At 42.4% G+C, this 72,089-nt stretch overlaps 1 protein-coding gene across 4 annotated transcripts; it reads right to left on the bottom strand.

The window, feature by feature from the left end:
- Positions 1-23,719: 23,719 nt before the first annotated feature.
- Positions 23,720-64,330, bottom strand: sh3bp5lb (SH3-binding domain protein 5-like, b). 4 transcript variants are annotated; one of them, XM_061908312.1, is made up of 8 exons: positions 63,627-63,821; positions 58,298-58,349; positions 58,167-58,232; positions 53,409-53,471; positions 46,540-46,668; positions 35,719-35,880; positions 30,268-30,441; positions 23,720-27,415 (listed from the first exon to the last, which is right to left on the bottom strand). In XM_061908312.1, exons 1-8 carry the CDS (start codon positions 63,674-63,676, stop codon positions 26,801-26,803), a joined length of 1,311 nt encoding a protein of 436 aa, XP_061764296.1. In that variant the 5' UTR covers positions 63,677-63,821; the 3' UTR covers positions 23,720-26,800. The 4 variants fall into 4 exon arrangements, with proteins under 4 accessions (XP_061764296.1, XP_061764293.1, XP_061764295.1 ...); XM_061908309.1 differs by lacking the exon at positions 58,298-58,349 and having other exon boundaries at positions 63,627-64,330; XM_061908311.1 differs by lacking the exons at positions 58,167-58,232; positions 58,298-58,349 and having other exon boundaries at positions 63,627-64,327.
- Between the last annotated feature and the right edge of the window lie 7,759 nt (positions 64,331-72,089).

Raw genomic sequence — 72,089 nt, 5'->3', positions numbered from 1 at the left:
CTCCGCCTTTGGGTGGGGGGCTGGGTCCTGACTGTTGTTTGTGCTTATGCACCAAACAGCAGTTCAGAGTACCCACCCTTTTTGGGTACACTCGAGGGAGTACTGGAAATTGTTCCCCCGGGTGATTCACTTGTCCTACTGGGGGCCTTCAACGCTCATGTTGGCAACGACAGTGAAACCTGGAGAGGCGTGATTGGGAAGAATGGCCCGAGTGGTGTTTTGTTTTTGGACTTTTGTGCTCGTCACAGATTGTCCATAACAAACACCATGTTCAAACATAAGGGTGTCCATATGTGCGCTTAGCACCAGGACACCCTAGGCCGCAGTTCCATGATCGACTTTGTAGTTGTGTCATCGGATTTGCGGCCTCATATTTTGGACACTCAGGTGAAAAGAGGGGCGGAGCTTTCTACCGATCACCACTTGGTGGGGAGTTGGCTGCGATGGTGGGGGCGGATGCCGGACAGACCTGGCAGGCCCAAACGCATTATGAGGGTCTGCTGGGAACGTCTGGCAGAGTTTCCTGTCAGAGAGAGTTTCAATTTCCACCTCCGGAAGAACTTTGAACATGTCACGAGGGAGGTGCGGGACATTGAATCCGAGTGGACCATGTTCCACACCTTTATTGTCGAGGCAGCTTGTTGGAGCTGTGGCCGTAAGGTAGTTGGTGCCTGTCGTGGCGGTAATCCCAGAACCCGTTGGTGGACACCAGCGGTGAGGGAGGCCGTCAAGCTGAATAAAGAATTCTATCGTGTTCTTTTGGCTCATAGGACACCGGAGGCAGCGGACAGGTACCGACAGGCCAAATGGTGTGCGGCTTCAGCAATCGCGGAGGCAAAAACTCTGACATGGGAGGACTTCGGGGAACCCATGGAAAACGACTTCCGGACGTTTTCGAAGCGATCCTGGACCACCATCCGCCGCCTCAGGAAGGGGAAGCAGTGCACTCTCCACACCGTGTATGGTGCAGATGGTTTTCTGCTGACTTCGACTGCGGACATTGTGGATCGGTGGAGGGAATACCTCGAAGACCTCCTCAATCCTACCAACACATCTTCCTATGAGGAAGCGGTGCCTGGGGAATTTTGTGGTGGGCTCTCCTATTTCTGGGGCTGAGGTAGTCAAAAAGCTCCTCGGCGGCAAAGCCCCGGGGATAGGTCAGAACCGCCCAGAGTTCCTTAAGGCTCTGGATGCTGTGGGGCTGTCTTGGTTGACAACACTCTGCAGCATCGCGTGGACATCGAGGGTGGTGCCTCTGGATTGGCAGACCGGGGGTGGTGGTTCCTCTCTTTAAGAAGGGGAACCGGAGGGTGTGTTCCAACTATTTTGGCATCACACTCCTCAGTTAGGTAAGGTCTATTCGGGTGTACTGGAGAGGAGGAACAGTGTGGTTTTCGTCCAGCTCGTGGAACTGTGGACCAGCTCTATACTCTCGGCTGGGTACTTAGTAGGTGCATGGGAGTTTGCCCAACCAGTCTACATGTGCTTTGTGGACTTGGAAAAGGCATTGGACCGTGTCCCTCGGGAAGTCCTGTGGGGAGTGCTCAGAGAGTATGGGGTATCGGACTGTCTTATTGTGGCGGTCCGCTCCCTGTACGATCAGTGTCAGAGCTTGGTCCGCATTGCCGGCAGTAAGTCGGACATGTTTCCAGTGAGGGTGGGACGCCGCCAAGGCTGCCCTTTGTCACCGATTCTGTTCATAACTTTTATGGACAGAATTTCTAGGCGCAGTCAAGGCGTTGAGGGGATCCGGTTTGGTGGCTGCAGAATTAGGTCTTTGCTTTTTGCAGATGATGTGGTTCGAAGGTTTCATCTGATCGGGATCTTCAGCTCTCGCTGGATCGGTTCGCAGCCGAGTGTGAAGCGACCGGAATGAGAATCAGCACCTCCAAGTCCGAGTCCATGGTTCTCGCCCGGAAAAGGGTGGAGTGCCATCTCCGGGTTGGGGGGGAGACCCTGCCCCAAGTGAAGGAGTTCAAGTACCTCGGAGTCTTGTTCACGAGTGAGGGAAGAGTGGATCGTGAGATCGACAGGCGGATCGGTGCGGCGTCTTCAGTAATGCGGACGTTGTGGTGAAGTATTAGCTGAGCCGGAAGGCAAAGCTTTCAATTTACCGGTCGATCTAAATTCCCATCCTCACCATGGTCATGAGCTTTGGGTTATGACCGAAAAGACAAGATCACGGGTACAAGCGGCCGAAATGAGTTTCCTCCGCCGGGTGGCAGGGCTCTCCCTTAGAGATAGGGTGAGAAGCTCTGCCATCCGGGAGGAGCTCAAAGTAAAGCCGCTGCTCCTCCACATCGAGCTGAGCCAGATGAGGTGGTTCGGGCATCTGATTAGGATGCCACCCGAACGCCTCCCTAGAGAGGTGTTTCGGGCACGTTCGACTGGTATGAGGCCACGGTGAAGAACCCAGGACACGTTGGGAGGACTATGTCTCCCGGCTGGCCTGGGAACGCCTCGGAATCCCCCGGGAGGAGCTGGACGAAGTGGCTGGGGAGAGGAGCGTCTGGGCGTAGGCTGCTGCCCCTGCGAGCCGACCTCGGATAAGCGGAAGAAGATGGATGGATGGATGGATATCGCTAACTGCTTCTTTGCTATTACTTTTACGATCATATTTGTACATATCGTATGTGCTGGTGTTGTTCTATTGTTGTTGTCGTTGTTTTTGTTGTGTTTGCTGTTGTTTTTGTCTCTCTGTCTACCCCCTCTTATCGCTACATTTTCCCCCTCTGTCTTCATTTAATAAAGTAAAATTCAAATAAGGCAACGAGAGAAGTATCCTACACTTCTCTTTTGTACAGAAAATGTGAACAGCCGATATGGGCATCTACATCAACTATATGATTTGCCTGAGAAGATTGACAGGCCAAATAAATAAATAAATAAATGAATAAATAAATAAATAAATAAAAAAATTAAAAAATAGCTCTCTGATTAGTGGTCGACAACAGGTGAGCGCGCCTATCACTAACAGGTGAACCCATTCAAACCCATGGAAACTAAAAAAAAAACAGAGGTGCACAAACAGGAACTATCCATCCATCCATTTACTACAGCTTATTCCCCTTGGGGTCGCAGGGGGCGCTGGTGCCTATCTCAGCTACAATTGGATGGAAGGCGGGGTACACCCTGGACAAGTCGCCACCTCATTGCAGGGCCAACACAGGTAGACAGACAACATTCACACTCACATTCACACACTAGGGCCAGTATAGTGTTGCCAATAAGCCTATCCCCAGGTGCATGTCTTTGGAAGTGGGAGGAAGCCGGAATATCCGGAGGGAACCCACACAGTCACGGGGAGGGCATGCAAACTCCACACAGAAGAATCCAGAGCCCAGAATTGAACCCAGGACGACTCAGGACCTTTGTATTGTGGGGCAGACGTACTAACCCCTCTTCCACTGTGCTGCCCAACTAAGGGAGTCCAAAACTAACAGAAAATAACAAAACATGATCCGGGCCACAGATCATTACAAAAATGTACAGGAAGCCGACGCAGGGAATCGAGAATCAGGGTGATGTACTCCCTTTTTTTGGTTACCTCAGAGTTCTGGACTAACTGCAAGCGTAAAAGTGCATTTTGACTTATTCCGGTGTAAAGTGCATTACAGAAGTCTAGACGTGATGAAATGAATACATGCATGACCTGTTTAAATTGCTTGTGAATTCCACGATGTATGGCCGAGGGAAATCCAACAAGCCTCGTGCGTCTCCGGATCCAGACATCATGGAAAAGTCAGTCGTCGACTCGGCCGGTTTTAGGAGCATAAGTCGAAAGATGGATGAAATTGCCAGCCGACATACATGACAATCTGGAATCTCTTATCAGAGGACCGAAAACGGCTGTTATGGAACCAATCGTTAGCATTCTCTCATCTTATAGCAAAGCCATCGTTAGCCTGGAGCTTGATGCTAATGTTAATGCTAACAAGTTAACTGACCTTTGTGCTAGTGTCAACAAGCTAACTGCCACCGTGGAATTACTGTCTAAAAATGGGATGATTAGGAGGGCCACTCAAGGTGGGATAATATCCAAGTGGTGGGGGTGAAGGCCACCGTTCAACTGAGTTTACCGCTCAGTTCTGGCAGGATGTGCTGAAAGCCCATGTTGGATCCTGCTCAACGGACCCTGCCCTAAAGACAACAAATCTCCTCTGCCACTTGTTGTACGACTGAACTTATTTCAAGTCCAGGTGTCAAGCTGTGACATGGATTTGGGTTGTTTCTTCAACGCAGATGATGATTAGCACGAGCAAGATGTGACTGTGAGTACATTTTTTTTATTAAACACTATAACTAATAAAAGATAAACAAAAACCGCTCACAGTGGAGGTACAAAACTTGGCTACACGATACAAACATGAAACAAAAGCACTTGCTCGATGGCATGAAATAATGGACATAAACAAAAGACTTAGCACAAAGGCAATTGACTATAAACTATATACAAAAACTTACACGACATGGAAGTATGGACGAGGGCATGAAGGAGGTGCAGCATGGGTAGCGTGTGTGAAGACAAGAAAAAGAGTGACTTAAATAGTAGCTATGATCATTAGTGAAAACAGGTGTGAGGCTGAGAACAGGGGCGTGACATGACAGGTGAAAACTAATGGGTTGGCATGGAGACGAAAACAAACCAGGAAGTGCCAAGACAGAATGAAATTTCCAAAAAACTAAATACAACCTGACCAAACATGGAAAAAATCCAAAACATAATCTTACAGGCGTGACACCGGGACCATATTCTATGATGTAAAATGTAAAAAATTGTTTAAAAAAAGATACTAATATGAATATGCATTGGTGAAAAAGTGAATTGTATGACCTTTCCTCAAATTATTTCAAATTGTTAAAATCAAATGTTGGCAAAGCCCAAACGACCACCTCAGTAAAGTTGGCTTGAGGCAGCACACATTTTCATGTCCACATCACATCTTTGCCGTGAAAAAGGGCCTATGCCAGGTTTTTGTGCGTAAGCAAGTTTAATACATGAGGCCCCAGGTGAGGCAGCGATACCTTTTAAAGTATTTTTTTAAATTAAAATTCATATGGCCTAATCTAGGGCTGTCTTCAAATAAAGATTGAATTTAAATTAATCTTATTCGGCTATCAACTTCAAAATCTTGGCCATGTGATGAGGTAGCGACTTGTCCAGGGTGTACCCCGCCTTCCGCCCGAATGCAGCTGAGTTAGGTTCCAGCGACCACCCGCGACCTCAAGAGGGACAAGCGGTAGAAAATGGATGGATGGAATTTCAAAATCTCAGGGCATTCAATCGATTGCAACTGTGGACTGTTTGGTTTGTTTTAGAAGACATTTCCCCTCTCATCCGAGAAGGCTTTATCAGTTTGTGCTCATAGACTTAGATTGGTCAGATCTAGTTTTAGACTTGGATTAGCCAGATCTAGTCAGGCGGTTGGTGCCAATACCTTAGTTGGCTTCATCAGTTTATGCTCAAAGACTTACAAACGAAGATTGGTCTGATCTAGACTAACAGCTGGTGCCAAAACCCCAAATATGTTTACTCCAAAAACCGTGAGAGTGTGCCTGGGCAAGGATGATTTCACCCTATCGTAAGTGAGAAAAACATCTGTTTCAATGCAGATGCACCCCTACTGTCAAAGCCAGCGAGTCGTTGAAGTGTGATTTCCCCTCGTTAGCATTGAGGTATGGTGTGGCAGAAGGATTGCTGTGGATCAATGGTGTGCTTCCTCCCTCGCCACCATCGCTTTTTGTTAATTCCTCCCTGGAATAAAAACTGTAATTTGCACGTAGGCCTCTTTTCTTGCATCTTTGTTTCCCTGGCAGAGGTGGGTAGAGTAGCCAAAAATTGTACTCAAGTAAGAGTACTGTCACTTTAGAGATTTATTACTCAAGTAAAAGTAAGCAGTAGCCACCCAAATATTTACTTGAGTAAGAGTAAAAAGTATGTTGTGAAAAAACTACTCAAGTACCGAGTAACTGATGAGTAACCTGTTTTTTTTTAATGATTACGGCAAATAATGCACAAAAACATAAAAAATAGCAACTTCAAAGCCAGGAATATCTCTTAAGCGACTAAAACAATAATATATATTAAATAATAGTACATTAAAATTAAAAAAATTAAGGCACATTGAGCCACAATAACTTAACAGCACCATAGGCTTAGTAGGCATTGATTGATTGATTGATTGAAACTTGTATTAGTAGATTGCACAGTACAGTACAATTCCGTACAATTGACCACTAAATGGTAACACCCCAATAAGTTTTTCAACGTTAATCAATTACTTAATAAATGACCAAGTCGAGGTGATTTACCATTTATACATATACATACATACACATATCATATACACACACACACATATCATATATATACATATATATACATACATTCATATATACAGTATATAATTTATACGTATTTATTTTGCCGTTTTTGTTCACATGTTAAAGGTGTTTTAATGAATATACATGCATGTTTAACGTATAGATTCCTATCTTTCATGAAGACAAGAATATAAGTTGGTGTATTACCTGATTCTAATGACTTGCATTGATTGGAATTAGACAGTATAGTGCTAATAACGTCCACCTTTTCAAATCGAGGTGAAAAAAAGTTCTTCCTTTCTGTCTAAAACCACATGAAAGTCGGTGGTTTTTGGCATCTTATTTGTCCAGCTTCCATATTCGTTTTTATACACTTTACAAGAAATACATTGGCGGCAAACCCCGTCGCTTGCTAGCTTGTTTGCGCTGGCTTTGGGAGACTCTTATTTTATTAGCGCAGGCGCGATGGAGCAGCACTTTTATTGTGAAGACAGGCACTGTGCGATCAGTCTTTAGGCTTTTGACGGGAAGTACGGTTGAAATAAAAAGTGTCTTTTTTCCTTTACACTTTTGATTGATTGAAACTTGTATTAGTAGATTGCACAGTACAGTACATATTCCGTACAATTGACCACTAAATGGTAACACCCCAATAAGTTTTTCAACTTGTTTGAGTCAGGTTGGACGTGTGACGGTCATGTGACCGCCTGGCTCTGTTTGATTGGTCCAACGTCACCCGTGACTGCATGTGATTGGTGAAACGCATGCAAGCGTATATCCTACTTTGAAAAACCAAAACAAACATTAATAGATCGATTAAAAAAAAAGTAGCGAGTAGCGAGCTGAATGTAGATAAAAGGAACGGAGTAAAAGTAGCGTTTCTTCTCTATATATATACTCAAGTAAAAGTAAAAGTATGTTGCATAAAAACTACTCTAAGAAGTAAAATTTATCCCAAAAGTTACTCAAGTAGATGTAACGGAGTAAATGTAGCGCGTAACTACCCACATCTGTTCTCGGGCCACACTAAATCAAAACATTAACGGCCATATTTATGATACAACTGTACTTTTCAAGTTGATATTTTAACCCAAACTTTTTCTCAAATATATAGTGTTCATCAGTTATTCTTAAACTGCAGTACGTGTATCATACGCGGGCTCCATTTCATGGTATGCCAAATAATCCCTTAATTGAATATTGTAACACTTTGACCAGTGGTACTGGTCAAAGTGATACTGGTCAAAGTATGTGTAATGTTACAGTGGCCAAAATATTAAATACAAACCCCGTTTCCATATGAGTTGGGAAATTGTGTTAGATGTAAATATGAACGGAATACAATGATTTGCAAATCATTTTCAACCCATATTCAGTTGAATATGCTACAAAGACAACATATTTGAAGTTAAAACTGATAAACATTTTTTTTCCCGCAAACAATCATTAACTAGAATTTGATGCCAGCAACACGTGACAAAGAAGTTGGGAAAGGTGGCAATAAATACTGATAAAATTGAAGAATGGTCATCAAACTCTTATTTGGAACATCCCACAGGTGTGCAGGCTAATTGGGAACAGGTGGGTGCCATGATTGGGTGTAAAAGCAGCTTCCATGAAATGGTAAGTAATTCACAAACAAGGATGGGGTGAGGGTCACCAATTTGTAAGCAAATTGTTGAACAGTTTTAGAACAACATTTCTCAACGAGCTATTGCAAGGAATTTAGGGATTTTACCATCTACGGTCCGTAAAATCATCGAAATGTTCAGAGAATCTAGAGAAATCACAGCACGTAAGCGATGATATTACGGACCTTTGATCCCTCAGGCGGTACTGCATCAAAAACCAACATCAGTGTGTAAAAGATATCACCAAATGGGCTCAGGAACACTTCATAAAACCACTGTCAGTAACTACAGTTGGTCGCTACATCTGTAAGTGCAAGTTAAAACTCTACTATGCAAAGCGAAAGCCATTTATCAACAACACCAAGGAACGCCGCCGGCTTCGCTGGGCCGAGCTCATCTAAGATGGACTGATGCAAAGTGGAAAGGTGTTCTTTGGTCTGACGAGTCCACATTTCAAATTATATTTGGAAACAGAGGACGTGGTGTCCTCCAGAACAAAGAGGAAAATAACCATCCGGATTGTAAAAGTCGCAAAGTTCAAAAGCCAGCATCTGTGATGGTATGGGGGTGTATTAGTGCCCAAGGCATGAATAACTTACACATCTGTGAAGGCACCATTAATGCTGAATGGTCCATACAGGTTTTGGAGCAAGATATGTTGTCATCCAAGCAACGTTATCATGGACGCCCCTGCTTATTTCAGTAAGACAACAGCGTGGCTTCGTAGTAAAAGAGTGCGGGTACTTTCCTGGCCCGCCTGCAGTCCAGACATATCTACCATAGAAAATTTGTGGCGCATTATGTAGCGTAAAATATGACAACGGAGACTCCGGACTGTTGAACGACTAAAGCTCTACATAAAACAAGAATGGGAAAGAATTCCCCTTTCAAAGCTTCAACAATTGGTTTCCTCAGTTCCCAAATGTTTAGTGAGTGTTGTTAAAAGAAAATGTGATATAACACAGTGGTGAACATGCCGTTTCCCAACTACTTTGGCACGTTTTGCAGCCATGAAATTCTAAGTTAATTATTATTTGCAAAAAAAAAACAAGGTTTATGAGTTTGAACATCGAATATATTGTCTTTGTAGTGCATTCAATTGAATATGGGTTGAAAATGATTTGCAAATCATTGTATTCTGTTTTTATTTACATCTACCAGAATTTCCCAACTCATATGGAAATGGGGCTGGTATATAAACCTCTGCTTTGTTTTTAATGAATATTTAGGCCTACTACACTACTGTATTTTAATGTTGGTGTGAAGAGGCGGGGCCGGCTGTCCGACAGCGAGGCAGAGCACGCCGGTGCCCGGCCCAAGATGGCAGCGAGGAGGCGTGGATGGCGAGCGAGCAACGAGGCGGGGCGCGCTGCAATCTTGATCAGGTGTGCGGGGCGCCCAGCTGGGCACAATTAAATAATCCTCGCGCACTCTGTAAAAGGGCGACAGCCGGACACGTGGAGAGAGGCAGAGACCAGAGACGGATCCAGAGAGAAGCGGATGTGGAGCGAGCGCGGAAGAATAAGAGAGTCGGAGGAAGACGCAGACGCAGCCGACTGAAAAGCGAAAGCTGAAAGGTAATGAGTGTACAAAGCCTCATGTCTGAGAGTTCAAAATTGTCTGAGAGTTCAGAGTGTACCAAACAAAACAGGAAACGTCCTGACCTCAATTTGGCTCAGTGTGCCAAACACTGCACCTACAGGAAACAGATGTTTGAGCAATAACGAACATAACAGGAAACCAAGCAAACACTGCACATACAGGAAAAAGATGCTTGAGCAACAACCAACTTAACAGGAAACTAAGAGTAGTTCCTAGACACGAGGCACATAACAACTGACGTCAGTCAGTAGACTGACCAATCAGATAACTACTGGCACAGTGTATATAAGCTGCTGTGCAACAAACTCTCAGACAGATCGCTTTGGGATTTACTGGTACTACTGTTCAAGTGTACTATACGATCTCCGCTCTCTGCAGACTGCGTTAAATAAAATACTTCTACTTGACTCAACTCCTGCCTCCTCGAATTGTTTTCCTGCTCCCGGCCCGGGTGAGACGGCACTAAAAGTGCGTCTCAACAATTTGGGGGCTCGTTCCGGGATACAGGGAGTTGTGAGGAGAACATCGAGAGGACCATTCGGACCTAAAAATTTTCTTCATGGACAAAGGACAAAGACACTAGCCGGCACTTACAAATAAGGTAAGCAGAAACCTGTTAAAACAAATTCTGCATATTGGAAACTACTAAAATAGTGTCCTGTCCTATGTACTTGTAAGAAAACATAAAAACTAAAAGAGTCAGTAGAAGTGTAAATAACTTCGATACAGGAGGAATACACAGTAACCTCGAGAGTGGCGTAACTCCACCTGAGATCCGACGGTGTCCAGGAGCGGTTAGTACCACGGCTGGGTTAGAGTCCCGGGGGTTGAGGTCCCTAAATTCTAGTTGTTGTTACGATATGAAAACTCCAAAAACGTTTGGGAAAATAGGTTTATAAACCTTGGAGAGATTGAAATATCGCTGTATAAAACTCCTCAAAACAACAAAATAGGTTGTTTTACGTGGGAAAAATGAGTGGAGAAGAAAAATACAGTCGAAGGAAACTGCAGTTGAAAACAGAGACTGAGTAGTCTTTCGATAACACAACTTTAAGCTAAAGAAAATACTGTGTGGGTATCGAATGTGTATATGACACTAACTTTGTGTGTGTATTTTAAGTGTTGTTGAGGTAAGAAGGGAAGTGGGGAGAATAAGACTCTGAGTAAATCGTTGTGTGAATACTCGTTGTGTGCTGGGTCTGCGGCTGATGAACTGACGGGATACCTAACGGTGTAAACGAACGTCGTTCATTCGCTACAGTTTAGGGCAGGGTGGGCGGTGAAAACCGTCCATATCTGACCAACAGACACGCAGCGAGGGCTAAACCACCCAGTTGATAAGCGAGACATCTTATCTTTGGAGTAAACGCTGTGGTTCTTGTGATAGGACACCCAGTGGGAGACCGGACCGACCTTTAGGGCCGGCCTAGAAGCTTGTCTCTCAGAGAACCGCAGTGGGCTAACACAGCTATCTCCGGGAGGATTGTTGTCGCAATAAAACTGCGGAGCTCAGAGTCTAGTTAAAATGAAAGGAGAGTTTGATAGAGAAATAGATGATGATGGATGGGGCCCGGTCAGCCCATATGTCACCCTATTGACCCAAATTGGATCCACAGCTAATGCCCTAGCTGCTACATCAAAGCCAACAGATAAAGAGGAGAAAGTAACAAAAGCAAAACAAAAATTAGAACAACTTATTCAGGACACGGGGAAAACATTGGAACATATAGGGCCCTTAGGACAATTGATACTTGATAAGATGAACACAGCAGCTATAAAGAGAGATGAAGCGGAAGAGCAGGGAAAGATTGCAGGTTTGTTGCAGAAGTCCAGTTGGAGGAAAAAGGAACGCGACTGGGAGAAGGAGCGACGGGAGTGGGCCGAACTGTTGATCTGCTGACAAAGCACCAAACATCTGCACCAAAAGGAGCTTCACTCCAAATCGGTAACTGCACCTCATGTCCCCACATGTCCTCCACCCTATGCGCCTCCAACCCACGGCATGCATCCCACAAAGAGCCACACTCTGGCATTAGGAGATTTCCGCGCTGTTGCTGCTCGGTGCATGACCCAGACTAATCTTAGAGATGTAGAGACGGACGCAAAAACTCTAACACTGTCCGATGAGGTCAGATTCACCCAACTCTGCACTGCTCTTGGTGCTGCAATGCATAGTCATTTCCCACTGCCTAATTCAGCCGTTATGCCTAAAATTAGATGGGACCCCAAACAAAACCCCAGGCAGTTTTTATGTGAAGCCAAAGAGGCCTGGACCAATCAAACCGGCCAGTGCCCCGGTAACACTGGGTCACAGGCCGAGTGGTTCCGACAAGCAGTTCTGAGTGGAGTGCCTGAGTCAGAGCAAACAGCCATGAAAAGTAACCCTGATGTCAACTTTGTACATGGGAGAAGCATCTCATTCATCACCTTACCACGGCTCAAGACAAAACACAACAAGATGAGAAAGACAAAGCAGATTTGCAGGCACAATTACTGAAATTGCAACTAGCCAAAGCTAGAGATGACTTAAACGACAAAATGAAGGGCAAGAAAGATCAGGTCAAGGTTATGTCTCAAACTGTACAGCAGTGGGACGGCGATAACGTTCAGGAGCCTGGGACGCCACATTTCAGAAGAGGGGGAGGACAAAATAGGGGAAGGGGAGGCCCACGGGGTGGAGGAAGGAGAGGGTTTTCCGGGGGAGAGCCTCAAGGAGGAAACCAAGGTTGTTTCCTGTGTGGGGACTCCTCCCATTGGGTGAGGGAGTGCCCATATAACCCTGCTCAGTCACAAAGAGGGTTTCCACAGAGAGGAGGAGTTCAGAACCGGGGAGGAACACACCCTCCTCAGTCTGAAGGGAGAGGACCCGCACCACAGTTCCCCTTGTGGCAAGACACTGAGTGATACGCCCCACAGAGAAGCCCTGGACAGCACCTTACGGCAGAACCGGTGCTGTCAGTGACAGTAAATCAGGACTTGCTGCCTTTCTTAGTGGACACCGGTGCTACCGTCTCCACTATCAAGACTGTGGAAAAGAAGCTGCTTACATCAGACGTCATAACAGTCATGGGTTTCTCTGGGGTTCCTACTACGCTGCCTTACACCAAGCCTCTCACAACAAGGCTTGGCAATCAGACTGTGTTGCATCCTTTCATCTACTCCCCTGAGGTACCTTCCAACCTGCTGGGGAGAGACCTCCTGACTCGATTGGGGGCTACTATTCTCTGCTCGCCTGACGGACTAACAGTCTCATTCCCTGATGGAACATCTCTACCCTGCGCCAGTATTGAGTGTTCACATTCAAGCCAATACATGATTCAGCCAGTTGCAGACAGATCGGCTGACATCTACTGGGGTCTCCTACACAGTGAAACTAGTGGTAAAGGTGGAATCCTGTCGGCTTGCCTGACTTGGAAACCCTGGATCTCCCAAATACACCCCTATGTGGCCCCTCCTGACCCTCCTCATATGACATTGTTTTATGATAGAGAGGATACACAGTGGTATGAGGAACAGTTTAGCAGGGACATAGAGGGTACTAATTGGGCTCTTTCCACTAATAACATTTATGTGGCTCCCATAGGTGTAGCGGCAGAAGTTTCTCTCACCCCAGAACAACTACAGTTGTACATGATGAGTGACGAGGCTTCCCCCCATGTGTCTTTAGCCTTACATCCAGAGCACCAAGCCAAAGAGCTGGGTTCTATAGTTAAAACAGCACAACTGCAAACTGATTGGCAGAGGGCTGGCTCTTCGTTGTGGTATTCACCCGCAACTCAAATCTACAAAATACAGGTTTCTTGCACTGACCACGCTCTCCTTGAACACGCTCAAATCTCCCGCCACCATGGCCGAGAGAAAACAGATCACCCCGAAGCAGCATTGTTGTTAGATTCACTGCCTGACTCACTATGGTCCACTGGGCCCACGGATGTTGGCCTAGTCGACTGCCCCCCAGTTACTTTCAAGCTGAAAAATAACAACCCAGTGTGGGTTCCCCAATACCCAAGTAAAAAAGACGCCGAAATCGGCATTGCAGATACCATTGAAGGTCTATTTGAAAAGGGGGTGTTGGTAGAAACATCCTCGGAATGGAACACTCCCATATGGCCCATTGAAAAGAAGGGCACTGGTAAATATCGCATGGTTCATGATCTTAGGGCCATTAACTCTGCGTTATGCACGCAAACCATCCCAGTTCCCAACCCTTACGTTGCGTTGACTAATCTTGATCCTCGCCACCAATGGTTCACCTGTATCGACCTCGCTAATGCATTTTTCTGCCTACCACTAGCCGAAGAATGTAGAAACATTTTTGCCTTCACCTACCGAGGGGTCCAACTGACCTATTCTCGTCTTCCTCAGGGATTTGCTCTATCCCCTGGCCTATTTAATCAGGTATTAAAGGATGTTTTGACGGATTGTGCTACCACCTGGAATAAAAAACATAGCACTAACTAAGGCGCACGGAGTGGGACATGTCGGGGCTGCACAGATGCAGAGAAACCTCAAAATTTGGTGGCACCCATTTTTGAAAGATATGTGTAAATATCATGTACATACTTGCCCTGAATGCACCATGTATAATGCACGACCAGCAGTCAGACGGCATCCTGGACGTTTCCCTCTCGAGACGAAAACAGGGAAAGAAATCATCATAGATTACACAGATATGGTGAACTCAGTAAAAGGGTACAGGCATATGTTGGTATGTGTGGATGCGTATTCAGGTTGGCCAGAGGTACTCCCTACAAAAAGGGAAGACAGTAAGACAGTGGTGAAGTTTTTGGTAAACCAGTATATCCCCAGACATGGTTTTCCTGAGAAAATCCGATCAGATAATGGTACACATTTCCAAAACCATGATCTGCAAAAGGTTGAAGAAATGCTGGGGTTGAAACACAACTTTGGTTCGGTCTACCACCCACAATCCCAAGGAAAGGTTGAAAGAATGAACCAAACACTCAAATCTAAATTGGCAAAAATCTGTGTACAGACCAAAATGAATTGGCTAGATGCGCTACCCCTTGCCCTCGTGTCTGTTCGAAGCTCAATAAACCAAAGCACGGCCTTTACTCCCTTTGAGCTGACCACAGGCAGGAGGTTTCCAGGGCCCCAGTCCAAGCTTATTGGAATCCAAGGTGATGATCAGTCATTAACCCACACGCAGTATTTCCATGCTTTACAAGCCCTTGTTGCAGAGTATGCCAAGCAGGTGGGGGAGAAAAACAAGGAAGACACAGCGACCCCACCAAGCACAGAGTGGGTCCTACTGAAGGTGCTCAAGCGAAAGTGGACCGAACCCAGGTCCATATCGAGTGACTGAACGCACCTCGCATGCTGTTCGGCTGAACGGCAAGGGAGACACGTGGTTCCACTGGAGCCAGTGTGCAGCGGCGGACGCCCCTGCACGCACGTTGGGAGAGACACGTACCGAGTTACGTGAACAACAACAACGGGAGAAGACCACCAATCAACAAGGGGCAGAATAATCCCCTGGTGGCATCAGGGTGAGGTAGTCTACCCAAAATCCCTGTGGGAGGAGGTGAAATAGCGCTCCTCTCCTACACGTGGTGTGCCAAACCACCAACCAGATTCGTCAAGGGACCAAGAAGATCGTGACAATCATCGACCTCCTTATTCTCTGTTGGTTTGGGGTACTCATGGTCTTTCTTTGGGCCCTGATACATCTGTCCATCACGGGTACAACTCAAGTTTAAGGTGACACTAAGTATTAGTACTTAGTCGAATTTTCACATATTATACGATGTTTTGATTTGTGATCTCTTTAATAGAGATCAAAAGGGGGATTAATGAGTGTACAAAGCCTCATGTCTGAGAGTTCAAAATTGTCTGAGAGTTCAGAGTGTACCAAACAAAACAGGAAACGTCCTGACCTCAATTTGGCTCAGTGTGCCAAACACTGCACCTACAGGAAACAGATGTTTGAGCAATAACGAACATAACAGGAAACCAAGCAAACACTGCACATACAGGAAACAGATGCTTGAGCAACAACCAACTTAACAGGAAACTAAGAGTAGTTCCTAGACACGAGGCACATAACAACTGACGTCAGTCAGTAGACTGACCAATCAGATAACTACTGGCACAGTGTATATAAGCTGCTGTGCAACAAACTCTCAGACAGATCGCTTTGGGTTTTACTAGTACTACTGTTCAAGTGTACTATACGATCTCCGCTCTCTGCAGACTGCGTTACATAAAATACTTCTACTTGACTCAACTCCTGCCTCCTCGAATTGTTTTCCTGCTCCCGGCCCGGGTGAGACGGCACTAAAAGTGCGTCTCAACAAAGGTTTAATTTAAATAATAAAACAAAAGTCACAAACTGCTCAACCCAATGTCTATCTTTGGTGGTCCATGGAACCCGGACAGTGAGAGTCGATCACATTGGTCATTATAGTACTTGGAGAGCTGAGTATTTTCTGTGTTAGTACTTGGTGAAAAAAGTTTATCCACTGATGTATATTATTACAGTTTTGGCCCATTCATCGTGTTTTGTGTACTTTTTCACATAATGCTCACATGCATAGCAGTTTTGAGTTGGCTTCACGGCAGTAAAAGATATCGAACACTTTTCCATACCATGATGGATCCGGAAAGTATTCACAGTGATTCATTTATTCCACATTTTGTTATGTTACAACTCGGGCTGTAAAGCAATTAAAATATTTTGTCGCAAATAATTGCATTTCATTCATAGTTTTATCCTGAAGGATTTATTCGTCTCCCGCGGACTGGACCTCCACTGTTTGACAGAAACATGGCTGAGAGTCGGTGAGTCCGCCGCTCTTAATGAACTTCTGCCTCCGGAGTGTTCCTATTTTAATTCTCCACGGTCGTCCGGCCGAAAAGGAGGAGGATTAGCAGTCGTTTTTAAAAATGACTTTAAATGCCGTCAGATCCGCCTGCAATCCTCCTTTTCAAGCTTCGAACCATGCATGTTTGAACTGGGTCTTTCTGATGTCGTCCTGTGTGCCGTCGTATATTGACCACCCAAGTACCACAAAGACTTTATGAATGACTTTTTTGAATTTCTGGCCGAAATTCTCCCCAAATATGATCGTGTCCTACTTGTTGGTGATTTTAATATTCACACCTACTGCCCAGATGAACCTTTATCCAGGAGCTTCCTGAATGTCATTGACTCTTTTAACTTTGTACAGTCTGTGTGTGGTTCCACACATGAACGCGCGCATACACTCGATTTAGTGCTCTCGTATGGTTTGTGTGTTTTAAATTTGGACATTTGCGACGCTGTGTTCTCTGATCATATGCCGATCCTGTTTGATATTCCCACTCAGTGTCCGGTTAAATTGTGTGCTCCGCCTCAACGCTCTCGCTCTCGTCATCTCCTGCTATGTTCTCCTCCATTTTTTCAACTCTTTGTGATGATAATTTTGCAGCCTCTGTATGTCCAAATACTGAATAGTTGGTTTCTGGGTTCAACTCTATTTGTTTACAAACAATGGACACGATCGCTCCTTTCAATTAAGTGCCGCCGCTTTAAAGCCACGCCTCAGCCCTGGTTGAATGTCGTCACTCGTGAAGCCAGGCGCGAATGTTGGAGAGCAGAAAAAGGACAGGCTGCATGTGTCCTTTGCCATTTTTAGAGAAAGCCCGCTTTCCTTTCAGATGACTGTAAAAGCAGAGATGAATACATATCTATCTCAGATTATATATTTTTACTGTAACAACCCCAGAGTTCTGTTCAAAACTATTAACACTGTCATTGATGCTCCCGAATCTGTTGGTTTTGATGCTTCTTTTGAATTCTGTGAAAATTGTCTCCATTTTTTCACTGACAAAATTGTGTCAACTAGAGCCAGTTTATCACATCCTATATGACCCTTCTGTTCCTCTGCATTTCTCTTGTTTTCCATCAGTTTGAGCCGGTGTCCTTTTCTTTTTGAAATGACACAGTTAGTCATATGAAGCCCTCTAGTTCTCCTGCAGATGCCCTCCCACCTCGCCTGTTTAAGGAGGTACTTGCTACTATTGGATCAAGTGTACTTAACATTATCAATAGTAGCCTCTCTTCTGGAATAGTTCCAGTAGAGTTTAAACATGCAGTGGTACGACCTCTACTTAAAAAAACAAGCCTCGACCCCTCTCTCCTCTCTAACCTTAGACCTATCTCTGATCTTCCATACATTTCCAAAATATTAGAGAAGGTTGTCTACAGTCAGTTGTTGCCCTTCTTAGAGGATAATGGTATCACTGAGCTGTTCCAGTCCGGTTTTAAAGCCCTCCACAGCACAGAGTCAGCGCTTCTAAAAGTTTTTAACGATATCCCCCTGTCAACTGATTCTGGCAAATATGTCGTCCTGGTGCTTTTAGATCTGTCTGCTGCGTTCGACATCGTCGACCACGCCACCTTAATCACTCGTCTTGAGAACTGTGTGGGTATTAAGGGCGCCGCCCTCAACTGGTTCCGGTCTTACCTAGCCGACAGGAGTTTCTGTGTAAAAATAGACAGTTTTATGTCTTCTACAGCTCCTCTACCACACGGGGTCCCCCAGGGCTCAATCCTTGCCCCAATCTTATTTGCGCTTTACCTTCTCCCCCTTGGTTCTATTTTTAGGAAGTATGGTATTGCATTATTTCAATTTTATGCCGATGATTGCCAGATCTATTTTCCCATGGCACAAAACAACACAGTTCAACGTCTCATTGACTGCCTACACGACATCAAAGCCTGGCTTTCAGCTAACTTCCTGAGTCTAAATGAAGACAAAACAGAAGTTATGTTGTTCGGTCCAAGTCGCTCTCCCTCCCCCAAGGTTGACCTCGGCACTCTGACCCCGTATCTCAGCGACTGTGTCACAAACCTGGGGGTAAAGTTCGACTCAGATTTTAAATTCGAAAAACAAATCAGCGGCGTCGTTTAAAAAAGCTTCTATCAATTACGCCAAATAGCGAAAGTGAAACCGCTTCTATCAGGACATGACCTCGAGAAATTAATTCATGCCTTTATCTCGAATCGTTTAGACTACTGCAATGCCCTGTATGTAGGCATTAGCCAGGGATCCCTCGCCCGCCTGCAGCTTGTGCAGAACTCTGCTGCTCGTCTGTTAACACAGACCCGCAGACGTGAGCACATCACCCCTATATTAGCGTCCCTTCACTGGCTCCCTGTGCGTTATCGAATCAATTTTAAACTCCTATTTGTTTTTCAATCAATCAATCAATCAATGTTTACTTATATAGCCCTAAATCACTAGTGTCTCAAAGGGCTGCACAAACCACCACGACATCCTCGGTAGGAAAACTCACACCCAGTGGGACATTGGTGACAATAATGACCCAGTGGGATGTCGGTGACAATGATGACTATGAGAACCTTAGAGAGGAGGAAAGCAATGGATGTCGAGCGGGTCTAACATGATACTGTGAAAGTTCAATCCACAATGGATACAACACAGTCGCGAGAGTCCAGTCCAAAGAGGATCCAAGACACAGCAGCGAGAGTCCCGTTCACAGCGGAGCCAGCAGGAAACCATCCCAAGCGTAGGCGGACCAGCAGCGCAGAGATGTCCCCAGCCGATACACAGGCGAGCAGTACATGGCCACCGGATCGGACCGGACCCCCTCCACACGGGAGAGTGGGACATAGAAGAAAAAGAAAAGAAACGGCAGATCAACTGGTCTAAAAAGGGAGTCTATTTAAAGGCTAGAGTATACAAATGAGTTTTAAGGTGAGACTTAAATGCTTCTACTGAGGTGGCATCGCGAACTGTTACCGGGAGGGCATTCCAGAGTACTGGAGCCCGAACGGAAAATGCTCTATAGCCCGCAGACTTTTTTTGGGCTTTGGGAATCACTAATAAGCCGGAGTCCTTTGAACGCAGATTTCTTGCCGGGACATATGGTACAATACAATCGGCAAGATAAGATGGAGCTAGACCGTGTAGTATTTTATACGTAAGTAGTAAAACCTTAAAGTCACATCTTAAGTGCACAGGAAGCCAGTGCAGGTGAGCCAGTACAGGCGTAATGTGATCAAACTTTCTTGTTCTTGTCAAAAGTCTAGCAGCCGCATTTTGTACCAACTGTAATCTTTTAATGCTAGACATGGGGAGACCCGAAAATAATACGTTACAGTAGTCGAGGCGAGACGTAACAAACGCATGGATAATGATCTCAGCGTCTTTAGTGGACAGAATGGAGCGAATTTTAGCGATATTACGGAGATGAAAGAAGGCCGTTTTAGTAACGCTTTTAATGTGTGCCTCAAAGGAGAGAGTTGGGTCGAAGATAACACCCAGATTCTTTACCGTGTCGCCTTGTTTAATTGTTTGGTTGTCAAATGTTAGAGTTGTATTATTAAATAGAGTTCGGTGTCTAGCAGGACCGATAATCAGCATTTCCGTTTTTTTGGCGTTGAGTTGCAAAAAGTTAGCGGACATCCATTGTTTAATTTCATTAAGACACGCCTCCAGCTGACTACAATCCGGCGTGTTGGTCAGCTTTAGGGGCATGTAGAGTTGGGTGTCATCAGCATAACAGTGAAAGCTAATACCGTATTTGCGTATGATGTCACCTAGCGGCAGCATGTAGATGCTGAAGAGTGCAGGGCCAAGGACCGAACCCTGGGGAACTCCACACGTTACCTTAACGTAGTCCGAGGTCACATTGTTATGGGAGACACACTGCATCCTATCAGTAAGATAAGAGTTAAACCAAGACAGGGCTAAGTCTGACATACCAATTCGTGTTTTGATACGTTCTAATAAAATATTATGATCGACGGTATCGAAAGCAGCGCTAAGATCGAGGAGCAGCAACATAGATGACGCATCAGAATCCATCGTTAGCAATAGATCATTAGTCATTTTTGCGAGGGCTGTCTCCGTGGAGTGATTTGCCCTGAAACCGGATTGAAAGGTTTCACATAGATTGTTAGACGCTAAGTGTTCATTTAACTGCTCCGCAACAATTTTTTCAAGGATTTTTGAAATAAAGGGAAGGTGAGACACCGGTCGGTAGTTTACCATGAGGTCAGGATCGAGGTTAGGTCTTTTAAGAAGAGGATGAATAACCGCTTTTTTGAATGCTAGGGGAACAGTGCCCGAGGAGAGTGATAAGTTTATAATATTTAGCACTGATGGACCTAATAATACAAAGAGCTCCTTGATCAGTTTCCCAGGAAGAGGGTCAAGTAAACATGTTGTCTGTTTTATTCCATTTACACGTTGTAACAATTCCTCTAATGTTATTTCCTCAAAACGAGAGAAAGTATTTTGGAGGGCAGTATCCGCCGTATATACAATCGTGTCAGTGTTAATAGAACCCCGTTGTAGCTGGGACGCATTGTCTTTAATCTCCTTTCTAATGACTTCAATTTTCTTACTAAAGAATTGCATAAAGTCATCAGCTGAGTGGGTTGAGCTACTGGAAGGAGTCCCTTGTTGGGTTAGCGATGCTACCGTACTAAACAAAAATTTAGGATCGTTTTTATTACGGTGGATGAGATTTGAGTAATATTTAGCTTTAGCTAAGGTAAGCATGCGTTTATAAGTTATTAAACCATCACTCCATGCTTGATGGTGCACCTCAAGTTTAGTCGTGCGCCATTTGCGTTCCAGCTTTCTACATAATAATTTCTGAGCTCTAGTGTCTTCTGTAAACCACGGGGTGCGCTTTTTTGGAGCCTTTTTTAACTTTAGCGGTGCTATGTTATCAATGGTTTCGCGCAGGGCGTCGTTAAAGTTGTTAGTGAGGTTATCAATAGAGCCCACATACTTTGGGAATGGTGCCATTACCGAGGGCAGTAGGTCAGCAAGAGTTGTCGTTGTGGCTGTATTAATGTTGCGGCTGCTATAGCAGTTATTATTATTATTAGTTTGACGAACATGCGTCTGAACCTCGAATTTTATAAGGTAATGATCAGACAATACTTTAGTATACGGGAGTATCGTAACTTTGGAGACGGTGATACCCCTGACAAGCACTAGGTCTATCGTATTACCGTTGCGATGCGTGGGTTCATTTATTATTTGTGTGAGACCACAGCTATCAATTACAGTCTGGAGCGCTACGCACGGTGGGTCCGATGGGGTATTCATATGGATATTAAAGTCCCCCATTATGATTATATTATCGGCGTGTGTCACTAGATCAGCAACAAACTCTGAGAATTCATTAATAAAGTCCGAATAGGGCCCTGGGGGGCGGTAGATAACAGCCGGGTGTAGAGGCAGCGGTGTGACAGACCTCATAGTAAGCACCTCAAACGATTTATATTTATTATTTATGTTAGGACTGAGATAGGCGCCAGCGCCCCCCGCGACCCCGAAAGGGAATAAGCGGTAGAAAATGGATGGATGGATAAGGTTAAAGTTTTCGTTGTATATTAGTGCAACCCCCCCACCCCTTTTGAGCGGACGGGCAATATGCGCATGTGTAAAGTTAGGAGGACATGCCTCATTTAGCGCAAAAAAGTCGTTTGGTTTAAGCCAGGTTTCGCTGAGACCGATGACGTTAAGATTGTTGTCTCTGATAATATCATTAACTAACAACGTTTTAGGAGACAATGATCTTATGTTTAAAAAACCTATATTATAGGTAGTGGGCTGTTTTAGGGAGTTTTTGATCAAATTATCCGTAGTAGCAATATTAATAATGTTGTGTTTATTATGCCCAGTGCATTTAGTATAGTTACGACCATATCTAGGAATTGATACGACAGGAATTTTCCGATTGTTTGATTGTTGCTTTGATAAACTGCACGCATCATGGTTAGCCACCTCAGTAACGGGGATTTTCCGATTGTTTGTTTGTTGCTTTGATAAACTGCACGCATCATAGTTAGCCACCTCAGTAAAACACATGTCCAACTCTGAAACACTCAAAGCAGAAAAAACTTGTTCTAATTTAACTGACTCCTTACCCAGACCAGTAGTCTCGCATTTTCCATCTAAATCCGTCTTCGGGATGGAGGAAAGTGGTGTTCTGTGGGGATTAGCCTTCTGCTTTGTTTTTAGCCCCGCTCGGCATCCGCGTTTCCGATCACACCGCTGGCGTCTGCTCCGTAGACGGCCCCCGCTGCTACTAGACTCCCGTGCTTCACAGGCCGCTGGATGTAGCCGCCGATGTATTCCCGTGCTAGTTAGCAAGTCTAGCACGCAAGTGTCTATCGGTCCAAAACGGCCCGATGTGTCCACATCCAGAAGTGTCTGGCGGTCGTATGTGATCACGGAGTGACCACGATGTGAGCCAGCCATTAAGTTTGTGGAATTGTCCGGTATTTCTGCCAAATGTTCCATCTTTAGCAGGAGCTCCTCGAGTGCGCAGCCCGTCCGGGCGCCGCCATCTTTATCTTTTAAATGTCTAAACAACCTTGCGCCAACATATCTCTCCGACCTCCTACAGCCTTACTGCCCCACTCGATCCCTAAGCTCTGTCACTTCTAGGCTGAAGCTTAGAAGTGACAGAGCTTTCGCTGCTGCTGCTCCCAAGCTCTGGAACGACCTACCGCTGAGTGTTAGACAAGCCTCCTCTCTTCCTGTTTTTAAATCTCTCTTAAAAACATACTTTTATTCCTTGGCTTTTAACACTAAGTGATATCTATCCTGCAATGGCGCCCCATTATACACCTGCGGTGAACCTGTTTTTATGTTTGTTTTTTTTATCATGCTCTGTTTGTGTTGTGTTGTTTGCTCGGTCTTCGTATTATCTTTTAGCCTGTCCATTGTACAGCACTTTGGCTACCCCTGTGGTAAATTTTAAATGTGCTTTATAAATAAAGTTGATTTGATTTGATAGTTATCTCAAAATTAATCACGTATGGATATACATTTTTTTTATCATGAATAAGTGTTAAAAAAATGCATCACTACAATTTCTTTTATTTCTTCATCACTGATTATTACTAACTACAGACTTTGTAAGAGCCAACAGACATAATAAAACATCACCTACGGCAGGGGTCAAGTACGTTTTTGGCTGAGAGAGCCATTCAAGCCAAATATTTCAAAATGTATTTCCGTGAGAGCCATATAATATTTTTTTAACACTGATTACAACTAAATGTCTGCATTTTTAAGTAAGACCAACATTTATAGAGTATAATATGTCACAAACTTGCATGCCAGCAGTACTAGCGACCCTAAGCTGCAGGAACCAGGATAGCAAAGAGCAGGTAAGATGCTTTTAATATCATCAACAGAGGAGAATGAAGCAGTCTTGCATGTACAGTTCTAAACAATATTCAATCTTCGAGCCCTGAGGAGCATGCAAGACAAGCATAAATAGAAACATGCTGATTGGCAGCAGGTGTGGACCGGCTGCCAATCAACAGCAGGTGAGGGGAAGAAAACACAGCACTCAGCAGGACAAGCAGGAAATGGAAACAAAATAAGAGCACTAATGGGAAGTAAATACAAAACAAAGAAGCACAAACAGAAATGAAGTGACTGATATTAACATAAGTTTCCTATTATTTTTAATAACATTTATCATCAGTGATAACATTTATCACTGATGATAAATAAAATGCTTCTTACCATTAATGCGACTTTTTGAACAGGTGCGGTAGAAAACAGATGGATGGATTAAAATGTATGAGAATGTTTTACATTTTGAACATTATTTTAAACACTGTGATTACCAGCGGAATTATTCATCACTTATCATGTTAAGCAATGACAGCCAAGATTTATCTGAGCGCCTGATGCAGTCATCAAAAGAGCCACATCTGGCTGTAGAGCCATAGGTTCCCTACCCCTGACCTACGGTATAAAGTCTGCTGTCATTACGATGCCAACTGCTAGGATGTTCATATATTCCCATTTACACGAAAAGGTGGAACCAAGCATGTAGTACTCGCCATTCTTGGGTCTAAATTGAGCTGTCAAAGTGTACCAAGGCGTGCTCATTCTTCTACTGTCAAGTAGAGAGGAATGATTTATGACCTAGAATAACGTTTGACGAGCAAGGAAACGAGGAAGCAGCTCATCAGTAGATCATGTCACCAAAGGTCTTGATCAGGTTGGCGCCTTAAATGGTTTGTCTGTGTTAGCGGTTATAATAACAATATCACTAATACTTGGTTAATATTCATGTCACAAAATGTAAATGTAATATTTTTGTCTGTTTTTGAATGGTTATTTATTGGGTTTTATGGGCAGAATAGAGAACCTCCCATTTGCTCTACTGTAAGCGGACTTTTATTTACAAGTTAGAATGCTTAAAAAATAATAATACATTTGATGTCATGTCTTTCATATTGATTGTGAACAATAGGTAAATATTCCAAAGAATGTGAAGTTTGTGCAGGTGCTAGGGTCCCTAGATGCAGGTTACGCTGTAAGGATAAATTGATTGCAATCATTGTCACATCTTTTTTAAGTGAAGTGAATTGTGAAGTGAATTATATATATGTAGCGCTTTTCTCAAGTGACTCAAAGCGTTTTACATAGTGAAACCCAATATCTAAATTACATTTAATCCAGTGTGGGTGGCACTGGGAGCAGGTGGGTAAAGTGTCTTGCCCAAGGACACAACGGCAGTGACTAGGATGGCGGAAGCGGGAATTGAACCTGCAACCCTCGAGTTGCTGGCACGGCCACTCTACCAACCGAGCTATGCCGCTCATTAACATTGGTAAAATATTCTTGGGTACTGACAAATAGTTTTTAGAGAGTAAGAGATAAATCTTAGTTTCGGTTGTCACTTCAGCCTTTCTTAGAGTGGTTGCTATTGTCTGTTGTGACATCACGTCTCTAAAATCTGTTGGCATGTTTTAGCCTCATAAATCTCTTACTATATAAAATGTATTTATTTGCACACAATAATATATTACTAATAGGGTTGGGAGGATTTTTCTGCATAGGGGACGTGATTGAGGCTCTTGCTCAGAAACACAGCTTGCTGTGCCTTTGCAGGCCTCTGGCTGGAAAAATCCCGCAGTGGGTCCCAGTAAAACTTGCCAGAAACTGGACACACTGGAAGTGTAATTCTCTTCTTTAAAAAAATACTGATCCTTCCTCTGGTGCACATACAGTCACTTAATTACTTAAATTTTCTCTATTTAAGTCACGTTTGATGTCCTCTTGGTGCTGTGTTGCAGAGCAGACCCTACACATTGTGGTTGAACCGTTTTTTGACGTTTTTTAACATGCAAATAATTTTAAGTGTTTTTTGCACCACTTTTTCTAAGCTTCTATATCTATTTTTATAATTGCACATACAAAGGTCTGTTCATATGTCTCTAGTGTGTACATCAGTCATTTTGAGGAGTAATTTCTTTATGGTAAATGGCTTATACTGGTATCGCGCTTTTTTTTTCTACCTTCAGGGTAATCAAAGCGCTTTGACAGTATTTCCACATTCACCCATTCACACACACATTTACACACTGATGGCGGGAGCTGCCATGCAAGGCGCTAACCAGGACTAATCAGGAGCAAGGGTGAAGTGTCTTGCTCAAGGACAGAACGGACGTGACAAGGTTGGTAGAAGGTGGGGTTGTCCTTTTTTTTTCTTTCTTCTTTGTCATGAAAAAGGGGCGTTTTTGTCATGAAAAAGGGAGTTTTTTGTGGTTGGTGCACTATTTGTAAGTGTATATTGTGTCTTTTATGTTGATTTAATTAAAAAATAATAAAAAATAATAATTTTTATATAAAAAATTCTTCTGCGGCCCGGTACCAATCGGGCCACGGCCCAGTACCGGACCGCGGCCCGGTGGTTGGGGACCACTGCTCTACGGTATGTACTGTATACCATCAAGCCTGCTCTCTGGTCAGCGCACCTTCAGTCAAGCATTAACTGCTCAGCCACATGTACAGGTATGTCCCCATTCATGGTCTCCAATGGTTTCCATTATTCTTACTCTACTGTCCATAATTCACTCTGACTCTTTTTTTTCCTGTGTTGAATGATCTTCTTTCTGTATTTTTCCTTTTTGAAGGCTGCGGATGCCTGCGTGCAGTGGTAAGTTTTACATGCAATGTATTAATATTTTGTCCATAGCATAGTGACATCTACTTGAATACAAACATTTGCCGCGAAAAATTAATTTAAAACAAAAGAGTGCTTGCAGAGAAATACGGTAACTGTAAATTGCAAATGGTCTTTAAGACACAGTTTTACTGAAAAAATAGGTATTGGAAAAATCCCGAAGTTAACTAATGGATAGTAACTTTGTTGTTGTTGTCTTGTCCACACTCAAGTTACTAATAAGTTCATCCTAATCATTCAACAGCTTTGTCCAAACATTAGACACTGACACTTCTGTGGTGCTGCTTGATGAAGCTCTCCTGCTTCTTTTCGCCATCAGCTGCTATCTGCTGGTGGGTCGTAACCTGCTGGAGTCTGTCTGCCACTTCCACCACATTGCCAGGCTTGGACGTATTCTTCTTACTCCAGTCCCACACCTCCCCAATCACACTGCCAACATCGCTGAGGTCACCGAGGTGATCAACCGAGTCGCATTTCTCCAGGTCCGAAACAATGGTCTGCAGACTGATGATGGACAATCGGTCTGAACCGCCATGCTCCCCCTCCAGCTGTTCCCTGTGGCCCCAACCGCTCTCCCGGTGCTTCTCCACCCACAGCCTAGTTTTTTCATTGTCAACCCAGTTGCTCTCTATCCCACTTGCTCCCACAACGCTATGTAGCGGAACTCCGACAGCAACTCTGATATCAGCTTCAGCGCCAACCGGAGAACTCCGTCCACCGCATACAGATGGTCGCCCCCTGCTGACTTGGATTCGCCCTCTCTGGGCATGGATCTGCTCACTGATCTGTTCAAGGTTTCGCAGAGCCACAGAATAACGCGTTTTCACTTTTGACACATGCTCCTCCAGTTGCACAACTTTGGCCTTATGTTCCTGAAAGAGATAAGAGCAATGATGTCATTGGATATGTGAAATGTATAATCGATACACTATATAATATGATAGTACAAAAAAGTCACTGGAAAAAAAAAATTACATTTGTTAATTATTTTTTAATTTTTCTGATGTTTTAATTTTCCTGAGGGAACTCTCCTGAAGGAATCTATAAAGTATTATCTATTTATCTATCTATCTATCTATCTATATATCCATCCATCCATCAATCAATTCATCCATCCAATGTTCTACATTATCATTAACTGTGTTGTATTAGCACAAACTTGTGTAGCAGCAGATGCACACCCGCTTTAGGCGATTAAAACAACATTCATTTATCCAGAGCTCTGTGTAAGAGTGGGCTGATTTTAAAGATAATGCACATGTTAATGAACGTCTAGTATAGCACAACTAAAGTAGCTGTTTGAAACCTTAGTGCGAATGCCGAGAGGGCACTAACTTTCCAATGTGTTCAGTATATTATCCCGCCTGCTTACGGCTTATAGCACGCAATGAGGTGTCAACGATACAAGCTCATTACTTCGGTTCTTGGGCCACGGTTTAGGTTTGTTTTTCGATATTTTTTTTTGTGCGTAATGAGTAAAGTAAACAACTTTTTTTCAAAAATATTTTTTTCATTTTGCTTGTCAGCAAAAAACTGTATTTTTCAGTGAACATCAAGTATCACCGGTGTACTGATACTACAAACGTAAATTAATTTATCATTCATTTTATTTTATATACTATCCTTGAATGTCTATTCTATCGTAACAACCGCATGACTGCAACTTGTTGATTTCTTCTCTGAGACTGCTTTTGTGTATGTCCCACAATGTACATGTGTAGCGATAACGAGGAGTGACAAGCCTGAACACCAAAAACTTCCTCAGACTTATGAGCCATTTTTTTTCAAAATATTTACCAATTGCGAAAAATATAAACATTTAAAAATATATATGCTGTGTTAAACCACTCATACTAACATAAGCTAACCGCTGGTTTTTTTGTAATATGTTTAATATGAACATTGTAACTTTGAGCAAGTGGCAAAAAGCCCCTATAACATTACAGTATCACATTAAAGGAGGCGTAATGCATGCAAGTCAGCTGGAGCTTCTGGTTGGACAAAATGTGCATGACAGCAAGTGATTGCATTTTCGTGGAGCGAGAGTCTGTTTTAGAGATGCGCGGATAGGCAATTATATCATCCGCAACCGCATCACTAAAGTCGTCATCCACCCGCCACCCACCCGAACCAACATTTCATCAAAGCCACAACCGCCCGCCACCCGCCCATTGTTAAATATGTAATATAGACGATGCAAGGCATTAGTGAGGTTAGAAAGTGTAACTCCCTCCAAATAGCACAGACACAATGGCTTTCTTGAACTGATTTATTTGAAGGCTTACTTTCCCTTCAAATTCACCGTGAAAACTGTAATAAATAAAGCACATTGCAAATGTATAAATAATAACATGCACAGCATGTGGATCAAACATTTTACCAAGTAGAATACCAACAAATGACAAATACCTCGTTGGCCATACCCGGAAGTAGCTTCCTTACATCCGTCGACGGACCAAACGAGACACTTCAAAATAAAAGTATGCCCACATACTGTTTCAAAGAGTGCAGCTCGTTTTTCGTATGTGGGTAACAATATTTAACTATTTATAAATGGTTGATTTCTATAGGCTAGTAAGGTAAAGTGTTGTACCTGACAAGTTTGGGCTACCTTGCTTCTGCAGCCTTCATCAGAGGTGTCACGTGATGTTAGCGTGACGTTGTCTGTGACGTGTTATATAGATTGTACCATCAAGAGTTGTCAGGTACAACACTTTACCTACTAGCCTATATAAATCAACCATTTATAAATACACGTCAGTAGGCTAAATGAACCTCTTCAACATAACATTTAACTATGTGTAATGTAGCGGCTGGCTACGGGGTGTTAGCCAATGACTTTGGCTGGGGGGCGGGACTTCCGGGAGGGATAGGGAAGTGACGTTATCGACAGGAAGTGAGAGTTCGAGTTGTCCCGGGAAAAGCCTTAGAGACATGAGAGCTGTTGTGTGGTTGTATTACATCTTGTGCAATAAAGACAAGACAAACGAAGAAGTTTTATGAGCCTACATTCCTGGGATTATTACAATATATATTTCCGAATTGGTTCAACCGCCACCCGCCCGAATCTATTTAAAATCTATTTTTTCTTCATGTCACCCGCCCGACCCGCGGTTTATCCGCGGTTGTGACCGCAAACCGCGCATCTCTAGTCTGTTTTAAAACTACACTTGTGTGGATGGAGATGGTTTTAACACCAAAGAGGTGTTTTTTGTGTTTGTGTGAGTATGGACCAAGTGTTATGAGAAGAAAGCTGAGCAGAAAGCATATACATTTGAGTAATTATAAGACAAATTATTTTTATAGGAAACAATCACTCCAGCGTGTCCCAAGTATACCCTGGGGGACTCCTTCCGTGTGGGCATGCCTGGGACACCTCCTAAGGGAGGCGTCAAAAAGGCATCCGGACTAGATGCCTCAGCCACTTTAACTGGCTCCTCTCGACGCAAAGGACCAGTGGCTCTAATCTAAACTCCTCTCAGGTGACCGAAAGAACAAAATTGCTGGATCCCTTTTCGCAGCGTGGCTGGACTAACCTGACTAACCATTGTTTAAATAATGTTTCCATTTTAAAATAGTTTGTCGTGCGAGCTAGCTAATGCCCCTGTATTGTGTGGCCTGCAATTTAAATAGTCTATATGCCCTTGCATCTGGAGCTTTCTCAGCCATTGTATTATGCAGTGTTAAAAATGTATTTCAAAGAGGGGGACTGCTTTGTACACACCTCCAGAATGTGGTTAAATTGCGCCTTTAGCTCAAAGTAGGGTTTGGACTTGAGGATGACCTTCTTTAGAGATTTTTGGAGAGTTTGCACTCGTGCCTCGGCCTCTTGGCAGAGCTGCGTGACCCGCTGGTGTTCTCGCTCACTCCGAAAGCGTTCCTCCTCAGCCTCGTTAACCTGGTGAGCAAAAGGAAATTAAGCCTTAAACTCACAATTCTACATGTAACACCACACATTTCCAGTTAATGTGACATATTCAAAAGTATGGCTTTTTTATCCATTTTCAACTGCAACATAAAAGAAACATGATTATGTTGTCATTTCATATATGTTTTATTAAAGGTAACGCTTAAAGGCTTACTGAAATGAGATTTTTTTATTTAAACGGGGATAGCAGGTCCATTCTATGCAACATACTTGATCATTTCGCGATATTGCCATATTTTTGCTGAAAGGATTTAGTAGAGAACATGTATGATAAAGATCGCAACTTTCGGTGCTAAGAGAAATGCCCTGCCCCTACCGGAAGTCGCAGACGATGACGTCACCCGTGTGATGGCTCCTCACATATTCACATTGTTTATAATGGGGGCCTCCAACAAAAAGTGCTATTCGGACCGAGAAAACAACAATTTTCCCATTAATTTGAGCGAGGATGAAAGATTTGTTGTTTGAGGATATTGATAGCAACGGACTAGAAAAAAAAAGTAAAAAAAAAAAAAAAACACGATTGCATTGGGACGGATTCCGATGTTTTTAGACACATTTACTGTACTAGGATAATTCTAAGAAATCCCTTATCTTTACATTGTGTTGCTAGTGTTTTAGTGAGTTAAATAATACCTGACAGTCGGAAGGGTGTCCCCACGGGTGTCTTAACGCGCAGTGTCTCAGGGGAGTCGACGGCAGCTATGGACGGCACAAGCTCAGCTTTTCTCCGGTAAGAACTGACTTTTTGACCACAATTTTCTCACCGAAACCTGTTGGTTGACATTTGCTAGGGATCCATGTTGGCTTGACCGCGCTCTGATCCATAGGAAAGTTTCACCTCCAGGAATTTTAAACAAGGAATCACTGTGTGTTTGTGTGGCTAAAGGCTAAAGCTTCCCAACTCTATCTTTCTACTGTGACTTTTCCAATGTTAATTAAACAAATTGCAAAAGATTCAGCAACACAGATGTCTAAAATACTATATAATTATGTTGTTAAAGCAGATGACTTTTAGCTGTGTGTGTGCGCAGCGCTCATACTTCCTAAAAACCTATGACGTCTTGCGTACACGTCATCATTACACGACGTTTCAAAGACGAAACTCCCGGGAAATTTAGAATTGTAATTTAGTAAACTAAAAAGGCTGTATTGGCATGTGTTGCAACGGTAACATTTCATCATTGATATATAAACTATCAGACTGCGTGGTGGGTAGTAGTGGGTTTCAGTAGGCCTTCAAGGGAGGGAGTACAGTGGCAGCGTGGTTAGCATCAAATCTGGCTCTTGGTTTGTTAAATCCAGATATTCTGACTTCCCTCTCCTTTAAAAACATGCATGTTAGGTTAATTGAAGACTCTAAATTGCCCATAGTGTGAATGTAACTTGAATGGCTTTCTATACAGAAGAACACAGTCCTTATTCCAGGATGGAAATTAATTAAATATATTTTAAAAATGCTTTGCGACCGCAGCCTTAAATATCAGTTCTGGTAATACGATGCACCTAGTCCTTGTCCCGTATACTAATGTCCGATCATTACCTTATAAATTTGAAGTTCTGACTCATTGTCAACAAGCTACGAAAAACCAATGCTTTAACAGCCGCAACATTAATGCTGTCACAACTACGACTCTTGCTGGCCTACTGCCTTCGGTAATGGCACCATTCCCAAATTATGTGGGCTCTATTGATACCCTCACTAAGAACTTTAATGATGCCCTGCGCAACACCATGTATTGTACAGCACTGCTAAAGCTAAAAAAAAAAAAAGGCCCTTGAAAGGCACACCCCCTAGTTTACAGAAGAAACCAGAGCTCTTAAACTATCATGTAGAAAGCTGGAATGCAAATAGCATGTGACTAACCTTCAGGTTTGCCACGTGGTGACCTTAGCTAAAACTAATTACTACTGAAATCTCATTCACCCTAATAAAAACGATCCAAAATATTTTTTCAGTACAGTAGCATTGCTAACCCAACAAGGGACTCCCACCAGTAGCTCCACTTACTCAGTTGATGACTATGAAATTTAATTAATTAGAAAGAACATTAAAGATGATGCAACCCAACTCCAACTGGATTCTATTAACGAAGATACAAATTTATGTATGACGGATATTGCCCTCTCTTTCTTTTTCTAGTAATAACAGAGGAACTCTTGCAACTTGTAAATGGGACAATACAAACCCACCTGGACAAGCCTGCAATCAGTGTGAGAGTCATGTTTTTTTTACTTCTCCAGTGCTTTCAATACTATACGGCCTGGGCTACTGGGTGTGAAGTTGGAGAAGATGCAGGTGGAGGCCCCCTTGGTGTCCTGGGTTGTAGATTACCTGACTGACAGACCACAGTACGTTCGACTGCAGGACTGTGTGTCTGACAGGCTGGTCAGCAACACCGGGGCCCCACAAGGCACAGTCCTCTCCCCCCTCCTCTTCACCATTTACACCACCGATTTCCACTATCAATCAGAGTCCTGCCACCTTCAGAAGTTTTCTGATGACTCTGCGATAGTGGGGTGTATTGAGGATGGTGAATACAGGGCACTGGTGGAGGACTTTGTCACATGGTGTGGAAAGAACCCCCTCCAGCTCAATGTGACAAAGACCAAAGAGCTGGTTGTGGACCTGGGAAGGAGGAGGCGTACTCTGGCGACCCCTGTTTCCATCAGGGGGGTCGATGTGGACATGGTTAAGGATTATAAATACCTCGGAGTACACATCGACAACAAGCTCAATAGGTCAAAACACGCTGAGGCACTCTACAAGAAGGGACACTACTTCCTCAGGAGGCTAGGATCCTTCAACGTCTGTACAAAGATGTTGAAGATGTTCTACGAGTCGGTGGTGGCGAGCGCTTTCTTGTACACCGTGGTTTGCTGGGGCAGCGGGCTGAGAGTGAGGGGCGCAAACAGACTGGACAAGTTGGTGGGAGTGAAGCTGGACTCTCTGGCGGTGGTGTCAGAGAGGAGAAGTCTAGCAAAACTCCTAGCCATTACGGACAACACTTCCCACCCACTACACTCGGACCTTGCGGAAAGAATGAATACGTTCAGTGGAAGGCTCAGACTCCCAAAATGTAACACGGAACGACACAGGAAGTCCTTCATACCGACAGCCATCAGACTGTATAATGCATATGTTCCTTCTTGACTGCACTTAAATGTAGAATATATTTATATTATTCATATATTATATATGATATATATAATATTTTTCATATATTATTTATTATTATTATTGTTTATTGTGAGCAAACTTTGGTGCTGAATTTTCCCCAAGGATCAATAAAGTACTTTCTATTCTATTATATTCTATTCTATTCTATTCTATTCTACAAACATGTTTACTTGACCCACTTTTTGGGAAACGTATCAAGGAGCTGTTTATAATACCAGGAGATTAGTTATTAATATTATTAACTCATCACTTTCCTCTGGCACTGTTCCCCTAGCATTCAAAAAAAGTGGTTATTCATCCTCTGCTTTAAAGACCTAACCTCGATCCTGACCTCATGGTAAACTACCGGCCCGGTGTCCCACCTTCCTTTTATCTCGATAACCTTCGAAAAAATAGTTGCACAGCAGCTAAATGAACACATCTGGTCTCAATGACTGTAACGTATTATTTTCGGGTCTCCCTATGTCTATCATTAACAGTTTACAGTTGGTACAAAATGCGGCTGCTAGAATTTTGACATGAACAAGAAAGTATGATCATATTACGCCGATACTGGCTCACATGCACTGGCTTCTTGTACACTTAAGATACGACTTTAAGGTTTTACTACTTACATATAAAACACCAAACGGTCTAGCTCCATCCTGTTCACCATTTAGATATTATTCAAACGTTCTTGGCTGGCTTTATCAAGTCCTATTTTGGTATGGTGCAGACTAGCAGTGATCCACTCAAACTGCTTCACCAAGTAAGCAACCCACTTGGTCATGTTTTTTTTTTTTGTTTTATTCAATTAATATCCATTTCATCTTGGCACTGTCCTTTACTTCCTCACCATCAGCACACATTAGGTTGTGCTAAACTAAAAAAAGCATTGATAAAATAATTATTTTGTTCCCAATACTAACAACTCATGTGACAAAGAGAGGATAAACAATGACTTGAATAGAGTGTAAGATACCAATCATGTATTCTATATTGATATTTACTCATTTTATTTTGCAGGTTATGAAGAAACAAAAAAAGCATGCTAACAGTTTTATTTCTTGCGGTAATTAAAAACGGATAACAAGTAATGTTTTACTTTGATAATGAATATGCATTTTTTAAATATTATTTCTTTGGGTCAGTAGTTCTCCAATTTTTTCACCAAGTACCCACTTAGAAAACACTTGTCTCTCCAAGTACCCCCATAATGACTAACATTAATATACAGTAGCGTAGTAGGCCTAGATATTCACTAAAAACAAGGCAGAGGTTTTGTTTAACGGCTATATTTTAAAATGTTGGCCACAGTAACCTTACACATAGTTTGAACACTAACACTGTGTTTGAACATTTAATTAAGTGATTATTTGGCATACCACTAGATGGAACCCACTTACCAAGACCACAGTCTGAGAATCACTGCTTAAAGTGACTGATGGCAGCTAAATATTTATAACAGAATAGGACAAAAGTTGTTTTGTACTTAAACTCAAGTTTACGGAATAACTTGCCCTTTAATTCTATTTATTTTTCATTATGGTGTTTTACTTTGTGTATTACAGTAGACCTATTAATAATTTAGTAACTTATGTTTCTTTTGTTACAATTTACTATATTAGCTTTTAAACTTTAGTTAAACTGAAGTTGTAGACTCAAACGTGTAAAGCAGATCATACAAGCAATAATCATATGACTTGTCGACTAATTGAAAAAATAATCGCTGATTGGTCGACCTTTAAAATGATAAAGGTCATTTTTTCTATACAATTATTTTTCAGTTAATTTTTCTTTTTACATAGTGGAGGTCTTCATGGATGTAGCTCAGTTTCCTTAGCTGACGTCACATCCTTTATTTTGTATCATTCTTTAGTAGTTGAGACTCAACAGTACCTTTGCTTGTTGTAGTCAGTCAACTCCATTTTGACTCAGTTGCAATGTTTTACAATTTACCACAATCAGTTGATGATTCGTGTTTAATCAGTACCTTTAATGTCAATAAAGGGAAAAAAATTGGACAAAATACGGTTTGTTATATCCATATTGTTACAAATACAAAATAACAGTGCTAATGAGTGTACCTTAGCTGTAGCATGGTTGAGCATCTCTTGCCAGGTAGGGTCCATTGTGTTCCTGTCAGCCAACAGTCCTTGCTCTGCTACATACACCATCTCTCTGGCAGCAGTGTGCATGGACACTGCCCTCTCATACCTGAGAGCAGCTTTCTGGGTCTCCTGTTGTGCCTGAAATCGTGAAGAAAAATACTAGGTGTCGTCATTTTATTATCAACATACTGTATTTGTCATCTAACAAATCCAATACACACAAAAATTATACCATCAGCCAGATGCAATGCTGACAGCTTTGGCTTTTAACAACAGGTACAAGAAAAGCGCCAGTGTTGGAGTCAACTTCCACTCCTGCTTCACCAGACTTGCCAACCCTCCCGGATTTTCCATGCGGACCTGAGTGACGTGTCGACAGCCTATTTTCACGTTCGCTTTCCCACAATATAAACGGCGAGCCTGCCCAATGACGTTATAACTGTAGAACAGTGGTTCTTAACCTGGGTTCGATCGAACACTAGGGGTTCGGTGAGTCGGCCTCAGGGGTTCGGCGGAGGTCAAAACACAGCCGACATCATGTAAATACAAACTTCTCATTATCAGCTGACTGATTTGCAGGTGTGTATTTTGTTGTGAGTTTATGCACTGTGTTGGTTTTGTTTTTTGAACAAGGTGATGTTCATGTACAGTTGATTTTGTGCACCAGTAAAAAAAAAACATGGTAATACTTTAGTATGGGGAACGTATTTACCATTAATTAGTTGCTTATTAACATGCAAATTAGTAACATATTGGCTCTTAACTAGTCATTATTAAGTCCTTATTAATGCCTTAGTCGGCATGGCCTTATAATAACCCTAACCCTCTAACCCTGACCCTAACCAAATAACTCTAAATTAAGTCTTTTTTACTTAAAATATGTTCCCCATATTAAAGTGTTACCAAAACATACAACTTTGTATTGAATTTGAAAAAAAAAACATTTTATTTTTCACTAAAGAAGGGTTCGGTGAATCCGTATATGAAACTGGTGGGGTTCGGTACCGCCAACAAGGTTAAGAACCACTGCTGTAGAATGATCAAGGGCGAGTTCTACGTTTCTTATGTGGGTTTATTGTATACTTGCCAACCTTGAGACGTCTGATTTCCGGAGGTGGAGGGTGGAGGCTGTGGGGCGTGGTTAAGAAGGGAGGAGTATATTTACAGCTTAGAATTCCCCAAGTCAAGTATTTCATGAATAAATAAATAAATATATATGTTTATATATATAAGAAATACTTGACTTTTAGTGAATTCAAGCTATATATACAGTATGTATTTATTTTATTATATATATATATATATTTTTATATATATATATATATATATATATATATATATATATATAAAAGAAATACTTGAATTATAGTGTTCATTTTATTGCACATATACACACACATAACGCTTATCTACTCATTGTTGAGTTAAGGGTTGAATTGTCCATCCTTATTCTATTCTCTGTCACTATTTTTCTAACCATTTGCATGTACAGTAGATGGCAGTATTGTCCTGTTTAAGAGTGTCACAACACTGCTGTTCACGGCAGACGTACTGCTTTACGGTAGACGAAAACGTGACTGATGTTGTTGTGTGTTGTTACCGCGCTGGGAGGACGTTAATGAAACTGCCTAACAATAAAGAAACCAAGAACTCTCCCTCGATCATTCTACGGTTATAACGTCATTGGGCAGACTCGCTGTTTATATTGAGGGAAAGAGGACGTGAAAACAGGCTGTCCTCACTCAGGTCCGCCTGAATTTCGGGAGATTTTTGGGAGAGGCGCTTAGTTCCGGAAGTCTGCCGGAAAATCCGGTAGGGTTGGCAAGTATGGTTTAATGTTAGGCAGTTTCATTAACGTTCTCCCAGCGCGGTAACAACACACAACAACAGCAGTCACATTTTTTTCGACCGTAAAGCAGTTTGTCTGCCGTAAACAGCAATGTTGTGACACTCTTAAACAGGACATTACGGCAATCTACTTTACATGCATATGTGACAATAACATCTACGGCTTTTAGAGAGTGCAAAAGAACAAGGAAGATACAGCCATGGAAACGCCAACAACGAGTAAGATGAAGAAAAACGCTTGTAAGTTCCAAGCCGCAGCTGCAATTGGACCTGGATAGCCTCCGGGAAGAAGTAGTGGACTGCCAATTGTTTAGTAGTGAAGATCTTCCTCAGGAAGCAAAGATTGACCGTTTTTGGGCCATGCTAGGGAGAGATGGAAGATTCCAGACTCTAGTGCATTTGATGAAAGCACTGTTGTGAGTGCCACACAGCAATGCATCATCAGAGAGGGTGTTCAGCATGGTTAGAAAAATAGTGACAGAGAATGGAACATGGATGGACAATTCAACCCTTAACTCAACAATGAGTAGATGAGTGTTATGTGTGTGTGTATATGTGTAAATAAATGAACACTGAATTTCAAGTATTTCTTTATATATATATATATATATATATATATGAGATACTTGACTTGGCGAATTCTAGCTTTATACTCCTCCCCTCTTAACCACGCCCCCAACCACGCCCAGGTGTCTGAAAGGCGGTGTAAGGTTGCTGGCTTCTTCCAAGGGTACTTGCCAGTAGCTTTTACAGTAGTCAAGGTTGGTGATAAACCAGGATTGGCCAATCCTGTCCAGCAGGTCATCAATCCAGGGATCCGGTATGCGTTGAACTCAGAGACAGCATTGAGTTTGTAAAAGTCCATGCAGCTGCGGAGCGTACCATTTTCCTTCACTACGATGGCTTGATCACCCTAAACGCTACATCTCCTCCACTTTTTTTGCGCAGTGGCGACACCAGATATTGAGAAACACTAAGACTTCTAGCGGATTGGCTCTCTGTCCCTCAGGCAAATGATATGCTCGACTAGCGCTGTCCTCCACGGGTTGGCAGTAAATAGCTGTGGCACCTTCTGGAACACTTTGTTGAGTTGACTGGTCTGTGGTGGTGTGACATGGCCAAGAACAGGTGCTGTGCTCTCAGCAAAGTCTGCCATGGTTGTTTTCTCTTTGCCTTTGCGGACCACCCCTTTCACTAGCAGAGATGCCACTGGATTCTGGATCAGGGCCCCCTTCCACTCTTTCAGCAGGTCTGCCTTGGCTTTCTCTTTTCAGCATGGTGAATCTGTGACATTGTCTTTTGACTGCACGTTTGATCTCGCTGTCAACGTGCAGGTGTGTCTTCCCTCTCTGGGCCAGAGAGAGAGAGGGACGTGCTGGTCATCATGTGACAGTGCGATAAGAGCGCACCGTCACAGTTGAGGTTAACAAGACACCTGTGGTTCCGCAGCCACCTGCTTCGTCAAAGTTCTTGAAGTCCTTCAAGCTATTCACTAGACTTATCTCTGTCACTTAAGTGGGCAAGCGAGTATCAAATTAAGTCAAGCGTCACGCAAAATGCCAACATTATACACAAGATGGAGCTACGATAAGTGTGTGCAATTATTTTGCATACATTTTTTTCTTAGCTGCCTTTGGTCGGTTGACAAAAATAACAGTGTGAAAGCGAAGCCAACCGCTCCAAATTATGCACAATGTTGAACATTTTGGTCAAAATATTGCATGGATTTTGTTTTACAGACCATCTTCAAACGGCTTTCTGAATGTCATTTCAGAATGCGCTGTTTTCTTATTTACCTGCCAAATTTATCCTCGATGTTATGCCCCTACGACTGCATCTCAAGTCCGTCTGGTTTGTTGTAGTTGCTAAGGCTTCTTGTCCAGTCGACTGACAGATGTAAGTTACAACTATATACTACAATGGTCTGCAACACATCAAGAGGATAGAGAAAAATTTACTTATTGAACACAACTTTGGACTAAAACTGGATAAAAACGACAGACCCACACAAAGGGATGGCGTGGCTGAGTGGCAGAGTGGCCGTGCGCAACCCAAGGGTCCCTGGTTCAATCCCGACCTAGTACCAACCTTGTCACGTCCGTTGTGTCCTGAGCAAGACACTTCACCCTTGCTCCTGATGGGTGCTGGTTAGCGCCTTGCATGGCAGCTCCCTCCATCAGTGTGTGAATGTGTGTGTGAATTTGTAAATGTGGAAATAGTGTCAAAGCGCTTTGAGTACCTTGAAGGTAGAAAAGCGCTATACAAGTACAACCCATTTATCATTTAAAGCTCTCGGTGTAAAGCTCTGCCATATATGGAGCTTATGTGCGGATGTAACTAAGGCAAAATACATCACAATTGTCTCAAATTCCAAACCGTTTGTTTGAAACAAGTTTGGAAGATAGCAAGATTGTTTTATAAATATCTCGGCTATGCTTCCATGGTTTATTAAAACATTTTCAAGACTTCTGGGGATACCAAACACATCAAAACAGCTGCCAATGGGTAACAAACCAACTTGCTTTTGCATAATAAGGCCCCTTTAGAAGCAAAACTAACAGACTAAAGAACAGTTTCTATCCACAGTCTTTGATGTTTGATGTTTCCCTCTTACACACATGTAAGAGGGATGTGTACTATGGCTATGAGTTGTTCTTTTCCCTTGGCCTCAGTCTGCACCCCCACTCCAGGGCCTAGGCTAAAACCCATCCATCCATCCATTTTCTACCGCTTATTCCCTTTCGGGGTCGCGGGGGGCGCTGGCGCCTATCTCAGCTACAATCGGGCGGAAGGCAGGGTACATCCTGGACAAGTCGCCACTTCATCACAGGGCCAACACAGATAGACAGACAACATTCACACTCACATTCACACACTAGGGCCAATTTAGTGTTGCCAATCAACCTATCCCCAGGTGCATGTCTTTGGAAGTGGGAGGAAGCCGGAGTACCCGGAGGGAACCCACGCATTCACGGGGAGAACATGCAAACTCCACACAGAAAGATCCCGAGCCTGGATTTGAACCCAGGACTGGAGGAACTTCGTATTGTGAGGCAGACGCACTATATATATATATATATATATATATATATCCCCATTTTGTCTTATTAATGCACTAAACTGGTATCTAAACATAGAAGTGAAGCTCTATATCTCTGAATGCAAGCACTCCAGCGGAAAGGGGAAGGATGCCGATTCCTAACCACCAGTGTTGAAATGATAGCTGATGCATCCTTGGGCCATTTTCTACCGCAGAATCTTTTACTGGACATTTCACATTTACCCTGGTAAATTAAATAACCCCCTGCGTCCCACTAAAAACTACCCGGGTAAATAAAGTTTCACAGGAACTATTTTACTTCCCAGTAGCTAGGTGCTATTTGGGAAAGTTCCCGCAGGAATTGGCTAGGCTGCCAAATGCTGATTGGTTGGACACACCTAAACTTTCTATTCAAAATTTTAGCTGTCATTAGACTATGCGAGACAATTTGTTTATTTCTTATTTCTTGTGTAGTTCTATTACAACATCCTTGACAAAGGAAAGAAAAAAAAACGCGAAAGGAACTTTCGACTTGCAGGACCTTCTGTGAACGCTTATTAATTGAACAATCTTTCCGTGTTTTACTCAGCCATAGTGTTAAATTCTAGTGTACAGTTTAATGTTGTTTATGAATTTCTAAAAACTTTATTTAGATACCAGAGTTACGAAAAATGGACGGACTCTTGTAAATGTGTTAATAATGAACTTAGCCGGACATTGATGTAGCGACTGGAGCTGCTCACTGGGATTAGGCAACCTCACTAAAGTTTGAAGATAAATGTTGAAAAGTAGAGGCAGTAAACGAGTGGAACAAAGGTAAATTATATCAATGGTTAGCTATTCAATTTGTTACATGCCGTAAAAGGAGTCAATGACAGCCACTTGTGCAGTTATTAGCCTCAAACTGAATGAATTTAATGCTAATGTTTAAACTAACACTAAACCTGATGTGCTCATGTTGTCATATATTTTTACTTAAATCTGAAATGGATCATACTTACCTGGCCCTTGTCATATACTGAATCAGGGGTCTCAAACATGTGGCCCGCGGGCCAATTGCGGCCTGCGAGACGTTATTATTGATATGACAATTTAACGTTGGTGCGGCCCGCGGCGTTTGACAGCGTTATACTTGCCAACGTCCCCAATTTTCCCAGGAGACCCCTGAATTTCAGGGCACCAATTTTCTCAAAGCCCCTGTCGATTTTTACCAGATCAACATTATTCAGGGAGTGCCACAAAGGCACTGCCTTTGGCGCCGCCTACATCCTGAACTGACAGCGTGCAAGCCCAGTTGTATGTTGCATCCGGCCATGTAAGACACACGTGTGTTATTACAAGATATATTTGATCAACAGCTACACACGTCACACTAAGGGTGGCCGTAAAAAAAAACTTTAACACTGTTACAAATATGTCCAAGACTGTGAAGCATCACCAAACAAGAATGATAAACACATTTCGGGAGAACATCCGCATCGTAACACAACATAAACACACCAGAACAATTACCCAGAATCCCATGCAGCCCTAACTCTTCCGGGCTACGATATACACACCCCCGCTACCACCAACCCCCCAACACCCATCCTCCCTACTTGCGTCGGTTGAGGTGTTGTATATTGTAGCCTGGGAGAGTCAGGGCTGCAAGGTGTTCTGGGTATGTGTTCTCTTGTGTTTAAGTTGTGTTAGGGTGTGAAAATTCTCCCAAAAAGGGTTTGTCATTCTTGTTTGGTGTGGGTTCACAGTGTTAACCCACTCTTAATGGGTTCATGGATGATTGTGCAGCCCAATGCACGATGCACACTGCTGCCACAGACCTGACAACTGTACACATGACCCGTTGGGGCAGCTGTAGACATGGCCGCGTTTCTCCTCTCTCTTTTCACCAAATGGTGTTTTCGTCTGTTTTCCTCTGCTACTTCTACTCCTTGACAGGATAGTCCATGCCAGAAAGAGCGGTCCGAAGAGCAGCTTCTAAGGCAGTGGGCTGAATGTTGCACTTCTTTGAAAAGATCTTGAGCTGGTCTTCTTCTGCCCCCTGGCAGAGCGGCGGCCAAGGTGGAGCTGGCCATACAGAATTTTGCATGGTATGCGGTTGGCTGGCATTCTGATGACATGGCCGAGCCATCTCATTTGGCGGACCCTGATAGTGGTCTCCAAACTCCTGCAGCTGACTCGCTGAAGTATCACAGAGTGTGGGATACGATCCTGCCGAGTCACCTTCAAGATGCGTTGTAGACACATTACTTGAAATGCCTCCAACATCTTGAGATGGCGAGCATAGATTGTCCATGTCTCACAGCCATATAGCAAGGTTGTGATGCATATTGCTTTGTAGACTGAGACTTTGGTCTGGAAGTGGAGGTTATTGCTGTTAAAAACTCTGTTCCTCATCCACCTTAAGGAGGATGATGCCCCTTTGACCCAATGTTGTATGTCCTGGTCAATGCTGCAGTCATCAGAAAGGATACTTCTCAGGTATTTGAAGTGTGGAATGATGGTGAGCGGGCAGCCTGCAATGGTGGGAGTTGGAAGTCGATGTGGCGGTTCTGATGACCACTGGCAGAGGACTTCTGTCTTTAATATGTTAATAGGAAGTCCCATTCTGTTGTATGCCTTTTGTGCAGCTGTAATAGTGGCCGGCAGGGCTTCTGTTGTGTGCAGCATACTGGAGTTCCAGTATGTGGAAAGACTGGAGTTTAGTTTTTGCCTGAAATCTTCTGATGTTGAATAAGTTCCCGTCCAGCCTGAATTCCAAGGGCACCCCACTTTCTTCCTCCTCTATTTCCTTGTGCAGAAATGTTGTTACACAAAGGAGAAAGATGTTGAAGACAACCGGGGCAAGGGTGCGACCTTGTCTCAAACCAGTCGCTACCTCAAAGGGAGCAGATTCCTGTCCACCTATTGTAACCTTGGCCATCATTGCATCATGGAAGTGTCGCAGGATGTTCACACATTTTTCCGGGCAGCCATAGTGCATGAGTATCCTCCACAGCATGTCACGGTGTACGGTGTCAAATGCATTGGATAGATCCACAAAGGCCATGAACAGAAGTGTTGTTACACATAGGAGAAAGATGTTGAAGAGAACCGGGGCAAGGGTGCGACCTTGTCTCACACCAGTCGCTACCTCAAAGGGAGCAGATTCCTTTCCACCTATTGTAACCTTGGCCATCATTCCATCATGGAAGTGTCGCAGGATGTTCACACATTTTTCCGGGCAGCCATATTGCATGAGTATCCTCCACAGCAGGTCACGGTGTACGGTGTCAAATGCATTGGATAGATCCACAAAGGCCATGAACAGGTCTTGCTTCTGTTCACGACGTTCCATCTACAGCTGCCGTGAGGCGTAGAACATGTCCACTGTACTACGGTTTTTCCGGAATCCAGCCTGGGATTTTGGTAGCAGAGCTTCAGTTATGTTTTTGATAAGTCTGTAGAGCATGATTTTTGCCAGGACTTTTACAGCAGCAGAGAGGAGTGCTATACCTGCCTTTTCCAGAGATTAATTTGTCTCCCTTGTTTTTAAAGATGTTGACAATGTTAGCATCCTTCCATTGCTGGGGTATACTCTCTTCCCTCCACACTACGGAGAGGTACTGGTGGATTGTTCTGGTACAGAGGTACCCCTCCTGTTTCAGCATCTCTGCAGGAATGGACTCAGGCTTAGGGGATTTATTGTTTTTCAATGCCCTTATGGCATCATGGACTTCGTAGTAGGAAGGTGGTAGGTCAAGACTCTGGATGGTCGGTAGGGTTGGAAGCTCCTCCAAAACTGAGATGTCAGTTGAGCTTGGTAGTTTAGCAAGGCCTCAAAATGTTGTCCCCTTTTCTGGACAATTAGGGATGAATCCCTAATGAGAGAGGATTTATGAGCAGTTTGAAGTGGGCATACAGGATGGGATTTTTGTGCCATAAGTGGATTTAATTACATCCTCCGTAAATGTAAGAAGTTTGGAACCTCTAGGACTCAGACTGGTGCGACGGTTCATCTTTCAGCAGGACAACAACCCTAAAGCCAAGATATCAAAGAATGGCTTTAGGACAAGTCTGTAAATGTCCTCGAGTGGCCGAGCTAGAGCCGAGACTTGAATCCAATTGAATATCTTTGAAGAGATCTGAAAATGGAAACGTTTTCCATCAAACCTGATGGAGCTTGAGAAGTGCTGCAAAGAGGAATGGTCAAAACTGCCCAAAGATAGGTGTGTCAAGCTTGTGGCTTAATATTCAAAAACACAAAACACAAAAAAACTAAATGAGAAAAGGCTGTAAATACATAAGTATCACATATAAGTACATGTGATTTCTTAAGTTTTTTATTTTTAATACATTTGCAAAAATGTACAAAACTTTCAAATTGTCGTTGTAGGGTATTGTGTGTAGAATTTTAGGTAAAAAATTAATTGATTCTATTTTGGAATAAGGCTGTAACATAGAATGTGGAAAAAGTGAAGCGCTGTGAATACTTTCCAGATGCCCTGTGTGGTATTCTAGGGCAGTGGTTCTCAACCTTTTTTCAGTGATGTACCCCCTGTGAACATTTTTTTAATTCGAGTACCCTCCTAATCAGAGCAAAGCATTTTTGGTTGAAAAAAAGAGATACAAAAGTAAAATGCAGCACTATGTCATTAGTTTCTGATTTATCAAATTGTATAACAGTGCAAAATATTGCTCATTTGTAGTGGTCTTTCTTGAACTATTTGGACAAAAAGATATAAAAATAACTAAAAACTTGTTGAAAAATAAACAAGTGCCATGAAGCCATTGCCTTTGACGCCTTCTACAACATGTACAGACAGCTTGCCAGTACAGTAACATGTTGTATGTGGCTTCCGCAGATACACGTACACAACTGCAAGGCATACTGGGTGACACAGAGTACGCTGAAAGTTGTGATATAAACCATTTTAACACTCTTACTAATATGCACCACACTGTGAACCAACACCAAACAGGAATGACAAACACATTTCTGGAGAACATCCGCACTGTAACACATTATAAACGCAACATAACAATTACCCAGAATGCTATGCATCCATGACTCTTTCAGGCTATATTATACACCCCGCTAGCACCAAAAACCGCCGCCTCTCCTTGCGTCGTTTGAGGTGGGCGGGGGTGTATAATATAGTCAGGAATAGTCATGGATGCAGAGGATTCTGGGTATTTGTTGTGTTGCGTTTATTTTGTGTTACTGTGAGGATGTTCTCCCGAAATGTGTTTGTCATTCTTGTTTGGTGTGTGTTCACAGTGTGGTGCATATTAGTAAGAGTGTTAAAGTTATTTATATCACAACCTTCAGTGTACTCTGTGTCAACCAGTATGCCTTGCAGTCGTGTACGTGTATCTGCGGAAGCCACATACAACATGTTACTGGATTGGCAAGATGTCTGTACATGTTGTAGAAGGCGTTAAAGGCAATGGCTTCATGGCACGCCCTTATTACTGTTATATGGGTGACTACTAGCGGTTATTTGTGAGAATGGTTGCGGCTCCCATTGTCTTCTATATTTTGTGAAACGCGTCAAAATGTAGAGGGCGCTAAAAGTAAAGCCATCACGGCACGCCCTCAATATTGTTGCCCGAGTGAAAATCGAAGAATGTTGACCCCGGGTGATGTCCGGAAGAGGCTCCGAGAACCGGAATCACCCCGTAACAATCGGGGGGGTCGGCGAGTGTGCAGCTGAGCCACCTCACAGTGGCCAAAGTGCTGCATGCGGCTCCGGAGCCGCAAGTTGCCGACCCCGATCTAGACTATGCCACACTAGTCAATTGCTCATGTGTATCATATCTAAAACAGACACTGTCACACTCTGCAATATGTGTTAAAAAGGCTTTTTTTCAATGAAACATGGATTAGCACAATATAAAGTACATGCAGTTTCATGATATAAACACACCTCTTTGGCCAACCTGCGTGCTTCGTAGTAAGGCCTCGCTTTTTCAATGCAAGCACCCAGCTGGGAACCCTGAGCATTCAGCTTCCTGGCAGAATCTGTGAGAATCTTCCTGTAGCTGGACCTTGCATCCTTAAAAAAGTATGGAAAATATAAACTACTACAGTGAGCTGTGATATGACGTTCAGTAAAGATTAAAGGTGTACGCACAATTGGTTTATACTGTGCTGAGTTTGGGCGCAATTCGCGCTTGCCTACGCTCACACTAAGCCTGGATTATGGGTACGTGTCTGGTTCCTACCCTCCAAACAATTCCTACGTGCCCCTCTAAAAAAAGGCAACCTCACTACGAGGACCGCAAAAGGCTGCAATTGGTCAACTTGTAGTACAATATTTCCTGTGTGCATCTAACATTCTAAAAACAGTCCCCCTAACAAAAATACTGATTTGATCTGATTTTACAACAAAACAGACTTTTGTAATGCATCTACTATATTTTTGGGGGAATAACCCGCTACTTTTTCCCATACTTTGAACACTGCGACTTATAAATGATTCATTTATTGATTTTTTTACGCTAATGGCCATAATGTTTTGTATTCAACAAATAGTTTTCAAAAGACACGAAAAAGGTGTGCTACTGTTTGCGCTGTAGCGCCATTTTTGGGACAAATTCACTCATTACAGGGGTGGCAGGTTGAACATTTACATCTTGTTTGAATGACTTGAACTGGAAGTATAACTGTTCATAGCATTTCTGCTCGATAGGATTCTTTCATTCATCATTCCAAGTAGGGCTGGGTGATATTGGCTTTTATTAATATCGCGATATTTTTATGCCATATTGTTATATACGATATATATTACAATATTTTGCCTTGGCCTTGAATGAACACTTGATGCATATAATCACAGCAGTATGATGATTCTATGTGTTCACATTAAAACATTTGTCTTCATACTGCATTAATATGTGCTACTTTTAAACTTTCATGCAGAGAGGGAAATCACAACTAAGTCAATTGACCAAAACTGTATTCATGAAATACTCTTCATTCTCTCACGGGTGACTTTTTAAATGAAAGAACAAATTAATAGCGTTGCTACCTTTTTGTAGTAACATTTCTGCTGCATACTTTGCATTGATTGATTTATACTTTTATTAGTAGATAGCACAGTACAGTACATATTCCGTACGATTGACCACTAAATGGTAACACCCGAATAGGTTTTTCAACTTGTTTAAGTCGAGGTCCACGTTAATCAATTCATGGTACAAATATATACTATCAGCATAATACAGTCATCACACAGGTTAATTATCACAGTATATACATTGAACAGCATATTGCTGTTGTCTGCTGAATATCTTCCCACTTGGAGCCAAACCACCGCCAGATGATGGACCCCCTGCTCTTTTTGCTGGGCATTTATTGTTCTTCCTCCATTTGTGATAAGTTTCGCACCATCTCTCTCTCTCTGATCGGCGAGAACTATGACGCTAGACTCGCGAGAGAATGTGACGTATGTAAGAAGACGGGCCTGTTTTCCGTATCAGTCGGAATTAGAGACGAGTAGGAGTGAGAAACGCCTGTTGTGTGATGCACTTAGTTAAAAGCAACTCGACCTGCCTCAGCTAACGTTAGCCGTGCTAACGTTAGCTCTCGGCGAGAACGTGTATCGCTACTTGCGTGACAGTATGTGACGTATGCAAGAAGGCGGGCTTATTTTACGTCTCTGTGAGAAGGACAGACGAGAAGGAGTGAGACACGCCAGTAATGTAATGCACGCAGCTCAAAGCAACGGTGTAAGAACATATAATCAAATATTACTAGGGATGCACCGATTAATCGGTAACCGAATATATTCGGCCGAATATGGCAAAAAAAGCCACATTCGGCCTTCGGTGGAATGAGTTAAATGGAAGGCCGAATAGTGGCGTGTGACGCAATGACGAAATTTTTTGACGCGGTGACGCAATCAACCAACGTGCAGTGACGCGGTGACGTTGGAACGAGGCGCCTTTGGAAAAATGTCAGCAGTGTGGAGATATTTTAAAGTCTCGGAAAGTGACAAAAGTATTGCAGTTTGCAACGAATGTTCAGCCAAACTGTCTCGAGGAGGTACCTCGTAGCTGACGTCTTCGAGAGGACGAAAATGTTTGCAACTGACAGTGCCAAAGCAAACGGAATTACAAAGAAGGTAATGGAGTTAATGGCTTTGGATGATCAACCGCTTAGTGTTGTGGAGGACATTGGCTTTCGGAGACTCATGGAGCACATTGAGCCCCGTTACACGATACCGAGCAGACGGTATTTCTCTGATGTGTGCTCTTTACATTGTGTGTGTGCTGTTTACATTATTAGCCTGTTGTGTAGGCTACCTGTATAAGTGTATGAGGTTACAAGCACACACTTAATTGAGATTTACTTGAGCATTCTGTTTACATTATTAGTCTATCTACTGTGGCTAAGCAGACTTTTGCCAAAAGGACAATAATTCATTTGCTGTGGGTTTATCCACTTTAATGCACTTTATTTTTTTTTGGAATGCATGTTTTTTTTTTAAGGCCTAATATAGATGAAAAACTTTGTGGTTTTTTTGAAAAGCAAAGGCTACTAGAATATTAAAAAAATGTCAATATTCAATAAAAATGTACTTTATTTAAAAAAACATGTCTAAAAATGTATTGTAGGCTGTTTATGCAATACAAATTTTGGGGGGAAAAACTGCATTCATTATTCGGTATTCAGTATTCGGCCTTCGGCCAAGCTTTTAAATTTTATTCGGCTTCGGCCACAAATTTTCATTTCGGTGCATCCCTAAATATTACGATATAGTCATTTTCTATATCGCAGAGACAAACCTGTATCGTATGTATGGATATATCGCCCAGCCCTAACTCCAAGCCACATTTGTAAGTTTTACAATAAAACGATTCATACTTACTAATCCGTCCCATGTGTTATGTCTGTAGGAGTGTTTTTATGCATATTTGTACGTGCTATTGTAATGTAATCAAGCTGGCGTCTTTAGCACTAGCAAATATACCAACACGTTTGCAAGTGTCTGTGTTAGTATTATTAACCTACAACGGCATTATTTTTGTGTTTTTTTAGTTTCGTAAATTCACCAAAGCGTTACTGTGTTATTGAGTCTTTTCAGCTAATTGGAGAGCCAGCTTATGCAGGTAGTGGGTCCATGAGGACGACTTCTGTTCTGTTTGATCAGCCGTTTTACTGTCGTGTGACAGGCACTGTTTGGAAAAAAAAGGTACGTCAATAAACGTTTCCTTACCAGGATATATCTGCGGTTTATAGTCTGATGCGGGTAATGTATGTAAAACTATATATTTCTTCAAAAATTTGGTGGGTGCGGCTGCAGCACCAGTGCGCTCGATAACCCGGAAAGTATGGGATTAGTTCTAGTTGCAATAAAACGCTCTATCCCTCTTTCATTGCCATTTTTTACACTGAACTAAATTAGCTAAAAAGCTAAACAGTCGACGGTGTCGCATGCGGTCAAACCGTATGCGAAATTAGAAAAGATCGTGTCACCATTGAAAGTTACTCTCGTTTGCCCTTTACTCCTGTATTACCGCAGTTTTTCAGGCTTTGTGGATTATTTGTAGTGTATTTTGAGCTGTCCTATTTGTTTCTACTGAGAAATGTGGTGACTGTCATTTATTACTTGGGAAAGGAGCAATCACATAAATCAAACATATTTATTAAGCACACAATTGTACAAACCCCGTTTCCATATGAGTTGGGAAATTGTGTTAGATGTAAATATAAACGGAATACAATGAATTGCAAAACATTTTCAACCCATATTCAGTTGAATATGCTACAAAGACAACATATTTGATGTTCAAACTGATAAACTTTTTTTTTTGCAAATAATCATTAACTTTAGAATTTGATGCCAGCAAAGGTGGCAATAAATACTGATAAAGTTGACGAATGCTCATCAAAAACTTATTTGGAACATCTCACAGGTGTGCAGGCTAATTGGGAACAGGTGGGTGCCATGATTGGGTGTAAAAGCAGCTTCCATGAAATGCTAAGTAATTCACAAACAAGGATGGGGCGAGGGTCACCAATTTGTAAGCAAATTGTCGAACAGTTTTAGAACAACATTTCTCAACAAGCTATTGCAAAGAATTTAGGGATTTTACCATCTACGGTCCGTAAAATCATCAAAAGGTTCAGAGAATTTAGAGAAACCACTGCACGTAAGCGATGATATTACGGACCTTTGATCCCTCAGGCGATATTGCATCAAAAACCGACATCAGTGTGTAAAGGATATCACCACATGGGCTCAGGAACACTTCATAATACCACTGTCAGTAACTACAGTTGGTCGCTACCTACTCAGTGGCTTAGTGATTAAAGTGTCCGCCCTGAGATTGGTAGGTCGTGAGTTCAAATCCCGGCCGAGTCATACCAAAGACTATAAAAATGGGACCCATTACCTCCCTGCTTGGCACTCAGCATTTAGGGTTGGAATTGGGGGTTGAATCACCATAAATGATTCCCGGGCGCGGCATCGCTGCTGCCCACTGCTCCCCTCACCTCCCAGGGGGTGATCAAGGGTGATGGGTAAAATGCAGAGAATAATTTCGCCACATCTAGTATGTGTGTGACAATCATTGGTACTTTAATTGTAAGTGCAAGTTAAAACTCTGTTATGCAAAGCAAAACCCATTTATCAACAACATCCAGAAACGGCGCCGGCTTCGCTGGGCCGGAGCTCATCTAAGATGGACTGATGCAAAGTGGAAAAGTGTTCTGTGGTCTGACGAGTCCAAATTTAAAATTATATTTGGAAACTGTGGACGTGGTGTCCTCCGGAACAAAGAGGAAAATAACCATCCGGATTGTTATAGGCGCAAGGCATGGGTAACTTACACATCTGTGAAGGCACCATTAATGCTGAATGGTCCATAAAGGTTTTGGAGCAACATATGTTGTCATCCAAGCAACGTTATCATGAATGCCCCTGCTTATTTCAGCAAGACAATGCCAAGCCACTTGTTCCAACAGCGTGGTTTCATAGTAAAAGAGTGCGGGTACTTTCCTGGTCCGCCTGCAGTCCAGACCTGTCTCCCATCGAAAATGTGTGGCGCATTATGAAGCGTAAAATACGACAGCGGAGACCCCGGACTGTTGAACGACTGAAGCTCGACATAACACAAGAATGGGAAATAATTCCACTTTCAAAGCTTCAACAATTAGTTTCTTCAGTTCTCAAACGTTCATTGAGTGTTGTTTAAAGAAAAGGTGATGTAACACAGTGGTGAACACTCCCTTTCCCAACTACTTTGGCACGTGTTGCAGCCATGAAATTCCAAGTTAATTATTATTTGCAACAAAAAAAAGTTTATGAGTTTGAACATCAAATATCTTGTGTTTGTAGCGCATTCAATTAAATATGGGTTGAAAAGGATTTGCAAATCATTGTATTCTGTATATTTACATCTCACACAATTTCCCAACTCATATGGAAACAGGGTTTATAGTCGCAGGTGAGTAAATGTTCCCTGGATTTTTTTGAGTCATTCTATGGTATATTTATTATTTAATGTGTAAGGAGTAATCTATCACATTGCATTCATTTCGGATTTTGCTACATTGAGAGTATGAATCTGCATGTACAGTTGCGATCAAAAATGTTTACATACACTTGTAAAGAACATGATGTCATGGCTGTCTTGAGTTTCCAATAATTTCTACAGCTCTTATTTATTTGTGATAGTGTGATTGGAGCACATACTTCTTGGTCACAAAAAATATTCATGAAGATTGGTTATTGAATTTATTATGGGTTTACTGTAAATGAGAACAAATCTGCTGGGTCAAAAGAATACATACAGCAATGTTAATATTTGTTTAAATGTCCCTTAGCAAGTTTCACTGCAATAAGGCGCTTTTGGTAGACATCCACAACAAAGGTTTTAGAATGGCCTTTCCAAAGTCCTGACTTAAATGTGTTGAGAGTGCTGAAGAAACAAGTCCATGTCAGAAAACCAACAAATTTAGCTGAAATGCACCACTTTTTTCAAGTGGAGTGGTCAAAAATTCAAGCAGAAGCTTACCAGAAGCTTGTGGATGTCTACCAAAAGTGTCTTATTACAGTAAAACTTGCCAAGGGACATGTAACCAAATATTAACATTGATGTATGGTTACAGTATGTTATGTATAGCGCTTTTCTACCTTCAAGGTACTCAAAGCACTTTGACACTATTTCCACATTCACCCATTTACACACACATTCACACACTGATGGCGGGACGTGCCATGCAAGGCCCTAACCACGACCTATCAGGAGCAAGGGTGAAGTGTCTTGTTCAAGGACAAAACGTGACTTGGTTGGTAGAAGGTGTGGATCGAACCAGGAACCCTCAGGTTGCTGGCACGGCCACTATGCCAAATGTGCCACGCCGTCCCCGTATGTATACTTTTGACCTGGAAGATTTGGTCACATTTTCAGTAGACCCATAATAAATTAATAAAAGAACCAAACTTCATTAATGTTTTTTGTGACCAACAAGTATGTGCTCCAATCATTCTATCACATAAAAATAAGAGTTGTAGAAATCATTGATAACTCAAGACATTATGTTCTTTACAAGTGTATGTAAACTTTTGACCACGACTGTATGTGCAATTATGTTGTGCACTTTTTTTGTGCTGTACCCACATTCCAATCATGATGAAGAAGTGTTATGAACTTGAGCTTGGATTAGACCACTTACACGTGCTGGAATTTTGGTAATTAGTGAAGCTCAAAGTGTGAGTACACCGCAAGATCTATTGTCAATTGAAAGTGACAACTAGTAGATAAATATTTTATATTGCACACTTACATCCAACTGAAGCTCAAGCTTGTTGATCTCATCGCTGGCCTGGTTGAGGTGTTCCAGTTCCTCCTGGTAAGCACAGGGAAAGTCCTGAGGATGTTACTAGGCAATGACTTAAATCATACAGTGATCATCAAAATTTTCAATTGAAAATATTAATTGATATAAAAACTAAAAAAATACTGGATGCCAAAATCAGTAACCTATTTAAGACTTGATTAAACAACCACACTAAAATTTTACTTCTGTGATTTTTTTTGGTGGGTATTTTGTGTGTGTGGCATTATGTTAAAAACCAAAAACAAATGTATCATCTTCTCAGAAGTTAATATTTTGAAAACTTTGCAAAAGTTGTTTAATAGTGCGGTTGGATTATTAAGCAACATTTGTGTCCGGCTCATAAAGTCAATGCCAGCGTTTCCCCAATCCATTTATTTTATTTGTGGTACCCCAATGAAGGTGGTGGTGGCTTGATGAAACCATTCAAATAAGGGTTTATTATGTACGCAGTACTCTAGCCACCCCGCGACCTTAATCAATGAGGCGTATGTGTCACAATGAAGCAGCAGTGGGGTGAGTAGAAGACTACTCATTCAACCCTGAACATTTTTTTTTTTAATAAATTGCAAAAATCTTACTTTTAAAGACTGGACAACAAAATATGAATGTTCTGCCTTGAGTAAGCGCTTGAGTCATTGTTTTCTAAGCGAAGGACACATTGATCCAGACAAGCAGCAATAGCAATAGAAATCCCAGCGTGTAAGCTTCATCACGTCCAATATTTTTAAGTAGATATTGTGCATAAAGATATTTAGTTTGTTTTGTTTTAAAATTGCTGACTTCGTGATGAATTTTGTTTTTGTGGTGTTTGTTTTTTTTGTCTGAGTATAATTTTGCTATTCAAACTCGTTTAATGGAAGTACTGTTAAATTTGACCATAAGAGGGCGACCCCGAGGTGTAGGTTTAACTGTGGTACATCATATAGTGTTTGCAATGTTTCGTGTGTGCAATGTTGTCTAATTTCTATATGTGTAAACATTCGTAGTTTATCGTGTGAATACATCAACACTAAACCTTATATTTTGTTCATGTAAAATACAAAATGGACATTATTTATGCAAAAGGCACCAAATGGAGATGTTGACATGCAAAGTTTCAAACATTCTTCATTCTCTAGCGGGTGACTTTTCAAATGATGCTACATATTAGCAGTGATACTACTTTTTATAGCAACGCTTCAGCACCACACTTGACAAATTACGGTTGTCTGTTCGACATATTCCCACTTGAAGACAAACTACCGCCAGACGATGGACTCTGTGACAGACTTCCTGCCATCACCGTGTGGGTTTCCAGGACCATGGATGCACGACAACTCGTAGCAGGGTTGACATACATTTATTGTTTCAATAAACTTGTTCGTTGTGTCCCAATCGGTCGAGCCACTTTCTAGCGCGCCCTTGGCTACTTGTCTTCGCGCACCTTTCGGTGGCCGGATGTTGCGTCTTCCGCGGGGGCTCATGTCTTTGCCTGGTCGCTCTCGTCGCTGGTGTCGTTGCAGTGTGCTGCCGTTCCTCCTCCGTCTTCCCCCGGTCGTTCCTTCCTCGCCCTTCTTGTGCTGTAGCAGCAGATGGAGAGATTGTGAGCAGGTGTGTGTCTTACGCACCTGACTCAGATTGCCGCTCTCGTGCCGCTCCGCGTGTCACGCCTCACCTCGCCGCCGCATGCCCGCCTCCTGGCCTCCATCATGGTCAGGACCGCTTCTCTCAGCCCGCTGTCGGCCCATCGGCTGCGTCTCTCCACAGACTCCCTGCTGTTTTTCTTGGGAATTAATTCTTCCTTCATTCGCACCTTCTTTCTCTCGTATTACCACTCGCACGGCTCCGCTAGAATCAGAGCTAACGTTACCCATGCCGCTACCTCTCTGTTCACCGAGGGCGTATACGTATGTGACGTTTTACGTGACAGTATGTGACGTATGTACAAACCCCGTTTCCATATGAGCTGGGAAATTGTGTTAGATGTCTATACAAACGGAATGCAATGATTTGCAAATCATTTTCAACCCATATTCAGTTGAATATGCTACAAAGACAACATATTTGATGTTCAAACTGATAAACATTTTTTTTTTTTTGCAAATAATCATTAAGTTTAGAATTTGTTGCCAGCAACACGTGACAAAAAAGTTGGGAAAGGTGGCAATAAATACTGATAAAGTTGACAAAATTCTCATCGAACACTTTTTTTTTTTAATCCCACAGGTGTGCAGGCTAATTGGGAACAGGTGGGTGCCACGAATGGCTATAAAAGCAGCTTCCGTGGAATGCTCTGTGATTCACAAACAAGGATGGGGCGAGGGTCACCAATTTGTAAACAAATTGTCGAATAGTTTCAGAACAACATTTCTCAACGAACTATTGCAAGGAATTTAGGGATTTTACCATCTACGGTCCCTAAAATCATCAAAAGGTTCAGAGAATCTGGCGAAATCACTGCACATAAGCGATGATATTACAGACCTTTGAGCCCTCAGGCGGTACTGCATCAAAAACCAACATCAGTGTGTAAAAGATATCACCACATGGGCTCAGGAACACTTCATAAAACCAATGTCAGTAACTAAAGTTGGTCGCTACATCTGTAAGTGCAAGTTAAAACTCTGCTATGTAAAGCAAAACCCATTTATGAACAACACCAAGAAACACCGCTGGCTTCGCTGGCCCCGAGCTCATCTAAGATGGACTGATGCAAAGTGGAAAAGTGTTCTGTGGTCTGACGAGTCCACATTTCAAATTATATTTGGAAACTGTGGACGTGGTGTCCTCCGGAACAAAAAGGAAAATAACCATCCGGATTGTTATAGGCGCAAAGTTCAAAAGCCAGCATCTGTGATGGTATGGGGGTGTATTAGTGCCCAAGGCATGGGTAACTTACACATCTGTGAAGGCACCATTAATGCTGAATGGTCCATAAAGGTTTTGGAGCAATGTATGTTGTCATCCAAGCAACGTTATCATGGACGCCCCTGCTTATTTCAGCAAGACAATGCCAAGCCACTTGTTACAACAGCGTGGTTTCATAGTAAAAGAGTGCGGCTACTTTCCTGGCCCGCCTGCAGTCCAGACCTGTCGCCCATCGAAAATGTGTGGCGCATTATGAAGCGTAAAATACGACAGCGGAGACCCTGGACTGTTGAACGACTGAAGCTCTACATAACACAAGAATGGGAAAGAATTCCACTTTCAAAGCTTCAACAATTAGTTTCCTCAGTTCCCAAACGTTTATTGAGTGTTGTTAAAAGAAAAGGTGATGTAACACAGTGGTGAACATGCCCTTTCCCATCTACTTTGGCACATGTTGCAGCCATGATATTCTAAGTTAATTATTATTTGCAAAAAAAAAAAATCAAATATCTTGTCTTTGTAGTGCATTCAACTGAATATGAGTTGAAAAGGATTTGCAAATAATTGTATTCCGTTTATATTTACATTAAACACAATTTCCCAACTCATATGGAAACGGGGTTTGTTAATCTATGTATAGGCTTTCTGCTAGTGACTGCTACTTCAAATGTAAACAGCATACGCAAGTGCATGTAAACACCGTAAACCTAACAATTGGAAAACTAAACAGCAGAGGACCAAAAACGTTTGGATATGCCCATGTAACCGCAGTCAGTGTTAAAATAACATCAAAACTAGCTAAAATGATTTGTCATCTCATCAAATAGAACGCAGGCTGTGAAGACCGTGTATTCGATGTGAGAGGTGTCATTCCTGTTTTATTTTTGTTGGCCAAATTGTTGTACTGAACCACTGGGAGGTATTTAAAAAGAACAAAGCTGGTTTATTAGACTTAATCTTCATTAGCCAAACTGCTCTGCGTTGTATTTGGATATTCAAAAGTAAACGCCATTACTTGTGTTTTTTTCATGTCGCAAAGGTATTACTTCAAAAACCATTCATGTGACACAGCCTTTTCTTAATGTTTTATTGTGTATAGTTAGTTAATAGATTCTTAGTGTTTTATTGTGTATAGTTAGTTAATAGATTCTTAATGTTTTATTGTGTATAAGAACTTTAAGTTAATTCTGTTCAAACTTTTAATGTATCTGTTCCGATACAGCATCTATATGTACAAATAAATGTACAAAACTTAAAAAAATAATAATAATAATTAAAAAATATACCTCCCTCTATCAAAATGTCAAAATATAGATAAAGGCTTCATGTAATGACAAAAAGCTGACCAGTTAATATTATTAAAGAATTTTAAAAAAAGGCCTACTGAAATGAGATTTTCTTATTTAAACGGGGATAGCAGGTCCATTCTATGTGTCATACTTGTTCATTTCGGGTTATTGGCATATTTTTGCTGAAAGGATTTAGTAGAGAACATCCACGATAAAGTTCGCAACTTTCGGTGCTAAGAGATGCCTCTACCGGAAGTCGCAGACGATGACGTCACATGTTTGATGGCTCCTCACATATTCACATTGTTTTTAATGGGAGCCTCCAACAAAAAGTGCTATTCGGACCTGAGAAAACGACAATTTCCCCATTAATTTGAGCGAGGATGAAAGATTCGTGTTTGAGGATATTGATAGCGGCTGACTAGAAAAAAAAAAAAAAAGTAAAAAAAAAAAAACGCGATTGCATTGGGACGGATTCTGATGTTTTTAGACACATTTAGTAGGATAATTCTGGGAAATCCCTTATCTTTCTATTGTGTTGCTATTGTTTTAGTGAGTTTAACATTACCTGATAGTCGGAAGGGTGTGTCCACGGGTGTCTTGAAGCGCAGTGTCTCAGGGGAGTCGACGGCAGCTATGGACGGCACAAGCTCAGCTTTTCTCCGGTAAGAAGCGACTTTTTAACCACAATTTTCTCACCGAAACCTGCTGGTTGACATTCCGCTGTGTTTCATGTTCTCTTGACCGCGCTCTGATCCATAGGAAAGTTTCACCTCCAGGAATTTTAAACAAGGAATCACGCTGTGTTTGTGTGGCTAAAGGCTAAAGCTTCCCAACCTCATCTTTCTACTTAATTGAACACATTGCAAAAGATTCAGCAAAACAGATGTCCAAAAAACTGTATAATCATGCCGTTAAAGCAGACGACATTTAGCTGTGTGTGTGCGCAGCGCTCATACTTCCTAAAAACCTGTGACGTCTTGCGTACACGTCATCATTACACAACGTTTCGAAGACGAAACTCCTGGTAAATTTAAAATTGTAATTTAGTAAACTAAAAAGGCATTATCGGCATGTGTTGCAATGTTAATATTTCATCATTGATATATAAACTATCAGACTGCGTGGTGGGTAGTAGTGGGTTTCAGTAGGCTTTTAAATAAATAATATTTGTCTTTAGATATATGGATAACATTTATCTATAGCCTTTTTGTTAGACATTACAAATTACATGATGGTATTACAATCACACCCCAACACTCCTTTACCTCTCAATCAGTAATCATGATTTCAGTATTGATAACAATAATCTTAATTATTACTTTAGCCATAATTGCCAGCCCTAGATCTCGTACATATATATGAATGCTTTGGAGCCCCTGCCTCGAAAGAAAATAATGTTTGGAGCCATTCTAACGTGCCTTAGTGCCCTAAAATATGAGCCGGGACAGTGGCCAAGACACCAATTGTGCACACTCAATGTAGTTATAACCTTTGCACTTTGTATTTTAGTTGACAGAATGTACTATAATTTTAGTTGACTAAAATGTTGAGTAATTTAGTGGAATAAAACTAAATCAATTTAGATGACTAAAACTAAAATACATTTTTGTCAAAATACTATGACTACAACTAAATTAAAAACTACTGTCAAAATGAACAGGTTGGATGACTGCTTTTTACTTTTAGTCTATTAATCTAAGGTAACAGTATTCTTACTTGGATACTATTTCTGGCTACTCTACCGACCACTGTTAGAGTTACAGTAACTGCATTGTGGAGAGTATCATAAAGCACTTCAAGTTTGTAAGTTTTCCAGGGGTGTACAAAGTACAACCTATGTTATATCCTCGTAATAAAATAAGCAGCAACAATTGACAATTACAGCAAAACGATATGATATAACAACAAAAACATAACTTGATACTAACACATATTTTCCTTTAAATATACAGTATTGGACACAAGTTTGGACACACCTCATTTCAATGTGTTTTCTCTATTTTCATGACTATTACATTGTAGATTTTCACTGAAGGCATCAAAACCATTTCAGGTGACTACATCTTGAAGCTCATCGAGAGAATGCCAAGAGTGTGCAAACCAGTAATCAGAGCAAAGGGTGGATATTTTGAAGAAACAAGAAAATAAAACAAGTTTTCAATTATTTCACCTTTTTTGTTAGGTAGTAACTCCACATGTGGTTCATTCATAGTTTTGATGCAGACAGTGACAATCTACAACAGGCCTGGGCAATTATTTTGACTCGGGGGCCAATTTTAGAGAAACAAATGTCTGCTGGCCGGAATATCTATTTTTAGGAAAACTAATACAAAACCTCACAATAAAGTCTGATTGAATGCTAGGAATGTTATGACAGACCGCCTTAAAAACCGAGAGGAATTTTATTTTTTTCTCTGAACGATAAAACTTTGAATCTTGAGAACATATGAACGTCACATCTCCTCTCAATCGACATATTTTACAATCAAGCCAAATGCAACAAAATTGCAACAAACACAGCGAAATATGAAAGTGAAGGGTAAAAAAACAAAAAAACATCGACAATCTGATACATGTGACACTAAGCTTTACAACTTTCTTGTAAAAATCTCCTTCCACGTCTGTCCTTGACACCCACATTTCGGGCTGGCCGCTGTGGAAACACTCTTTGGAAACGCTCCCCACCCACACTGCTTGGTGCCTCGTCTTACCTGCTGTTACGTAGATTACCCTAGTAATTAGTAGGGTTGTACGGTATACGGGTATTAATATAGTACAGTAGGGTTGGGTGATTAATCGATATATACGATATATCGTGGGTTTGTCTCTGTGCAGTATAGAAAATGACTATATCGTAATATTCAAGTATACGTTCTCACGCAGTTGCTTTTAGCTGTAGGCATTACACTACAGGCTCTTGTCACTCTTTCCTGTCTCTCCTTCTCACAGACAACCAGGCGCACAAACTTACACACGTCACATACGTATACGCCCTCGCCCAGCAGAGAGGTAGCAGACTGGGTAACGTTAGCTGTGATGCTAACATAGCCGTACGAGTCGTAACACGAGAGAAAGAAGGTGCGAATCTGGTAACAAATGAAGACTTAATTCCCAATAAAAACAGCAGGGGGTCCATCGTCTGGGGGTGGTTTGGCTTCAAGTGGGAATATGTCGAACAGACAACTGTAATTTGTCAAGTGTGGGGCAAAAGCGTTTCTATAAAAAGTAGCATTACTGCTAATATGTAGCATCCTTTGAAAAGCCACTCACAAGAGAATGAAGAGAATTTAATAACGTCCACATAGTGAAGGGCGAATACTATTTGATTTGCTATTATGCAGCTCATTTTTGACACTTAAAATGTCTCTGACAATCTTGCACTTTCTGTTTTGGAAATGACATGAATGTTTGTGCCACTGCTTAATAACTTTAATAAATACACTTTTGGTCAATTGACTTAGTTGTGATTTTCCTCTCTGCATGAAAGTTTAAAAGTAGCATATATGAATGCAGTATGAAGAAGAATGTTTTAATGTAGACACATAGAATCATCATACTACTGTGATTATATGTATCAAGTGTTCATTCAAGGCCAAGGCAAAATATCGTAATATATATCGTATATCGCGATATGGCCTAAAAGTATCAAGATATTAAAAAAAGGCCATACCACCCAGCCCTATAGTACCGCGATACTAATGAATCATATTCGGTATTATACCGCCTCTGAAAAGTACTGGTCCGCCTCACCCTAAGATTTTTTGTTCAAATAAAGCCAATAATGCAATTTTTCTGGTCCCCTTTATTTAGAAAATTATCAAAAAGTACCGAAAAGTATCAAAATAATATTGGTATCAGGACAACACTAGTCACTAAAATATCATGCAAAAGCGCAGATTCCAACCATTGAAATATGTTGTATAGTTCAAGACGTATGGCAACTTGAAAACATCACTGCACATCATAATGAAAGCTACACTTTCCATCTTAAAGATCTAAAAAAAATGTTTGTGAATGTCTGGCGGGCTAGATTGAAAAGCTTATGGCGAAGTGGGTAGAGCGGCCGGCCAGAAACCTGAAGGTTGCAAGTTCGCTTCCCAACTATTGACAAAAAAAAAAAAAAAATCTCTGCCGTTGTGTCCTTGGGCAGTACACTTCACCCTTTTCCCCCGGTGCCGCTCACACTGGTGAATGAATGATGAATGAATGATAGGTGGTGGTCAGAGGGGCCGTAGGCGCAAACTGGCAGCCACGCTTCCGTCAGTCTACTCCAGGGCAGCTGTGGCTACTGATGTAGCTTACCACCACCAGGTGTGAATGAATGTTGAGTCCCACTTCTTTGTGAGCGCTTTGAGTGTTTAGAAAAGCGCCATATAAATCTAAGTTATTATTATTATTATTATTATGGGCCGCAAGTGGCCCCCGGGCCTTAATTTGCCCAGATCTGATCTACAATGTAAATAGTCATGAAAATAAAGAAAACACATTGAATGAGAAGGTGTGCCTAAAGTTTTGGCCTGTGTTATATGTATACTTCTTTTTTTTAGCTTTTTAAGAAAATACATGCAACATAACCAATTAGGCAAATATACGATGGCATCATATTGACACTGTCCCTGACCACGTCTGCGCCGCCATTAATAGTTTGCCAATCTGTGGAAAACACCATTTTGACATCACCAAACTTTTTACATTGGGAGAAAGTCAAATGATCCAATAATACTTTGGCTTAGGAAAAACGTTATTTCTGAAGAACAAATTCATCTAGAGGAGGGTATTAAGTGAGGTGTTCATGATGCTAAACACTCCAGCATTTTGTCGTGATGAGCCAGAAAATTTTCAGTAGAATATCCGGCAGACCTGGGCAAATTAAGGCCGGGGAGGCCGTTGAGCCTTTTAATCTGGACTCCCAGACTTTCCCAAATAATTTTTTTAGATCTTTAAGATGGAAAGTGGAGCTGCCATCATGATGTGCAGTGATGTTTACTAACGGCCGTAAGTCTTGAACTATACAACGTATTTCCATTTTTGGAATCTGCGCTTATGGATGATATACCAGTTACTATGGTAATCTAATTAGTTACTATGGTAATCTAATTAGTTACTATGGTCATCTAATAAGTTACTATGGTAATGTAAGTCACAGCAGCTCAGACGAGGCACCAAGCAGTGTGGGTGTGGAGCGTTTCTACAGAGTGGTTCCAGAGCCTGAAATGTGGGTGTCAAGGACAAACACGGAAGGAGATTTTCACAACAAAGTTCTAAAGCTTAGTGATGTATCAGATATATCAGATTGCAGGTGGGTTTAATTTGTACCCTTTACGTTCATATTTCACTGTTTGTTGCATTTTTGTTGCGTTTCACTTGACTGTATAATGTTGTAAGCCCAATACCAATGGCGCGCAATTTGCAAAATGCGCAACCGCATTTTGCAAATTTAATGTCAAATCAAATCAAATCAAATGTGTATTGGATTCATTACTATTCAATGTACATCCACGACTAAACTACTGACTAAACTACTACCACAACTTGGTTTACTATTTATACAATATAATAATGTAGGGCAGGGGTAGGGAACCTATGGCTCTAGAGCCAGATGTGGCTCTTTTTATGACTGCATCTGGCTCTCAGATAAATCTTAGCTGACATTGCTTAACACGATAAGTAATTAATAATTCCGCTGGTAATCACAGTGTTAAAAATAACGTTCAAATTATTCTCATGTTTTTTAATGAAACCATCCATTTTCTATCGCACCTGTTCAAAATGTCGCATTAATGGTAAGAAGTATAATATTTATTATTGAATAACTTTGGCATAATAATGATATTAAAATGAATAAGACACTTATTATACTCTTAAAATGTTAGTCTTACTTAAAAATACACGCATGCAGTTGTATTAAGTGCTAAAAAACATTTTTTTTTTCTCTAAATGTGGCTCCCTAGTCAAAATAATTGCCCAAGCCTGATATAAGGTGTTTGAGATACGTAACATTACAAAATGTGTCATTGATTCCTACCTGAATTCTCGGGTCCAGCTCCTCCTCGTATTTACCAAAATCCTCACCATCACGTTTCACCTGGTCCTCAACCTCTCCCCCATATTCACATTTCTCATCCTTCAATTTTACAGCTTCGTCTCTGCCTCTTCGCCTGAGCATCACCGTGCCGCCATTCCCGCCTTTCGCCTCCTCCCCCGGCGTGTTCTCTCGCATGTCCGCCCGTTTATGGCATCCTGCGTCGGTCCGAGTTTCACGCGAGGTCCCAGGCTCCATACGCGGCCTGTCGCCTAGCGTTCGGACCGCGTTAGTTCCTCCACCAAAAAACAAGATTTTACAGGCGACCTTTGCTTTCTTCCACGCTGCAACTCAGCGCCGTGTTGTTAGGCGAGACCGCTCCGTCCTGCCAACGCTAGCCAAACGTGCTACATGCCAACAAGCTTCCCTTCTTCTCTCGGAGGTGCCGAGAGCAAATTGACAGTAAAAGAAAAAAAAAAGAAAATGTCGCCTTGCATTTGTTGCCCTCTACATCAATGTGATACAACTGCGCAGCGAGGGATCTTGAACGTCATGGTGGACAGGCAAGGGTGCACAGAATGATTTCAAAATGTCTTATATTAAATTACACACATAGTACCATAAATGAAAAAATAATGTGATAATTGTTGCATCGTCCGGAATGATTCACAGCCCTTTTTTCATGCTTTATGTGACAGCAGGTGTGTCAAAGGTGTGGCCCGGCTGCCATTTGCGGCCCGACGATAATTTTATAACAGCTTGCGGCACATTTTTAAAATAATACTACAAAATTAAAAACAAAAACATTAACAAGTGGGACTAGATGAGGCAATTACTTAAGGAATTGCATATGCATGCTCAAATGCTGAAGTTGAACTGAAATGTTGACAGAATGTAGTATGGATCAGAATCAGAATAGTTTTTATTGCCATTGATTGAGAACTGGTTCACAAACTAGGAATTTTTCTTGGTGTAATCGTGCAACATAGAACAGTGGTTCTCAACCTTTTTTCAGTAATGTACCCCCTGTGAACATGTTTTTAATTCAAGTACCCCCTAATCAGAGCAAAGCAGTTTTGGTTTAAAAATAGATTTAAAAAAAAGTAAAATACAGCACTATGTCATCAGTTTCTGATTTATTATATTGTATAACAGTGCAAAATATTGGTCATTTGTAGTGGTCTTTCCTGAACTATTTGGAAAAAATATATATAAAAAATTGCTAAAAATTTGTTGAAAAATAAACAAGTGATTCAATTATAAATAAAGATGTATACCCATAGAAGTAATAATCAACTTAAAGTGCCCTCTTTGGGGATTGTAATAGAGATCCATCCACCTGGATTCATGATCTTAATTCTAAACATTTCTTCACAAAAAATGAATTTTTAACATCAATATTTATGGAACATATCCACAAAAAATCTAGCTGTCAACACTGAATATTGCATTGTTGCATTTCTTTTCAAAGTTTATGAACTTACATTCATGTTTTGTTGAAGTATTATTAAATAAATATATTTATAAAGGATTTTTGAATTTTTGTTATTTTTAGAATATTTAAAAAAAATCTCACGTACCCCTTGGCATACCTTCAAGTATCCCCAGGGGTACGCGTACCCCCATTTGAGAACCACTGACATAGAAGACATATAAGACAGAATAGGTAATATTTGAGCTGGGAGTGAGCTGTCAGATTGTGTTCTTTTTCATGTGTCTGATGGCCAAGGGGAAAAAACTGTTCAGGTGGCGGGAGGTGTGAATCTGGATGGACCGTAGTCTCCTGCCTGAGGAGATAGAGGGGAGAATGTTTGTGTTCAGGGTGAGAAGAGTCAGCTGTGATCCGACCCACACACCTCCTGGTCCTGGAGGAGAACAGGTCCTGCAGGGATGGGAGCTTGCAGTCAATCACCTTCTCAGCACCTTATCCTGGACTGTGGCACCGGGGACCACACGGTGATGGAGGAGGTGAGGATGGATTCGATGATGGCTGAATAAAACTGCACCAGCATCTTGGTTGGCACCTTAAGTTTCCTCAGATGCCGCAGGAAGTACATCCTCTGCTGGGCCTTCTTGATGAAGGCACAAATTAGGGATTAGGGTTGTACGGTATTCCGGTATTAGTATAGTACCACTGTACTAATTAATCCTATTTGGTACTATACCGCCTCTGAAAAGTACCGGTCCACCACCTCCCTGTCGTCGTTATGTCGTGTTTAAGAGCAGAGGAGCATGTTTGGCAGCGCATAATCATGAAGTACTTACAAGCAGACACAGTATGTAGACAAAAAAAAGGGAGAACGGACGCATTTTGGCTTAAAAACTAACAAAAAAGGTAAAGCTATAATACTGAAACACCCTCAGGAATAGGTGCTTTAAGACAAGGCCAGTTAGCTTGCAGCTAACATCCATCCGCGTTAGGCAGTGTTTTAGCTACTTCTAAATCACGAATCCTCGCATCCATGGTGACAAATAAAGTACGTTTTTTACAAGTATCATCCCTGCAGGATAAGGAATAGCTAAACATTATTTACTACACAACGTACCTCACCGGCGTGTAAATGTAAACAAATGCAGTTGGTGGATCTACAACCGACAACCACTATAATGATACCAAGCATAAGAGCATTTTTAGATGATATGATTACGTCAATATTTTTTGGCATCACAACATCTTCTTTCTTTTTTTAATTCATATTATGTTTGTAAACTCAGGAAATATGTCCCTGGACACATGAGGACTTTGAATATGACCAATGTAAAAACAACCCCAAAGCATGATGCTTCCACCCCCATGCTTCACAGTAGGTTTGGTGTTCTTGGGATGCAACTCAGTATTCTTCTTCCTCCAAACACGACGAGTTGAGTTTATACCAAAATGGATACATGGATGATACAGCAGAGGATTGGAAGAACGTCATGTGGTCAGATGAAACCAAAATACAACTTTTTGGTATAAACTCACTTGTTTATTTTTCAACAAGTTTTTAGTTATTTTTTTAAATATTTTTTTCCCAAATATTTCAAGAAACACCACTACAAATGAGCAATATTTTGCACTATTATACAATTTAATAAATCAGAAACTCATGGCATAGTGCTGTATTTTACTTCTTTATCTCTTTTTTTCAAACAAAAATGCTTTGCTCTGATTGGGGGGGGGGGGGGGGTACTTGAATTAAAAAAATGTTCACAGGGAGTACATCACTGAAAAAAGGTTGCGAACCACTGGCCTAGACCTTAAGTTAGATTTTTGTTCAGTCATTGTTAAAAAAATTTTTGAAGCAAAAGTAATGTTGTTATGAATGATTTACCTTTATACGGCTCCAATTACTTCACATTCAATATTCCTCTTTGAACATATTTTTGGGGGAAACATTGTATATTTTGTTTTTCCCATTAAAATGTGTTGACAAAAAAGCATACAATGTAAGAAAAATAAACTAAGTCAAAAGATAGTTCTAAAGTTTAGCTTTACATATTTAAGAATTGAAATGAAAAGAAAAATATGAGGATTTGACTTATTTTTGACACTTTATTGACTGAGGCGCTTTTGGGTCCCAAATACCTTTAACATTTACCAAAATTAAGAGGAGCCCTAATGGTTACAATAAATATTGTTATGGTTTGGAGAATATCAAAATGGCCCCCACATGATTTCATTTTTCAGTGTGCAGCCTTCAGTGGGAAAAGTTTGGACACCCCTGTGTTACAGCCTGACTCCAAAATGGAAAAATCTATTTTCACTCTCAAAATTCTACACAAAATACACCACAATGAAAATGTGAAAATTAGTTTTTATTTTGTATTTTAAAAAGTATTAAAAATAAATAAAAATCACATGTACATATGTAAGTATTTATGGCTTTTAATCAATACTTTGTTGACGCACCTTTGGTAACAAACATAAACTCAAGTCTTTTTGAGATTGAGATTTAGTTTATGTATAAACAATGTACATTAATGAATATTTGACATGTACATATGTGAGAATATAGCTACTTTCCATTTCCAGTTCCCTCGCCTGGCAGGTTGATGTTAAAATGAAGACAAACCCACTCCAAACAGTACATCCATCCATCCATCCATCATCTTCCGCTTATCCGAGGTCGGGTCGCGGGGGCAACAGCCTAAGCAGGGAAACCCAGACTTCCCTCTCCCCAGCCACTTCGTCTAGCTCTTCCTGGGGGATCCCGAGGCGTTCCCAGGCCAGCCGGGAGACATAGTCTTCCCAACGTGTCCTGGGTCTTCCCCGTGGCCTCCTACCGGTTGGACGTGCCCTAAACACCTCCCTAGGGAGGCGTTCGGGTGGTATCCTGACCAGATGCCCGAACCACCTCATCTGGCTCCTCTCGATGTGAAGGAGCAGCGGCTTTACTTTGAGTTCCTCGCGGATGGCAGAGCTTCTCACCCTATCTCTAAGGGAGAGCCCCGCCACACGCCGGAGGAAACTCATTTCGGCCGCTTGTACCCTCCTGACCATAGGTGAGGATGGGAACGTAGATCGACCGGTAAATTGAGAGCTTTGCCTTCCGGCTCAGCTCCTTCTTCACCACAACGGATCGGTACAACGCCCGCATTACTGAAGACGTCGCACCGATCCGCCTGTCGATCTCACGATCCAGTCTTCCCTCACTCTTGAACAAGACTCCTAGGTACTTGAACTCCTCCACTTGGGGCAGGGTCTCCTCCCCAACCCGGAGATGGCATTCCACCCTTTTCCGGGCGAGAACCATGGACTCGGACTTGGAGGTGCTGATTCTCATTCCGGTCGCTTCACACTCGGCTGCGAACCGATCCAGAGAGAGCTGAAGATCCCGGTCAGATGAAGCCATCAGGACCACATCATCTGCAAAAAGCAGAGACCTAATCCTGCGGTTACCAAACCGGAACCCCTCAACGCCTTGACTGCGCCTAGAAATTCTGTCCATAAAAGTTATGAACAGAATCGGTGACAAAGGACAGCCTTGGCGGAGTCCAACCCTCACTGGAAATGTGTTCGACTTACTGCCGGCAATGCGGACCAAGCTCTGGCACTGATCGTACAGGGAGCGGACCGCCACAATAAGACAGTCTCTGAGCACTCCCCACAGGACTTCCAGAGGGACACGGTCGAATGCCTTCTCCAAGTCCACAAAGCACATGTAGACTGGTTGGGCAAACTCCCATGCACCCTCAAGAACCCGGCCGAGAGTATAGAACTGGTCCACAGTTCCACGACCAGGACGAAAACCAGACTGTTCCTCCTGAATCCGAGGTTCGACTATCCGGCGTAGCCTCCTCTCCAGTACACCTGAATAAACCTTACCGGGAAGGCTGAGGAGTGTGATCCCACGATAGTTGGAACACACCCTGCGGTCCCCCTTCTTAAAGAGAGGAACCACCACTCCGGTCTGCCAATCCAGAGGTACCGCCCCCGATTTCCACGCGATACTGCAAAGTCTTGTCAACCAAGACAGCCCCACAGCATCCAGAGCCTTAAGGAACTCCGGGCGGCTCTCGTCCACCCCTGGGGCCTTGCCACCGGGGAGCTTTTTAACTACCTCAGCGACCTCAGCCCCAGAAATAGGAGAGTCCACCACAGATTCCCCAGGCACTGCTTCCTCATAGGAAGACGTGTTGGTGGGATTGAGGAGGTCTTCGAAGTATTCCTTCCACCTATCCACAACATCCGCAGTTGAGGTCAGCAGAACACCATCCGCACCATACACGGTGTTGATAGTGCACTGCTTCCCCTTCCTGAGGCGGCGGACGGTGGTCCAGAATCGCTTCGAAGCCATCCGGAAGTCGTTTTCCATGGCTTCCCCAAACTCCTCCCATGTCCGAGTTTTTGCCTCCGCGACCGCTGAAGCTGCACACCGCTTGGCCTGTCGGTACCTGTCCACTGCCTCCGGAGTCCTATGAGCCAAAAGGACCCGATAGGACTCCTTCTTCAGCTTGACGGCATCCCTCACCGCTGGTGTCCACCAAGGGGTTTTAGGATTGCCGCCCCGACAGGCACCAACTACCTTGCGGCCACAGCTCCGATCTGCCGCCTCGACAATAGAAGTGCGGAACATGGTCCACTCGGACTCAATGTCCAGCACCTCCCTCGTGACATGTTCAAAGTTCTTCCGGAGGTGGGAATTGAAACTTTGTCAGACAGGAGACTCTGCCAGACGTTCCCAGCAGACCCTCACAATGCGTTTGGGCCTGCCAGGTCTGTCCGGCATCCTCCCCCACCATCGCAGCCAACTCCCCACCAGGTGGTGATCGGTAGAAAGCTGCGCCCCTCTCTTCACCCGAGTGTCCAAAACATAAGGCCGCAAATCCGATGACACAACTACAAAGTCGATCATGGAACTGCGGCCGAGGGTGTCCTGGTGCCAAGTGCACATATGGACACCCTTATGTTTGAACATGGTGTTTGTTATGGACAAACTGTGACGAGCACAAAAGTCCAATAACAAAACACCACTCGGGTTCAGATCCGGGCGGCCATTCTTGCCAATCACGCCTCTCCAGGTTTCACTGTCGTTGCCAAGGTGAGCGTTGAAGTCTCCCAGTAGGACAAGGGAATCACTTTCTAGTACTCCCTCGAGTGTTCCCAAAAAGGGTGGGTACTCTGAACTGCCGTTTGGTGCGTAAGCACAAACAACAGTCAGGACCCGTCCCCCCCACCCGAAGGCGGAGGGAGGCTACCCTTTCGTCCACTGGGTTGAACTCCAACGTACAGGTTTTGAGCCGGGGAGAAACAAGAATTGCCACCCCAGCCCGTCGCCTCTCACTGCCGGCAACGCCAGAGTGGAAGAGGGTCCAATCCCTCTCGAGAGAAGTGGTTCCAGAGCCCTTGCTGTGCGTCGAAGTGAGTCCGACTATATCCAGCCGGAATTTCTCGACTTCGCGCACTAGCTCAGGCTCTTTCCCCCCCAGTGACGTGACGTTCCACGTCCCAAGAGCTAGCTTCTGTAGCCGAGGATCGGACCGCCAAGTGCCCTGCCTTCGGCTGCCGCCCAGCTCACATTGCACCCGACCTCTATGGCCCCTGCTATGGGTGGTGAGCCCATTGGAGGGGTGACCCACGTTGCCTCTTCGGGCTGTGCCCGGCCAGGCCCCATGGGAACAGGCCCGGCCACTAGGCGCTCGCCATCGTGCCCCACCTCCGGGCCTGGCTCCAGAGGGGGGCCCCGGTGACCCGCGTCCGGGCGAGGGAAATCTGGGTCCATGCTTTTTCTTCTTCATAAAGGTCTTCGAGCTGCTCTTTGTCTGATCCCTCACCTAGAACCTGTTTGCCTTGGGAGACCCTACCAGGGGGCTTTATGCCCCCGGACAACATAGCTCCTAGGATCATTGGGACACGCAAACTCCTCTACCACGATAAGGTATTAACAATGTAATATTCCTAAATTTAGGTGCCAAAGGCTGCTGTAGACAATCACCGCCACACATTTACCTTGTACATTTCATGAATACATAAAACAATTGATAGAATAAGTATTTCATAATATACATTTTCATATTATACCAGTAGCCTATTGATTATGGTTAGAGGTATGGTTTCCTAGCAGCCAATTTTTCAATGCCTTATTAAATGCTGCTTGTGCTGTTAGTTTCCTGTGTTCCATATTCGATACTGAATGGAATTAATTAACTCATATTATTTCCTAAATATGGTAAAGTTTATGGTCACCTGGGAGAAAGCAAACCACCAGGTTTAATTAAGTAGTGGTATTTCAGTTTGAATAAACAGATAAGAGCCCTTTGTTTAATATTCGCATGCGGATTGGATCACTTCTCATAGGAAAATAGGCTCTAATTGGGACTTCGGAATGCAAAAGTGATAACTATATCCTTGAGAAAAAAACTACCTGTCTAACTCAACGCCAACATTTGAGTAATGACTTAAAGAAGTTGTTTTCAAGACACTTACTCATGAACATCTCCTTTTATTAAAGTCACATTTTTGTGGCTCGATCAGATGCATAATATAAAAAAAGGCACCAAAAAAAGCAAGTAAATCATGACAAAATCAAAAGTGATTTGTAGTGTGGGAACAATACAACAAATATTAATGATTTAATATATGTCAGAATGAAATAGGCTAGTTGACCTAAGCTCCTCCAGGTACTGCCGACCTGTTTGACACTCGCTTGTAATGAAGCAACTTTTCGTTCAGCAAAGCGTCTCCGACGTCTGTTTTGATCCAGCCGTATTGTATCGCCGTGTAGTCTTCCTTCCCGTGAGGGAGTGACAAGACCAGAAATACACTTCAATACGTTTTTTGTATTTGATGTCACAAGCTTGGAACACCTATCTTTGGGCAGCTACACCCATTCCTCTTTGCAGCACTGTTGTATATTTCTGGCCGTGTCACTCTCCCAGGACAGAGTGACCGTGTGAGGTGTGCTGAGCCAAGAAGACGCCGACGAGGAATTGCTGAACAACGTTTTAATGATCTAACGAGCCTTGTGTCAGGTCCCGCAGGAA

This window comes from Nerophis ophidion, linkage group LG08 (assembly GCF_033978795.1).
Source record: "Nerophis ophidion isolate RoL-2023_Sa linkage group LG08, RoL_Noph_v1.0, whole genome shotgun sequence".
Lineage (NCBI taxonomy): Eukaryota > Metazoa > Chordata > Actinopteri > Syngnathiformes > Syngnathidae > Nerophis > Nerophis ophidion.
This window is presented reverse-complemented; position numbering and strand designations above follow the sequence as displayed.

Bases quoted from the DNA above. Each gene is read 5' to 3' on its own strand.
- sh3bp5lb (XM_061908309.1), bottom strand. From the start codon at position 63,881: ATGGAGCCTGGGACCTCGCGTGAAACTCGGACCGACGCAGGATGCCAT. The intron at 58,233-63,626 runs GTAGGAATCAAT...TGCCGTCCATAG, and splicing joins AGCTGGACCCGAGAATTCAG to CTGCCGTCGACTCCCCTGAG. The intron at 35,881-46,539 runs GTGTGTTTATAT...TCACGATTTCAG, and splicing joins CACGCAGGTTGGCCAAAGAG to GCACAACAGGAGACCCAGAA.